The following is a 72089-nucleotide window of genomic DNA, read 5'->3' as shown; positions in this document are numbered from 1 at the left end:
TGCTGAACAGGATACGTTCATTAGAGTTACCAGCCTCAGAAATTGCAGCCCAAATAAATGCTTCACATAGTTCAAGTAACAGACACATCTCAACATTAACTGTTCAAAGGAGACTGTGTGAATCAGGCTTTCATGGTTGAATTGCTGCAAAGAAACCACTACTAAAGGACACCACGAGAGACTTGCTTGGACCAAGTCACACTAGCAATGGAGTCCAAATTGGAGATTTTTGGTTCCAACCAATTGTGTCACCTTTTATTTATTTAACCTTTATTTAACTAGGCAAGTCAGTTAAGAACAAAATCTTATTTTCAATGACGGCCTAGGAACAGTGGGTTAACTGCCTGTTCACGGGCAGAATGACAGATTTGTACCTTGTCAGCTCTGGGGTTTGAACTTGCAACCTTCCGGTTACTAGTCCACCGCTCTAACCACTAGGCTACCCTGCCGGGTCTCCCGGTTGTGGCCGGCTGTTACACAGCCCAGGATCAAACCCGAATCTGTAGTGACTCCTCAAGCACTGCGATTTAAGTCAGAACTGTAACTCGACCGCTGAGGAACATTCACTGTTTTTGGTAAACATTCACTGTTCTTGATAAGCAACTAAGTGTAGATTTAGCCTTGTGTTTTAGTTTATTGTCCTGCTGAAAGGTGAATTTATCTCCCAGTGTCTGGTGTATTGCAGACTGAACAAGGCTTTCTTCAAGGATTTTTATCCTGATAAACTCCACAGTCCTTAACAATTAAAAGCATACCCATAACATGATGCAGCCACCACTATGCTTGAAAATATGAGGTGTGGTACTTTACTTTATAGTGGATTTTCCCCAAACATAACACTTTGTATTCAAGACAAAAACTGAATTCCTTTAGCCACATTTTTTACAGTTTTACTTAAGTATTCTGTACAGGCTTCCTTCTTTTCACTCTGTCAATTAGGTTAGTATTGTGAAATAACTACAATGTTGTTGATCCATCCTCAGTTTTCACCTATCACAGCCATTAAACTCTAATTGTTTTAAAGTAACCATTGGCCTCATGGTGAAATCTCTGAGCAGTTTCCCTCCTCTCCGGCAACTGATAGAGGAAGGAGGCCTGAATCTTTGTAGTGACTGGGTGTATTGATACCATCCAACATGTAAATAATAACTTCACCATGCTCGAAGGGATATTCTTTTAATTTTTTTTTACCCATATACCAATAGGTGCCCTTCTTTGTGAGTTATTGGTAAACCTTCCTGGTCATTGCAGTTGAATCTGTCTTAAATTTACTGCTTGACTGAGTGACCACTGTTATTGCACCGAGTGAGTCCCTGCAACATATTATGTAACCTGTTAAGCACATTTTTACTCCTGACCTTATTAAGGCTTGCCATAACAAAGAGGTTATATACTTATTGACTCAAGACATTTCAGCTTTTCATTTTTTATTAATTTGTAAACATTTTAAAAAACATAATTCCACTTTGACATTGTGGGGTATTGTCCATTAAATTCAGGCTGTAACACAACAAAATGTGGAAAATGTCAAGAGGTGGAATACTTTCTGAGGGCACTGTATGTTTCTCAGTTGAACAGGTTGGACCAAATTAGCCTTTTTATAGATTACACTGACTTGTGGGGATTGGATGCCAATTAGATAGTAACAAATAGTAACATACGCATTTCAATGAGCCTTGACCAAAACCAGCACTTCTCTCTTCCCACTTGCTCAGATCAGCATGGTTTCTAATTGCGTAATAACGACACATCAAGTAAAATAGAGTTACGGATTCTAGATTCCTATTCCGCTCCAGCCATTACCACAAGCCTGTTCTCCCCAATTAAAGTGCCACCAACCTCCTGTGCTGCCAAGACACAACAACCAACATGAGGTCACACAATGACCTCACTACAGCCACAGTCATATTGCTCATCATCTCTGTCAGCCCTTCCCATTGGTGGTTTAACTGTCAGCATTCCATCACATTTGATATGGGTCATTCTACAGAAGTACTGTAGTGCAAATTGGGGGTTAGAATTTATTTTCAGATTTTCAGCACACGTCTTCCAACATATGTCAGGTATATACTACTCACACACTTTGTATTGCATATTTGAAATATTTACCTGAATTCCACACCCCCCACAAAATGTGTCACTACTGAAACATTGTTTTAATGGCTGTAACTGACTTATAAATCAAATCAATCAAATTGTATTTGTCACATGCGACAAATACAACAGGTATAGATTTAACTATAAAATGCTTACTCATGAGCACTTTGCCAAAATTTCAGAGTTAAAAAGTAATAACTTTTTCACATAAAAAGGGAAAATAGTAACTGCTCCTAGCCCTCAGATGCCCCAACACTGAGTACCATATGTTCCAGTGAAGGCACAATGATTTCCATCCGGTAAAACCTCATAAACGTGTGAGGGGATGCCAACTTGCCGTGAGGGGATGCCAACTTGCCGCATTGCAAATCTGTTGTACAGAAATGCATTAAAACAAATGCCTCAGGCTCCCCGGAGGTTGAACTCACCTGCTATTATAAGTAAATATATAGGAATACCCTCCACTATCCAATGGGATAACCGTTGACGAGAAAAAGGAGGTGGGTGAAAAGCCAAATACTCTAAGACAAGGATGAATTGCTAACTTTAGGCACAAATTAAGGGTTAGGTTGAAGGGTATCCTTAGATAGCCCAGGGCCATATTGCAGGCACGAATGATGAACTGATGCAGAATTCAGCACTAGTAGAAAAGTCGTTTGGAACTAGGGAAATATATTCTCAGTGCCTTCCAGCATCTTGAAAAGGCTGCTGTGAAATAGCTTCAAGCACAATAGACAGATATTCGCAACCATTACAAACACACACTGTTACACACACTCAGATTGGAAGCGGTAAACATGAGTGTGCCAGTTTTCACGCAAAAGTTGCCATTTATAAAAATGAAACTACCCTCCCGCAAACTTTAGATCATACACAGTTTCTAGTGGTTGAAGTATTGCATTGCAAGGAGCCTAGTATTTGGTGAAAATGATGAACACGCTTATTCATAACATAAAGCAGGTTCATCTTCACCTCTCTGACATTTTCTCCTGAGGTGCTGACCTGTTGACCTTCCATAACCACAGATTTTTATTGGACTTGGTTGGTCATCTATGAACATTTTAACACCTTGAAGAACAATATAGCCTTAATGGACATGTACTCTTTTAATATCCTCTCTACGTTTCTTTCTAGCCACCATGGTTCTACATCTGCATTGCATAAGTGTATAAGCGTATATGCACTTTGTGACATCTGCTGATGTGATTGATTGAAAAGATGCAATCATTTGCCGTTAGTGAGAAGAGAGATTTTCTTTATCTTTGCATTCTAACATAATTAGAAATAAGTATCTATGGCCAGATTGTTTTTCAAGATGTTCAAACATTCATAGATGACGAGCAGGGTCAAATAATAATCAGTGGTTGTAGAGGGCGCAATAGGTCAGGACCTCAGGAGTAAATGTCGGTAGGCTTTTCATAGCCGAGCATTCAGAGGTCGAGGCAGCAGGTGTGGTAGAGAGAGCGAGAGACAGTCGAGAAAAGCAGGTCCGGGAAAAGGTAGCACGTTTGGTGAACAGGTCAGGGTTCCCTAGCGGCAGGCAGAACAGTTGAAACTGGAGCAGCAGCACGACCAGGTGGACTGGGGACATCCAGCAGTCATCTGGCCAGGTAGTCCTGAGGCATGATCCTAAGGCTTAGGTCCTCAGGGAGGGGAGGGGGAGAGGGAATTAGAGGGAGCATAATTCAATTCACACCAGACAACAGATAATACAAGAGAATTACACCAGATATAACAGACTGACCCTGGCCCCCCGGCACAGACTATTGCAGCATAGATACTGGAGACAGATAGGGGCGGGTCGAGGGACGCTGTGGCACCGTCCGACGATACTCCCAGACAGGATATAACCCCACCCACTTTGCCAAAGCACAGCCCCCACACCACACCAAACAGACCCCCAACTTACTACCCTGAGACAAGGCTGCGGATAGCCCACAAAGATCTCTGCCAACACACGAGCTAGAGGGGGAACAAAACCGGACAGGAAGATCACATCTGTGACTCAACCCACTCAAGTGACACACACCTCCTGGGATGGCATTGAAGAGCACTAGTAAGACAGAGAAAGCCCTGCCTCCAGCGGTTTGCTTAGAAATTCTAGGAACAATAAGGAGGCCTGCATCTTGTTACCGTAGCGTATGTGTAGCTATGTATGGCAGGACCAAATCGGAGAGATAGGCAGGAGCAACCCCATATAAAGCTTTGTAGGTTAGCAGTACATCCTTGAAATCAGCCCTAGCCTTAACAGGAAGCCAATGTAGAGAGGCTAGCACTGGAGTAATATGATCAAATGTTTTGGTTCTAGTCTGGATTTTAGCAGCTGTGTTAGGCACTAACTGAAGTTTATATAGTGCTTATCCGGTAGCCGGAGAGTAGAGCATTGCAGTAGTCTAATCTAGAAGTAACAAAAACATGAATTCAGTTTTCAGCATAATTTTTGGACGAAAAGTTTCAGATTTTTGCAATGTTAATAAGATGGAAAAATGCTGTCCTTGAAATATTCTTGATATGTTTGTCAAAAGAGAGATGAGCAACGCTGAGATCCTTCACAGTTTTATTTAAATGACTGTACAACCATCAAAACTAATTGTCAGATCCAACAGCAGATCTCTTTGTTTCTAGGGACCTAAAACTAGCATCTCTGTTTTGACTAAATTGAAAGGTAAAACATTTGCCGCCATCCACTTCCTTATGTCTAAAACACAGGCTTCCAGAGTAGGCAATTGTGGTGCTTCACCATGTTTAATCGAAATGTAACTGCTGTGTGTCATCCGCATAGCAGTAAAAGTTGACATTGTGTTTCTGAATGACATCACCAAGAGGTAGAATATATACTGAAAAAAATAGTGGTCATAAAATGGAATCTTGAAGAACGCCGAAATGTACAATTTATTTGTCAGAGGACAAACCATCCAGAGACAAACTTATATCTTTACGACAGGTAAGAACTAGTCCGTGTAGACCAATTAGAGTTTCTAATCTCTCCAAAAGAATGTGGTGATCGATGGTGTCAAAAGCAGTACTTAGGTCTAGGATCGTGAGGACAGATGCAGAGCCTTGGTCTGACTCCATTAAAAGGTAATTTACCACCTTCACTAGTGCCTGTCTCAGTGCTATGATGGGGTCTAGAACTAGACCGAAGCATTTCATATACATTATTTGCCTTCAGGAAGACAGTGAGTTGCTCCGCAACAGCTTTTTTTAAATAATTGAGAGGAATGGGAGATTCGAAATAGGCAGATAGTTAAAAAAAAAAAAATTAATTTGGGTCATGGCTTGGCTTTTTCAAGAGAGGTTATATCACTTTTAACAAGTTTGGTACACATCCGGTAGATAGGGAGCCATTTATTATGTTCAACATAGGAGGACAAAGCACAGGACGTAGCTCTGTCAGTATTTTAGTTGGAATTGGGTCCAGTATGCAGCTTGAAGGTTTGGAGGCCATTACTTTTTTCATGAATGTGTGAAGAGATACAGGATTAAAAAGGTGTTTCTCCATTGATCCTAGGTCCTGGCAGTTCTATGCAGACTCAGGACAACTGATCTTTGGATCAGCATATGTAAATAGCAAATATGCAGAATCAAAGAAGAGTCGTAATTTGCTTTCTAATCTAATCTTTTCATCAAAAAAGTTCATGAATTTATCACTGCTGAAGTGCAAGTTACCCTCTTGTTGAATGCTGCTTTTTAGTTAGCGTTGCGACAGTATCAAAAATACATTTAGGTTAGAAAAATAGGATGGTCACGCAGCAGTGAGGACTCTTTGATATTGCAAGGTACTGTCTTACCAAACTAGTCAGAAGACTTCGAGTTTTGTGGAGCGCCATTTTCATTCCAATTTTCTGGAAGCTTGCTTCGGGGCTCTGGTATTTTCTGTATACCAGGGAGTAAATTTCTTGTTACAGATGTTTGTTTTTAGGGGTGCGACTGCATCTAGGGTATTACACAAGCTAAAATGTAGGTCCTCAGTTAGGTGGTTAACCAATTTTTGTACACCGACATCCTTGGGTAGGTGGAGGGAGTCTGGAAGGGCATCTAGGAATCTTTGGGTTGCCCAAGAATTTAAAGCAAGGCTTTTGATGATCCTTGGTTGGGGTATGAGCAGTTTATTTATTGTGAATACAAACATAATAAGATGGTGGTCCTATAGTCCAGGTTTACATTTAGGAAAACATTTGGATCCACAATATTTATTCCACGGGATAAAACGAGATCCAGAGTATGACTGTGGCAATGAGTAGGTCCGGAGACATGTTGGACAAAACCCACTGAATCAATGATGCTCCAAAAGCCTTTTTGAGTGGGTCCATAGACTTTTCCATGTGGATATTATAGTCACCAAAAATGTGAATATTATCTGCCGTAACTACAAGGTCCGATAGTTGTGGGTGAGTCCCAGAAAGAGGGCCAATTATCTACAAATTCTATCTTTTGGGAGGGGCAGAAAACAGTTTAACATGTTATGGCTGGGGGCAGTATTGAGTAGCTTGGATGAATAAGGTGCCCAGAGTAAACCGTCTGCTACTCAGGCCCAGTTGCTAATATATTCATATTATTAGTAGATTTGGATAGAAAACACTCTGAAGTTTCAAAAACTATTTTAATGATGTATGTGAGTATAACAGAACTCATATGGCAGGCAAAAACCTGAGAAAAAAATCCAACCATGAAGTGGGAAATCTGAGGTTTGTAGTTTTTCAACTCATTGCCTATTGAATATACAGTGTCTATGGGGTCATATTGCACTTCCCAAGGCTTCCACTAGATGTCAGCAGTCTTTAGGACCTTGGTTGATGCTTCTACTGTGAAGGAGGGGGGAATGGGAGCTGAATGAGTCAGAGGACTGCCAGAGTGGCTTGAGCTGATCACTCGCGCTCACGTGAGAGTTAGCTTGAGTTCCATTGCATTTCTACAGACAAAGGAATTCTCCGGTTGGAACATTATTGAAGATTTATGATAAAGACATTCTAAAGATTGATTCTATACTTCGTTTGACATGTTTCTATGAGCTGTAATATGACTTTTCACCCGAACTTTCGCCTGGACTTGACCGTGCGTCGTGAGTTTGGATTGTGTACTAAACGCGCGAACCAAAAGGAGGTATTTGGACATAAAAGATGGATTTCATCGAAAAAATCAAACATTTATTGTGGAACTGGGATTCCTGGGAGTGCATTCTGATGAAGATCATCAAAGGTAAGTGAATATTACTAATGCTATTTCTGACTTCTGTTGACTCCACAACATGGCGGATATCTGTATGGTTTGTTTTGTTGCCTGAGCACTGTACTCATATTATTGCATGGTGTGCTTTTTCCGTAAAGCTTTTTTGAAATCTGACACAGCGGTTGCATTAAGGAGAAGTTTATCTAAAGCTCCATGCATAACACTTCTATTTTCATCAACATTTATGATGAGTATTTCTGTAAATTGATGTGGCTCTCTGCAAAATCACCGGTCGTTTTGGAACCACTGAACATAACTCGCCAATGTAAACTCTGATTTCTGGACATAAATATGAACTTTATCGAGCAAAATATACATGTATTGTGTAACATGAAGTCCTATGAGTGTCATCTGATGAAGATCATCAAAGGTTAGTGATTCATTTTCTCTCTATTTCTGCTTTTTGTGACTCCTCTCTTTGGCTGGAAAAAATGGCTGTTTTTCTGTGAGTTGGTACAGACCTAATATAATAGTTTGGTGTGCTTTCGTCATAAAGCCTTTTTGAAATCGGACACTGTGGTGGGATTAACAAAAAGTTTATCATGAAAATGATGTAAAATATTCTGTTTGAGGAATTTTAATTATGAGATTTCTGTTGTTTTGAATTTGGCGCCCGGCACTTTCACTGGCTGTTGTCATATCAATCCCGTTAGTGGGATCTAAGCCATAAGAAGTTTTAATCAGCAATTGAGTTGTGAGACACTGCTGTAGAGCTCATCACTCCCCCTAACTGGGAGGGGGTTCTGTGTTTAATTTTCCGTTAATTCGCAAGAGACAATGTACACCAAGTTTACAAAAACTTTGCTAATATTGAGTTCCACCCCCTTTTGCCCTCAGATCAGCCTTAATTCATCGGGAGATGGACTCAATAAGGTGTCGAAAGCATTCCACAGGGATGCTGGCCCAGATTGTCTGCAATGCATCCCACAGTTGTGTCAAGTTTACTGGTAGTGGATCTCTACTCCGTATAGCTCGTTCCATCTCATCCCCCTATTTGCAGATGGATACACTGCTGCCATGAAGGGATGCACCTTATTGGAAATTATGTTCAAATATCCTGTGACATTCAAACATTTGTCCACTTTTATCAAGGGACCCAATGTGTGGCATGAAAACACACCACCACCAGCCTGCAATGTTGACATGCTGCATGATGGATAATTGTACTCATGTGGTTTCATCCTATCAGCTTGAAACAGCAAGAACCAGGAGTAATCAGACCAGGCAATGTTTTTCCAATTCTCCAAAGTTCAGTGTTTTCGTTCATTAGCCCACTGCAACCATTAGCATACTGCATAAGCATCGAATAGCCCAAGGGATATGCAACTTTTCAGGGAAGTAAGGAACCACTATACACAGGCAGTCAGGAAAGCAAAGGCTAGCCTTTTCAAACAGAATTTGAATCCTGTAGCACTAACTCCAAAAAGTTCTGGGACACTAACGTCCATGGAGAATAAGAGCACCTCCTCCCAGCTACCCACTGCACTGAGGCTAGGAAACACTGTCACCACCGATAAATTCGCAATAATTGAGAATTTCAAGAAGCATTTTTCTGCGGCTGGCCATGCTTTCCACCTGGCTACCCCTACCCCGGTCAACAGCCCTGCACCCCTCACTGCAACTTGCCCAAGCCTCCCCCATTTCTCCATCACCCAAATCCAGATAGCTGATGTTCTGAAAGAGCTGCAAAATCTGGACCCCTACAAATCAGCAGGGCTAGACAATCTGGACCCTCTCTTCCTAAAATTATCAGCCGAAATTGTTGCAACCCCTATTACTAGCTTCTTCAACCTCTCTTTCGTATCGTCTGAGATCTCCAAAGATTGAGATCCCCCTCTTCAAAGGTGGAGACACTCTAGACGGTCATCCCCCTCTTCAAAGGTGGAGACACTCTAGACCCAAACTGCTACAGACCTATATCTATCCTACCCTGCCTTTCTAATATCTTCGAAAGCCAAGTTAACAAACAGATTACAGACCATTTTTCGAATCCCACCCTACCTTCTCCGTTGCGCAATCTGGTTTCCGAGCTGGTCACGAGTGCACCTCAGCCACTCTCAAGGTCCTAAACGATATCATAACCGCCATCGATAAGAGACAATACTGTGCAGCTGTATTCATCGACCTGGTCAAGACTTTCGACTCTGTCAATCACCATATTCTTATCGGAAGACTCAACAGCCTTGGTTTCTCAAATGACTGCCTCGCCTGGTTCACCAACTACTTCTCAGACAGAGTTCAGTGTGTCAAATCGAAGGGCCTGTTGTCCGGACCTCTGGCAGTCTCTATGGGGGTGCCACAGGGTTCAACCCTTGGGCCGACTCTTTTCTCTGTATACATCAATGATGTCGCTTTTGCTGCTGGTGATTCTCTGATCCACCTCTACGCAGACGACACCATTCTGTACACTTCTGGCCCTTCTTTGGACACTGTTAACTAACAAGCTTCAATGCCATACAACTCTCCTTCCGTGGCCTCCAACTGCTCTTAAATGCAAGTAAAACTAAATGCATGCTCTTCAACCGATCACTGCCCACACCTACCCACCCTTCCAGCATCACTCCTCTGGATGTTTCTGACTTAGAATATGTGGAAAACTACAAATACCTAGGTGTCTGGTTAGACTGTAAACTCTACTTCTAGAGTCACATTAAGCATCTCCAATCCAAAATTAAATTCAGAATAGGCTTCCTATTTCGCAAAACAAAGCATCCTTCACTCATGCTGCCAAACGTACCCTTGTAAAACTGACTATCCTACCGATCCTCGACTTTGGCGATGTTATTTGCAAAATAGCCTCCAATGCTCTACTCATCAAATTGGATGCAGTCTATCACAGTGCCATCCGTTTTGTCACCAAAGCCCCATATACTACCCACCACTGCGACCTGTATTGTCTCGTTGGCTGGCCCTCGCTTCACATCCGTCGCCAAACCCACTGGCTCCAGGTCATCTATAAGTCGTAGCTAGGTAAAGCCCCGCCTTATCTCAGCTCACTGGTCACCATAGCAGCACCCACTGCAGCACACGCTCCAGCAGGTATATTTCACTGGTCATCCCCAAAGCCAATTCCTCATCGGCCGCCTTTCCTTCCAGTTCTCTGCTATCAATGACTGGAACGAACTGCTGACTGGAACGAAGATCACTGAAGCTGGAGACTCATCTCCCTCTCTAGCTTTAAGCACCAGCTGTCAGAGCAGCTCACAGATCACTGCACCTGTACATAGCCAATCTGTAAATAGCCCATCCAACTACCTCATCACCATATTGTTAGTATCGTTATTTCCACACTCATCTTCTGCATATCTATCACCACAGTGTTCAATTTGCCAGTCTGTAATAATTTTGCCATTATGGCCTATTTATTGCCTCACACCCCTTTTTCTTCCTCATTTGCACACACTGTATATATACTTTCTCTATTGTATTATTGACTGTATGTTTGTTTATTCCATGTGTAACTCGGTGTGGTTGTTTGTGTCGCACAGCTTTGCTTTATCTTGGCCAGGTCACAGTTGTTAAATGAGAACTTGTTCTCAACTAGCCTACCTGGTTAAATAAAGGTGAAATAAAAATAAATAAAATAAAACCGTGGTTTGTTTTTTGTTGAAATAATTGGAACTCTAAGATCGTCGGCTACCATACCCTTTTGTGTCAAAGTGCTTGCGTCAAAGTACGATGAATTGTGCATTATTTTATGGGTCTTTGGGGACCAGTGTTGTACTGGACTGTCAGTTGACTAACTGTAGCCCGTCTGTTGCTCTACACAAATCGTGTCAGCCTCCTTTGTCATTTTTCATCAATTACCTACTGTATATTCGACCACTGGCCTGCCATTGGCTGGATGTCATTTGGGTGGTGGACCATTATTGATACACAACTGTTGAGCGTGAAAAACCCAGTTCTTGCAGTTCTTGACACTCTCAGATCAGTGAGCCATACCTCATTCATATGGGCCATCATGTTATGGACGCAAGCACACACACACACACACACACACACACACACACACACACACACACACAATTTACAACCATTCAAAATTATATTTTCCCTAACCCTAAACATAACCCTAACCTTAACCCTAATGTTGACCTGCAAACATGACCTTAACCCTAAGCAACAGTCATTCAGCAATCAAGCAATCGATCAAACATCATCCAGGAATCCTGGACAAATACATCGGGAAAGACATAAATATAAAAACAATGGAAATATTGCACATCCCAATGAACTAGAAATCTACAAAATACAGGATTAACGGCCTTTGAATGACTGGAAAACCCATAGAAATTGGATATGATGTTTATTTATTTTTTTCACAGGCAAAATAGCACAAGATTGAATTGTCACCATTTCACCAAAAAAAACAACAACAATTATTTAAAAAATGAGACCCTTACCTCAGAGATCATGCAAAATACTACAAATATTGCAATGAAATCTATTTAATTGAATCAACACCAAATATCAAATTACGTCTACTGTTTCCCTCTCCTATTCTGAATCTTTACTGTGATGATGGTAATACAATTACTGTCAGGTAATGCTTTAAACATTTATGTTCATACTCTCAACTTTGATAACTGTTCAAATCAAATATTTACAAAAACACAATGCTCATAAGGCAGCCTAAAAAGGGTCCAACGATGCCCCCAAAATACTATAAAATCAAATAAGCAGCTTTCAAAACCACAAAAAGCCATTCATGTATCTATTTCTTATTTATCTTCCATTGAGAAATTGATTAGACCATTCATAATAAGAACATTATAACACCTCAACTAACGCTAAACTAATGAAAAAAGTCTGTACTATAGCCAGGGTTCTATAATGCCCCAAAAGAACTGTACACTCAAACAAGCAAACAGGCAAATTTCTAAAGCTTGACAAAAACTAATTCACTCATTTGTATAGTTAATTAACAGCTCTCACAACTGAAACATATAAATAATTCATAGGTTATTTATGTGTAATTACCATTTTACTATGCACTTGCAAACACGCAGGAATTTAAATAATAGTAAATACTAGCACCTAGTAATGTCTACAAGTGTAAAATAAATGTTACCAACTTGGTAAGTCTACCTTAGTCTGATCTTAAAGTTTAATCGTGTACTGTGTTGTACCGTATATCAGCGGTTCACAACCTTTTCTGTTCTGGGGACCACCAAATCATCTTCAAAAGAACTACCATTTGCGGAGTCACAGAATTCTTTAACTTAAAATATCTTAGCAGTCAAATTTAGAGTACATTTTAAACATCAAAGAATGTAACAGATTACAGGACTATTATTACAGATGTATGTTTGTAAAGCTCTTACACTGGTGGGAATTGGCCTATATGGATAGCGCTAAATTGAATTTGTTTTTTACAGAAGAAAATGGAAAGCATATGCATAACCATGGTAGCAAATATAAGGGAACAGTTAGGAGATGATGGGACAATTATTAGACTAAAGGTAAGGAGACAACAGTTCACCTGACAAGAGACTGAATCCAAACATTACATTTTATGTGCATTTTACATTTGCCATACTTGTCGCAGCATTTGTTATTAACAAAACCTAAAATACTCTGGATACATTCAGTATCATGACAAGAATATTTGTGGAAAATTTGGGGTAGGTGCAACACAAGAAAAAAAAATGACAAGGGTTTAAGGGAGAGGTCTAACTGGTGTTTCCAAGTGGCCACACACCTCTCCAAAGTGGGCACAGTTCCTAAATAATTTCAATGCACTTTTATGACTCAAAGAAGAGCTCCTAGCTGTGCCGTTGAGCCCTGCAGCCCCTCCTTTTCACATTAACCCTGCAAACAAAAAACTTGTCGTTAGAATGTCCCCGGATCATCATGAAACGGACGCCTAAAGTGGTCAGGATGTTGTGTCATGGTCCCCGGGAGGTTTTGTTTGGTTCCCGGTTTGTCCCGCTACATCCCCAATTACGTGTTTTAGGTAATTCTTGGGCCGTTGTGTCATGGTCTCCTGGAGGTTTTGTCTAGTTCCTGGTTTGTCCCGGGGACGTCCCCAACACAGGAGGTTGGTGTCACTTTAATTGGGGAGAATGGTTTTCCAGGTGTCTATTGCCATTCCATTTGCTCCGTTCCAGCCATTATTATGAGCCGTTCCCCTCTCCGCAGCCTCCTGTCGTCCTCAAGGATGTTTTTAGGATGTTCTTGGGACATTGTGTCATGGTTTTTGTCACTTGATGGTCCCAGGTGTCCCAAACAATTAGAAGTAAAGTAATGAAATGTAATGTATAGCATGTTACTGTAAAGCCACTCGGTGTGTTTATCAGTGTCCAAATCTGTCGTTGGGGCAACACAATTTGCATTGTAAAAATTAATGTACAATTGCTTATAATACCATATACTATGCTCCCCTATGGTATTATGTTTGGAAGAAAAATATAAAATAATAATAAAATAAATTGAGAACCACTTGCACTACCCCATGTTGGTAAGCACTGCTCTATATTACTGCTCAAATATGAGTAAAAAGATTCACACCAAAACACTGATTATGTCAAGAGATTTTGTGCTGTAGTCCCTCATCATCTCTTACTTTGACTATAATGTCACAGACTATTATTCACAAAACATTTTCTTGGTTGCGCTCTTCGTGGTTGAGGTACTTGATTAGTCGTGGTGGGAGGGGCAGTTTTTTGATGCACCTCAGTCTGTGGATTCCAACCTGCTGGCGAATCTTCAGCCTGCACAGCTGCATCAGTGGACGTGAATGCCCTGGAAGACAATGGCAACAGATTCAGTAATACTGTATGTGACGCTTGAATATAGAAAGTACATAACATGTGCACAAGTCATTCCAAATAAGTGGCTGTTTGGGCAGTGTCGAGTGTGCATGCATGAATTCCCCCTCATCACATCAGTAACCCCAGCAGCCAAGGGCATAACTTTGTGTTGAATATTGGGGGGGGGGGGGGGGGGGGGGTTCAGAGTCAATGGATTCAGGGTTTGACACCCTTGTAGGGGGGTTTGGGGGCATTCTACCCCCCCCCAAAAAAAACGAAGAAAAAAATAAATAGCTGTGAAATGGTCCTTTCTGGTAAATTGTTAAGGGAAAATACATACAAAACTTTTCTGATCATTTGGACAATCACAACTGAAATACCAATAATTTCTGTATTACTTTAAACTCTTGGTCTAACTAACATAATTCAGAAAGTCACCACCAAACCTATATTTAAATATCATAACCCATTATTCTGTTTGTGTACAGTTCACCACACTTTTCATTGTCTAAAATATATTTTCCCCCGCAAGAAAATAGGCTAACAACATACTGGTCCATATTATCAGGCTGGTGTGTTATTTAGGTTTGTAGTGAGCTAAATAACCTGTAGCCTAACTGATGCAGCATGCAGGCTGGCTGCAGCATACTGGCATTTGTGCATTTAGCCAGATCAGAGCTTCCCAAACTTTAGTTAAGTTGGTTCTAGAAGTATTCTAAGGATAATTATTAGGTTGCATAAACATAATTAGTGCTATCACCTCAGAATTTTGGCCTTCACATTTGTTTTTTGAACATTAATAAGGAGGATAGGCTTTCGATGCTGGCCAGAGTCTGAGAGACAGGCAGGGCAAGCTGCACTGAGAGAAACAGGCTTGCTTGAGCCTACTGCCTGAGGTTCAGATAATTATTTAAAGGTTGACAATACTTCCACCGTTGTTATTGAGCTCTCAAAATTAACCGTTACCAACTACCACTTGTTTTGAAAACTAGCATTCACATGTGAGATGCGCATCACTTCACAATAGAAACTTTCCCCATTTGACAAAATATAATTTTCAATATAATTATTTTTTGTGCTTATGAATTTACCATAAAATTTGACTGTACTCATTTATTTGTTGTAAGTTAGCTCACAGTTTTGAGGGCTTGCTAAGAAGAGAGAGATGAGAGAGAGAAAGAGAGAAAGAGAGGAGATATTGCACGTTTCTCTGTTCTCCTTACAAGCCTTGCTCAACTTTTTTCCCCTCTGAGGACCTGGTCAAACCAAGTATAATTGGTGGCGGGGGGATCCAATCATAAAATGAAGAATTGAGAAGCCCTGTGTGCTGTAAAGCAACAGAAAGCCAGTAGCTACCTGACACTTCACAGTGGGAAAATTATTTTGAATCAATCAAATTCATTATGGTATGTTATTGAGGTGTTAAATAGACCTGTCCATCCCCATACCCCTCACACGTTTTTATTTAACTAGGCAAGTCAGCTAAGAACAAATTCTTATTTACAATGATGGCCTACACCAGCCAAACCCTCCCCTGTCCCGGACGATGCTGGGCCAATTGTGCACTGCCCCATGGGCCACCCGATCACAGCCAGTTATGATACAGCCCAGGATCAAACCCAGGTTTGTAGTGACACCTCTAGCACTGCGATACAGTGCCTTAGACCACAGTGCCACTCGGTGCCTTATGAGCCTGCCAGCAGCTGATAGCTAGACATTACCTCTGGGATCCAGGTCATGGCACCACTGTAACAGGCTGGTATGAACCCTGCTTATTAGCCACGCATACAGTCCTCCTTTACCAAAATGCTACCTTATGTTGTGTAGTATGTGTAGGTGTGTCTGTGTGCATGTACAGTATGTGAACAAGACACTCACTTGCTTTCTCCTTGATGACTTCCCAGTCCGCCAAGCTATCTAGGTGCTCAGTAAGTCTGGAGCAGAGTTTCACATGGCCAACGTAATTCAGGAGTACATCTATGATGGGTCCTGCCCAGCGTGTAGAGATTACCTCACAGAACTAATGATGGAAACACAAAAAGCAATGATAGGCTATGGTATATTGTATTTTTTAGTCTCTACTTTACAAGAAGTGTCCCAAATACCTATGTGCTAACATGACAGCATAACAATTATAGGTGATTACAGTGTAGGTAAACATTATTACATAGTAAATCAAAAAAGCATTCCTTACCACAGGACACTTCAATGAGTGACTATAAAGGGGGAAAAATGGATCTCTGTTTCTGCATAGATCTCATCGTTTATTGACGGTACATATTATGAAACAGAGTGCTCCTTTTTCTTTATTTCAACCCGGTGAAGTGTCCTGGGGTAAGGAATGTTTTTGGGATTTTCAAGTCCCTCAGTCTAGGAACTGATTACCTTTTTTGTTCAAGCTGGGCTAAAGCGCGTTTGGATACACTTTCTTGCCATTGTTACATAGTACTTACAACTGTTGCCGACAGCATACCACCCTGCATCCCACTGCTGGCTTGCCTCTGAAGCAAAGCAGGGTGAGTCCTGGATGGGAGACCAGATGCTGCTGGAAGTGGTGTTGTAGGACCAGTAGGGGGCACTCTGGCCTCCGGTCTTAAGATCGAATCCCAGGGCAGTGAACGGGCCATTTCCCTGTTCAGAGTGCTGTCTTTCGGATGGGATGTTAAACGGGTGACCTGACTCTCTGTGGTCATTAAAAATCCCCCTTATTGCAAGAGTAGGGGTGTTAAAGCTGGTGTCCTGGCTAAATTTCAATTTTGGCCACCTAATAATCCCCCTCATTCTTAATTGGCATTATATTTAGAATGTATGTAAATATATTACACATATGCACATACTAAACATTTCATTGTTATTTTGTTTACCTGAACAGGTTCCCCAGTGTTTCTGAGTGTATTGGTATTGTAGCGCAAGTCATCCCTCTCAGAGGTCTCCTGATGTGGTGGGTGTGGACCACTGCCATAAGTGCAACTAAAACAGGAGAGGGCATCGCAGCCATTGTCCATCAGATACTTCAGCATGGACAGGTACTTCATACCGAATATGAGGGTGGCCGGGAACGAGGTGGGGTGAGTGGGTACGTAGGCGTTGACATTGGCACCGTGCTCCACCAGCAAAGTGACCAATTCGATACTACCCTGCCTCAATGCTACCAGTAGCGGGTTGAAGGTGTCCAGGTTTGGGATGGCGCCGGCATCTAGAAGCATGGTGGCTGCGTCCACATTGCCGTTGGCGATGGCGAAGTAGAGAGTCGTGCTACGATGGTCCTCGTACATCATGGAGCGGTCATCTGACAGCATGGCGTTGACGTCATAGCCGGCCTCAATCAGGATCTCCACAACTGCGTCCCTGTTGCACTCGGCAGCCAGGTGGAGGGGACTGACTCCACTGCGATTCACTCTGTACTTGCTGGTGACTTTGATCAGCAATGACACGATACTGAAATAAAAAACCACACAGAGGAAATTAGGGGGTGCCCAGAGTGGAAGATTAGTATTAGGGTTAAAGCATTCCCTTAAAACATTCATAAAGTTTTCATGTTTTCAGAAATCACAGTTAGAGTAACCAGGGAGAATACCCTCCCTGGTTACTACACTTCTGATTGCAGGAATCCTCCAGCAGGAATCCTCCAACCGGAATCCGAGGAATCCAAGTCTCCACAAGAAATACTGTGGACACAAGGCATACAGTACACATTCTATTCCGAAAAATAACATATCTTCACAGCTTTGTTGTGGTGCGTCTAGAATATGTGTCACAGTTCTGACTAAACATAGCATTTTGCATTGTGTACTTTACTAACTGAAAGATTACCGTAGCATTTTCATTGGTTGAGAGTCCCTTTCTAACTTCTGTTCCTTTCAGTTTAGGTGCGGAGGTGCATGTGAGATGTAAGTCAGTGGAGTTGGAAACAGAAACTAGGGGGTAGAGTACAGCGGCGATCGGTGCCGTTTAATATAACAATATTATTTTTTTTATGAGCATGGCCTTATTTCAATTACAGCATACTGGGTGACTGTCATTCATATTCCATTCAACCAGCTCAATGCAATATCGATAGGTTTAGGCTACTATGGGATACTCACATTTTCCTTATGCCCATCATGAGGTTGCTACAACCGAGCCTATGAAAGAATGTTTATAACGTAGGTGAACGGGTCAAGATAAATTTTAGTAATCAAGGTGACAGACATTGACACATTCAATACCGCCTTTCACATTCTTGTCCATCTAGCTGATCTAAGGTGTAATCATTAGTTCAACAGTTGCAACAAGAGTTTCTATTGGACAATTCAGGTATGTTTATCCCCATTTCTAAAAGTGGCAGTAATATAGCCTCTCTTGAAAAAGCCAAACCTTAACCTAGAAAATGTAAAAACCTATCAGCCTATATCGAATCTCCCATTACTCTAAAAACAAAATGTAAAATCTGTTACGCAGCAACTCACTGCCTTCCCGAAGACAAATAATGTATACGAAATGCTTCAGTCTTGTTTTAGATCCCATCATAGCACCGTGAATGCACTCGTGAAGGTGGTAATTGACCTTTTAAGGGCATCAGACCATGTTCATGCCTGGTTTAGAACTTATCTATCAGAAAGATATCAGTTAGTCTCTGTGGATCGTTTGTCCTTTGACAAATCAGTTGTAAGTTTTGCCGTTCCTCAAGGTTCTGTTTTAGGACCACTATTGTTTTCACTATATATTTTTCCTCTTGGTGATGTTATTCGAAAACACAATGCTGTACTCATCAATTAAATTGCCTACCCAGAAAGCCTGTGTTTCTGACATTAGGAAGTGGATGATGGCAAAGGTTTTACTTTTAAACTAAGACGAAACAGAGGTGCTAGTTCTAGATCCCAAGAAACAAAGAGATCTGCTGTTAGATCTGAAAATGAATCTTGATGGTTGTACAGTTGTCTCAAATAAAACTGTGAAGAAACGCGTTATTCTGGACCCATATCTCTGTTTTGACAAATTATCAAGAATATTTCAAGGACAGCTTTTTTCATATTCTTAACATTGTAAAATCAGAAACTTTTTGTCCCAAAACATTTCAGGAAAGCTAATCGATGCTTTTGTCACTTCTAGATTAGACTTCTGCAATGCTTTGCTCTCCGGTGACCCGGATAAAGCACTAAATATACTTCAGTTAGTGCTAAACACAGCTGCTAGAATCCTGACTAGAACCACGTTTTTTTTTAATCATATTACTCCAGTGCTAGCCTCCCTACACTGGCTTCCTGTTAAGGCAAGGGCTGACTTCAAGGTTTGTTGCTAACCTACAAAGCATTACATGGGCTAGCTCCTACATATCTCTCCGATTTGGTCCTGCCATACATATCATTTCTAATCAAACAGCTGGAGGCAGTGCTTTCTCCAATAGAGCTCAATTTTAATGGAAAAATTCTGCCTATCCATGTGAGAGACGTAGACATGGTCTCAACCTTTAAGTCATTACTGAAGACTCATCTCTTCAGTAGGTCCTATGATTGAGTGCAGTCTGGCCCAGGGGTGCGAAGGTGAACGGCAAGGTTCCTCTCTAGGTTTCTTCCTAGGTTCCTGCCTTTCTAGGGAGTTTTTCCTACATCTGCATTGCTTGCTGCTTGGGGTTTTAGGCTGGTTTTCAGTATAACACTTTGTGACTTCTGCTGATGTAAAAAGGGCTTTATAAATACATTTGATTGTGTAACGGTTGTCTTCCTCCTCCGACGAGGAGGAGTAGTAGGAAGGATTGGAGGACCAATGCGCAGCGTGGAAAGTGTTCATGATATTTATTATAACTCAGAACACTAAAGAACAAAACAATAAAGCGACAACGAACGAAACTAAACGAAACAGTGGTGAATACACAAAACACAGAACAGAAAATAAACTCAAGGATGAAAACAGGCTACCTAAGTATGGTTCTCAATCAGGGTGTGGACTCCAGCCGCAAAACCTAAACCTATAGGGGAGGGTCTGGGTGGGCGTCTGTCCGCGGTGGCGGCTCTGGCGCTGGACGTGGACCCCACCATAGTCTTTGTCCGCCTCTTATCCCGCATCCGTGGCCTCCTTAGAGCGGCGACCCTCGCCGCCGACCTCGGACTGGGGACCCTAGCAACAGGTCCGGAAGGGAGATTCCGGCAGCACCGGACAGGAGGGAGACTCCGGCAGCTCCGGAGTGAAGGGCGATTCCGGCAGCACCGGAGTAACGAACGGCTCTGGCAGTTCCTGACTGACAGGCGGCTCTGGCAGCTCCTGACCGGTGGCTCTGGCAGCTTCTGACTGACCGGCGGCTCTGGCAGCTCCTGACTGACCGGTGGCTCTGGCAGCTCCTGACTGACCGGTGGCTCTGGCAGCTCCTGACCGGTGGCTCTGGCAGCTTCTGACTGACCGGCGGTTCTGGCAGCTCCTGACTGGCGGGCGGCTCTGGCAGCTCAGGACAGACGGGCGACTCTGGCAGCTCAGGACAGACGGGCGACTCTGGCAGCTCAGGACAGACGGGCGACTCTGGCAGCTCAGGACAGACGGGCGATTCTGGCAGCTCAGGACAGACGGGCGATTCTGGCAGCTCAGGACAGACGGGCGACTCTGGCAGCTCAGGACAGACGGGCGACTCTGGCAGCTCAGGACAGACGGGCGACTCTAGAAAGCTCTGGACAGGCGGGAGACTCTGGAAAGCTCTGGACAGGCGGGAGACTCTGGCAGCTCTGAACAGGCGGGCGACTCTGGCAGCTCAGGACAGACGGGCGACTCTGGCAGCTCAGGACAGACGGGAGACTCTAGAAAGCTCTGGACAGGTGGGAGACTCTGGAAAGCTCTGGACAGGCGGGAGACTCTGGCAGCTCTGAACAGGCGGGAGCACCTGTAGGGAGGAGACGGAGAGACAGCCTGGTGCGGGGGGCTGCCACCGGTTGTGTGCGCCTGTTGTGTGGAGGAGGCACCGGATAGACCGGACCGTAGAGGCGCACTGGAGGTCTCGAGCACCAAGCCTGCACAACCCTACCTGGCCCGTAGCCAGGCCAGTGCCGCGAGGTGGAATAGACCACACTGGGCTGTGCTGGCGAACCGGGGACACCATGTGCAGGGCTGGTGCCATGTACCCCGGCCCGAAGAGACGCACTGGAGACCAGATGCCAGATGTCCACTCTAACCTGGCCGATACGAGGCGCTGCTATGTAACGCACCGGGCTATGCCTGCGCACCGGGGACACCGTGTGCCTCACGGCATAACACGGTGCCTGCCCGGTCCACCTCTCTCCACGGTAAGCATGGGGAGTTGGCTCAGGTCTCCTACCTGACTTAGCCACACTCCCTGTGTGCCCCCCCCCAACACATTTTGGGGGCTGCCTCTCGTCCCAGCCACGCTGCCTCCTCATATCGCCGCCTCCAGCTCTGCCTTGGGGCGGTGATATTCCCCAGCCTGTGCCCAGGGTCCTTTGCCGTCCAAAATCTCCTCCCATGTCCAGGAGTCTGGAGATCGCTGCTGCTGTCCGTTAACACACTGCTTGGTCCTTGGTAGGTGGGTGATTCTGTAACGGTTGTCTTCCTCCTCCGACGAGGAGGAGTAGTAGGAAGGATCGGAGGACCAATGCGCAGCATGGTAAGTGTTCATGATATTTTTTATAACTCAGAACACTAAAAAACAAAACAATAAAGCAACAACTAACGAAACTAAACAGTCCTGTACGGTGAATCCACAAAACACAGAACAGAAAATAATCACCCACAACTCACGCGTGAAAACAGGCTACCTTGACCATACTAAAACAAAGACAAAACAAAGGAACTAAGGTCAGAACGTGACAGATTGATTGATTGACCTACAGTAGCTACAGGACAGCAGCTTAAGTTCAAAGCTACAGTCTAGGATCTGGGAATTATGGTAATTTCAATTATTGATCCATTGATTATATTATTGGATAATATAATGTATAAATGTACACCAAAGTAATTATTTATCTTGCCTCATTTTATGAGCATCAGTTGGTGACAGAGGTCTCAGAAGAGTTAGGCAGCCAGGCGAGACAAGTCTGTGACAGAGGTGAAGTGCATTTTTGCAGATACAACAACTCTCTGTCCAGCAAACACTGAACAAGCCAATGCTAATTTAAGGCAGTCTGACAAACCTCCAAAGTTGATTTCCAAACTGTATCAAGAGTTGATAGAGGCTTTTCCCGATGACACAAAAGATGTGAATCTAAAATGTGAGGAAGACCTGGTGATGAAACGATACAGATATGTTAGAATGCCCAGCATGTTCATATAATCTCAGACATAAATTACTGCAGTTTAAGACCATCTTTAGAACCTACCATATGCTAGTGAAACAGAATATCATGCACTCAGAAATTGTATTAATCTGCTGGAGGTGTAAAGCTCAAAAGGGGACATATTTGCATATGTTGTGGCCTTGTGAAGGCTGGCTGAATTCTCGCAAAGAGTATGTACTTTTATCTCAGCATGTCTACAGATTCTCCCTTGTCCCTGTTTCTGTTTGCTTGGAAATGTTTATACTGGAAACCGTTATCAGAAGAAACTATGTAACCTAGCATATATATGGGCTCCCAAGTGGTGCAGTCGTCTAAGGTACTGCATCTCAGTGCTATAGGCGTCATTACAGTTCCTGGTTCACAACCGGCTGTGATTCAGAGTCCCATAGGACGGCACACTATTGGCCCAGTGTCGTCTGGTTTGGGTTTTGGCCGGGGTAGGCCGTCATCGTAAATAAGAATTTGTCCTTAACTGACTTTCCTAGTTAAATAAATAAATAAAATAGTGGCTAATAAATGCATTGCCATTAATTGGAAGGTTGATTATCCTCCCACAATGTATGGAAGAAATGTAACGTTATGTGCATTATCATTAGATTTGTTTTAAGATTAAGGATACACTGTGCAACTTTCATAGGGTCTGGATGCCTTATATGGAATAATGTTGTCATGTAGTGTCATATTATGTCTTGTTCCTGTTCTTTCTCTTCACTCCGTCTCCCTCTGCTGGTCGTATTAGGTTACCTTCTCTTCCTCTCCTTCCCCAAGCTGCTCCTCATCTTCTCTAACTACCTCGTTCACCCTTTTCCCACCTGTTCCCTTTTTCCCTCTGATTAGGTCTCTATTTCTCTCTCTGTTCCTGCTTCTGTCTTTGTCAGATTCTCGTTTGAGTTTCTCATGCCAGAACCAAACTATCGTCTCGTTTGCTTCACCCTTGTCCTGTCCTGTCGGAATCTGCCTGTTCATTTGATGCTACGTGTGATCAGGTACCTCTGTCCTCTACGACTCGCGCCTACCCAGAGAGACCAGCAGTCTGTCGCCGCTAACCCAGCTATTCTCCTCTGCTGCTAGAAGGGGACGCTAACCCAGCTATTCTCCTCTGCTGCTAGAAGGGGACTCTAACCCAGCTATTCTCCTCTGCTGCTAGAAGGGGAACTCTTCTGTGATTTCAGAAGGACTTTATGTTTCATTTGGCGCCCTCTCTGCGGGTTGTTTATTTTGACATTAAAGGACTCTGTTTTTGTTAAACCGCTTTTGGGTCCTCACTCACGTGCATAACAGAAGAATCTGACCAAGAATGGACCCAGCGACTTCGGACCCTCTCCACTCAGCCGCCGAGATCCAGGGAGCGATGCTAGGCAGACACGAGCAGGAATTGTCTGCTGCTCGACATGCCGTTGAGACCCTGGCCGCCCAAGTCTCCAACCTCACAGAACAGATTCACCATCTCCGCCTCGATCCACCGGCCACTTCCAGGGCTTTCGAATCTCCGGAGCCCAGAATCAATAACCCGCCGTGTTACTCTGGGGAGCCCACTGAATGCCGCTCGTTCCTCACCCAGTGTGATATTGTGTTTTCGCTCCAGCCCAACACTTACTCCAGGAGCACAGCTCGTATCGCCTACGTCATATCTCTCCTTACTGGACGGGCTCGTGAGTGGGGCACGGCAATCTGGGAGACGAGGGCTGAGTGTACTAACCAGTATCAGGACTTTAAGGAGGAGATGATACGGGTTTTTGATCGTTCTGTTTTTGGGGAGGAAGCTTCCAGGGTCCTGTCTTCCCTATGTCAAGGTAATCGATCCATAACAGATTACTCTATTGAGTTTCGCACTCTTGCTGCCTCCAGTGACTGGAACGAGCCGGCTTTGCTCGCTCGTTTTCTGGAGGGTCTCCGCGCGGAGGTAAAGGATGAGATTCTCTCCCGGGAGGTTCCTTCCAGCGTGGATTCCTTGATTGAACTCGCTATTCGCATAGAGCGACGGGTTGATCTTCGTCACCGAGCTCGTGGAAAGGAGCTCGCGTTCTCCGTTGCCCCCCTCTCCGCATCACTACCATCTTCCTCCGCCGGCTCGGGTGCTGAGCCTATGCAGCTGGGGGGTATCCGCATCTCGACTAAGGAGAGGGAACGGAGAATCACCAACCGCCTCTGTCTCTATTGCGGTTCCGCTGGTCATTTTGTCACTTCATGTCCAGTAAAAGCCAGAGCTCATCAGTAAGCGGAGGGCTACTGGTGAGCGCTACTACTCTGGTCTCTCCTTCAAGATCCTGCACTACCTTGTCGGTCCATCTACGCTGGACCGGTTCGTCAGCTTCCTGCAGTGCCTTGATAGACTCTGGGGCGGAGGGCTGTTTTATGGACGAGACCTGGGCTCGGGAACATGACATTCCTCTCAGACAGTTAAGGGAGCCCACGGCCTTGTTCGCTTTGGATGGTAGTTCTCTCCCCAGGATTCAGCGTGAGACGCTACCTTTAACCCTCACTGTCTCTGGTAATCATAGCGAAACCCTTTCTTTTTTAATTTTTCATTCACCTTTTACACCTGTTGTTTTGGGCCATCCCTGGCTAGTTTGTCATAATCCTTCTATTAATTGGTCTAGTAATTCTATCCTCTCCTGGAACGTCTCTTGTCATGTGAAATGTTTAATGTCTGCTATCCCTCCTGTTTCCTCTGTCTCTTCTTCACAGGAGGAGCCTGGTGATTTGACAGGGGTGCCGGAGGAATATCACGATCTGCGCACGGTGTTCAGTCGGTCCAGGGCCACCTCTCTTCCTCCACACCGGTCGTATGATTGTAGTATTGATCTCCTTCCGGGAACCACTCCCCCCCGGGGTAGACTATACTCTCTGTCGGCTCCCGAACGTAAGGCTCTCGAAGATTATTTGTCTGTAGCTCTTGACGCCGGTACCATAGTCCCCTCCTCCTCTCCCGCCGGAGCGGGGGTTTTTTTTGTTAAGAAGAAGGACGGGTCCCTGCGCCCATGCATAGATTATCGAGGGCTGAATGACATAACAGTGAAGAATCGTTATCCGCTCCCTCTTATGTCTTCAGCCTTCGAGATCCTGCAGGGAGCCAGGTTTTTCACTAAGTTGGACCTTCGTAACGCTTACCATCTCGTGCGCATCAGGGAGGGGGACGAGTGGAAGACGGCGTTTAACACTCCGTTAGGGCACTTTGAATACCGGGTTCTTCCTTTCGGCCTCGCTAACGCTCCAGCTGTCTTTCAGGCATTAGTCAATGACGTCCTGAGAGACATGCTGAACATCTTTGTTTTCGTTTACCTTGACGATATCCTGATTTTTTCACCGTCACTCCAGATTCATGTTCAGCACGTTCGACGTGTCCTCCAGCGCCTTTTAGAGAATTGTCTTTTTGTGAAGGCTGAGAAGTGCACTTTTCATGCCTCCTCCGTCACATTTCTCGGTTCTGTTATTTCCGCTGAAGGCATTAAGATGGATCCCGCTAAGGTCCAAGCTGTCATTGATTGGCCCGTCCCTAAGTCACGCGTCGAGCTGCAGCGCTTTCTCGGCTTCGCAAATTTCTATCGTCGTTTCATCCGTAATTTCGGTCAGGTGGCAGCTCCTCTCACAGCCCTTACTTCTGTCAAGACGTGCTTTAAGTGGTCCGTTTCCGCCCAGGGAGCTTTTGATCTCCTCAAGAATCGTTTTACATCCGCACCTATCCTTGTTACACCTGACGTCTCTAGACAGTTCGTTGTCGAGGTTGACGCGTCAGAGGTGGGCGTGGGAGCCATTCTTTCTCAGCGCTCCCTCTCTGACGACAAGGTCCACCCTTGCGCGTATTTTTCTCATCGCCTGTCGCCGTCGGAACGTAACTATGATGTGGGAAACCGCGAACTGCTCGCCATCCGCTTAGCCCTAGGCGAATGGCGACAGTGGTTGGAGGGGGCGACCGTTCCTTTTGTCGTTTGGACTGACCATAGGAACCTTGAGTACATCCGTTCTGCCAAACGACTTAATGCGCGTCAGGCTCGTTGGGCGCTGTTTTTTGCTCGTTTCGAGTTCGTAATTTCTTATCGTCCGGGCTCTAAGAACACCAAGCCTGATGCTTTATCTCGTCTCTTCAGTTCTTCAGTAGCCTCCACTGACCCCGAGGGGATTCTCCCTGAGGGGCGTGTTGTCGGGTTGACTGTCTGGGGAATTGAGAGGCAGGTAAAGCAAGCACTCACTCACACTCCGTCGCCGCGCGCTTGTCCTAGGAACCTTCTTTTCGTTCCCGTTCCTACTCGTCTGGCCGTTCTTCAGTGGGCTCACTCTGCCAAGTTAGCCGGCCACCCCGGCGTTCGGGGTACGCTTGCTTCCATTCGCCAGCGTTTTTGGTGGCCCACTCGGGAGCATGACACGCGTCGTTTCGTGGCTGCTTGTTCGGTCTGCACGCAGACTAAGTCCGGTAACTCCCCTCCTGCCGGCCGTCTCAGACCGCTTCCCATTCCCTCTCGACCGTGGTCTCACATCGCCTTAGATTTTATCACCGGACTGCCTTCGTCAGCGGGGAAGACTGTTATTCTTACGGTTGTCGATAGGTTCTCTAAGGCGGCTCATTTTATTCCCCTCGCTAAGCTCCCTTCTGCTAAAGAAACGGCACAAATCATCATCGAGAATGTTTTCCGAATTCATGGCCTTCCGTCAGACGTCATTTCGGACAGGGGTCCGCAATTCACATCTCAATTTTGGAGGAAGTTTTGCCGTTTGATTGGGGCTTCCGTCAGTCTCTCTTCCGGCTTTCACCCCCAGTCTAACGGTCAAGCAGAACGGGCCAATCAGACTATTGGTCGCATCTTACGCAGTCTTTCTTTTCGTAACCCTGCGTCTTGGTCAGAACAGCTCCCCTGGGCAGAATACGCCCACAACTCGCTTCCTTCGTCTGCGACCGGGCTATCTCCTTTTCAGAGTAGCCTCGGGTACCAGCCTCCGCTGTTCTCGTCTCAGTTCGCCGAGTCCAGCGTCCCCTCCGCTCAGGCTTTTGTCCATCGTTGCGAGCGCACCTGGAAGAGGGTCAGGTCTGCACTTTGCCGTTATAGGGCGCAGACTGTGAGAGCCGCTAATAAGCGTAGAACTAAGAGTCCTAGATATTGTCGCGGTCAGAGAGTTTGGCTCTCCACTCAGAACCTTCCCCTTAAGACAGCTTCTCGCAAGTTGACCCCGCGGTTCATTGGTCCGTTCCGTATTTCTCAGATCATTAATCCTGTCGCAGTGCGACTTCTTCTTCCGCGATATCTTCGTCGCGTCCACCCGGTCTTCCATGTCTCCTGTGTTAAGCCCGTTCTTCGCGCCCCCGCTCGTCTTCCCCCCCCCCATCCTTGTCGAGGGCGCACCTATCTACAGGGTCCGTAAGATTTTGGACATGCGTCCTCGGGGCCGTGGTCATCAGTACCTAGTGGATTGGGAGGGGTACGGTCCTGAGGAAAGGAGTTGGGTTCCCTCTCGGGACGTGCTGGACCGTTCGCTGATCGATGATTTCCTCCGTTGCCGCCAGGTTTCCTCCTCGAGTGCGCCAGGAGGCGCTCGGTGAGTGGGGGGGTACTGTCATGTAGTGTCATTATGTCTTGTTCCTGTTCTTTCTCTTCACTCCGTCTCCCTCTGCTGGTCGTATTAGGTTACCTTCTCTTCCTCTCCTTCCCCAAGCTGCTCCTCATCTTCTCTAACTACCTCGTTCACCCTTTTCCCACCTGTTCCCTTTTTTCCCTCTGATTAGGTCTCTATTTCTCTCTCTGTTCCTGCTTCTGTCTTTGTCAGTTTCTCATGCCAGAACCAAACTATCGTCTCGTTTTCTTCACCCTTGTCCTGTCCTGTCGGAATCTGCCTGTTCATTTGATGCTACGTGTGATCAGGTACCTCTGTCCTCTACGACTCGCGCCTACCCAGAGAGACCAGCAGTCTGTCGCCGCTAACCCAGCTATTCTCCTCTGCTGCTAGAAGGGGACGCTAACCCAGCTATTCTCCTCTGCTGCTAGAAGGGGACTCTAACCCAGCTATTCTCCTCTGCTGCTAGAAGGGGAACTCTTCTGTGATTTCAGAAGGACTTTATGTTTCATTTGGCGCCCTCTCTGCGGGTTGTTTATTTTGACATTAAAGGACTCTGTTTTTGTTAAACCGCTTTTGGGTCCTCACTCACGTGCATAACAAATGTATTGTATTGAAAACATGCCCACATCAGGGGAGATTTAGGCAATCCCTAGCTGCTGGTCTGCTCAGTCCTTACATACCTTAAGGGAACATTTCGGCATTTCGTGTATGATCAGTGAGAAAGTCCATATTGCAAATGTACGGTCCCTTACTAGACGTCCGAAATCGTTTGTAAAATTTGCGGTCGGCGTCGGGCCATGCGGTAGGGCCAGACCTACCGGGAAGTCATCAAATGAACTTTGTCGGACATTCGGTTTCCGTTTTATAAAATAAACAAGTTTTTGACCGTTTTTCCGCTATCCCGGAATTTCCCACAAGAGGGCATACGGAATCATATGGCAATTTGGCAAAACATCACGAATCACGACGGGGCCTTATCTCGAAAACGGAAAATATTTCGAAGCCGAAACTTGGTGAGCGTAGGTTTGGCATAATGGGCAGTTGGCCCCGAACAAGATGGCGTCTAGGCCTCGACGGTTTTTGAGTTATGGCCGTTTTTCTGGGATTAAAGGTCCTAAATGGAAATAGACAAATTATTTTTCCACTTCAGGTCAAGTCAAGGAGCCTCCGGTGTCAATAAAAAAAGAACCAGCCATTTATCTATCGTCATTTAAGAGAAACGGAACAATGACAACTTGGCAATGGTCACAAATAGGCGTTTTTTTTTTTCAACGGTTACAGATCCAGTTGCAGGGTGTTCATACGAATCTTTTTAAAGTGTGCTGCGGAGCTCTGCGAGATTTCTGTGATTTTCTATGATTTTCTGAAATAACACACACATACTAAACCCTCCGTAAATAACTCAGTTGTTAACGTAAAGACTTAAAACTCAGGATTCTGTAACAGCATACCCCAATGAGGATATGTGGTGATTTATAGCTTCCTGTGCCAACCGGAAGTGCCATAATTGGTGTCTCAGGGGCTGTTTCAAAGGGTTAAAAAAGTCTGATCTGTCCAAAACTTCACATATGTGATTAGGCAACCCCCATGAACTGTAAATCAGTCATTTTTCCCCAAAAAATTCAAAGGAAAAAAAAATCACACTAAAACACAACTTGAATGGAGGGACGTATTGGGGTGCGTAGAGACAGACAGTGGCTGCAATAGTTAGCTTTGTTCGAGCTAAAAAAGAACCGTCAGACCTAGAGTTCCGAAACTTTAGAAACCTGTTCTAGACCTCCGGTCGATGGTGCGTGGTGAGTTACGTGGCTCTAGACGGTTCTCGGACCGAGAAACAGCCTCGTACATTTGCAATACCTTCAATTCATTTTGACCATTACAAAAATGACGACGTTTAGAAAAGTCTCAGAGACGCAAGGCTAGGTGCATTGAAACCGGCTCGGCCCATAGAGACAGACCCCAACGTTTCTGTCCGATAGCTCGTTCAAGGACCCCGTAGCAAGGCATGGAAAAAAGTGGATTTTCAGCACCAATTAGGGTTTTTCTCGGACACCAAATGACCTATCGAGCCGAAACTCGGGATTCGGGGTCGCCTCACATAGGACTTCACATAATGTCCGAACTGGACCCGCAGCTAGAACGTAACTATGTGTTTTACCTTTTTATTATGTTTTAAACTAAAGGCGCTGTGAATTATGGGACTGCTCTGACATATGTGATAGTTGGCTTCTAAATGAGTAGTAAAAAGTGGGTTTGGTGTCATAATGACATCTAATTGACTGATGGACACTGACTTGCTAGTTGACTTTTGTGCATTTGCAATATGTTTAAACGGAGAGGGACCATCACCAAAATGGCATTCTGAAATCAACACAAAAAATGGCATCACCATAGTCTCCAGACTGTGCTGAGTTCAACGAGCTATCCCGCTTGACCGTAGCTCGCTCGGTCTAAGCGCAACGACCATTAGAAAAGTAGGCCCAAAATGAAGCCTGCCCCACAATGTCATTTGCTTTTGAGTGACAGTGAGAGAACCGTTAGGGTGAGAAGAAAAATTGCACCACATGAATGTTCCTAAGGTCCTCCCGATCTGTACAAGCCTAACCTTGACCGTGTGGCATTAACCCTTAAGAGTAAAACTGTGTTTTTTGATCTCACAGATTACAGTGTCATCTCTCCCCATAGGAATACATTGCCTGCACCCCTAATTTCAACCTGAGGCCTATGTGGGTTATGAATGCCGTATGAACCTGTCTTCGGTACCAGTCCATCAGGCCACTATGAGGTCTACCTGTGTTGATTCTGAGCTTCCTGGACCAACCGGAAGTGGTTAAAATGCCCCTAAAAGTGTTTACCCATACCCTGCCTGCAGTTTGACAGACATAGTGCATTCAACCCTGTGTAAATCAGTCAGTTCTTAACGTAAGGACTTAAAACTCAGGATTCTGTAACAGCATACCCCAATGGGGATATGTGTTGATTTATAGCTTCCTGTGCCAACCGGAAGTGCCATAACTGGTGTCTCAGGGGCTGTTTCGAGGGGTTAAAAAAGTCTGATCTTTCCAAAACTTCATATGTGTGATTAGGCAACCCCCATGAACTGTAAATCAGTCATTTTTCCCAAAAAAAATCAAAGGAAAAAAAAATCACACTAAAACACACCTTGGATGGAGGGACGTATTGGGGTGCGTAGAGACAGACAGTGGCTGCAATAGTTAGCTTTGTTGGAGCTAAAAAAGAACCGTCAGACCTAGAGTTCCGAAACTTTAGAAACCTGTTCTAGACCTCCGGTCGATGGTGCGTGGTGAGTTACGTGGCTCTAGACGGTTCTCGGACCGAGAAACAGCCTCGTACATTTGCAATACCTTCAATTCATTTTGACCATTACGAAAATGACGACGTTTAGAAAAGTCTCAGAGACGCAAGGCTAGGTGCATTGAAACCGGCTCGGCCCATAGAGACGGACTCCGACGTGTCTGTCCGATAGCTCGTTCAAGGACCCCGTAGCAAGGCATGGAAAAAAGTGGATTTTCAGCACCAATTAGGGTTTTTCTCGGACACCAAATGACCTATCGAGCCGAAACTCGGGATTCGGGGTCGCCTCACATAGGCCTTCACATAATGTCCGAACTGGACCCGCAGCTAGAACGTAACTATGTGTTTTACCTTTTTATTATGTTTTAAACCGAAGGCGCTGTGAATTATGGGACTGCTCTGACATATGTGATAGTTGGCTACTAAATGAGTAGGAAAAAGTGGGTTTGGTGTCAATTGATATCCATTTGGTGTCATAATGACATCTAATTGACTGATGGACACTGACTTGCTAGTTGACTTTTGTACATTTGCAATATGTTTAAACGGAGAGGGACAATCACAAAAATGGCATTCTGAAATCAACACAAAAAATGGCATCACCATAGTCTCCAGACTGTGCCGAGTTCAAGGAGACGCCCCGCTTGACCGTAGCTCGTTCTGAGTGCAGCAAACTTGAAAAAAAGAAGGCCCAAAATGAAGCCTGCACCACAATGTCATTTGATTTTGGGTGGCAGTGAGAGAACCGTTAGGGTGAGAAGCACAATTCCACCACATGAATGTTCCTAAGGTCCTCCCGATCTGAACAAGCCTAACCTTGACCGTGTGGCATTAACCCTTCACAGTAAAACAGGGTTTTTTGATCTCACAGATTACAGTGACATCTCTCCCCATAGGAATACATTGCCTGCACCACAAAATTCAACCTGAAGCCTATATGGGTTATGAATGCCGTATGAACCTGTCTTCGGTACCAGTCCATCAGGCCACTATGAGATCTACCTGTGTCGAATCTAAGCTTCCTGGAGCAACCGGAAGTGGTTAAAATGCCCCTAAAAGTGTTTACCCATACACTGCCTGCAGTTTGATAGACATAGTGCATTCAACCCTGTGTAGATCAGTCAATTCTTAACGTAAAGACTTAAAACTCGGGATTCTGTAAGTGGCTATGTAAATCAAGACATGTGTTTACTTATAGCTTCCTGTGCCAACCGGAAGTGCCTTTAATTGGGTCACACTCTCTGTTTCGAAGGGTTAAAAAAGTCACATCTCTCCAAAACTTCATATGTGTGACTAGGTAACCCTTCTGAACTGTAAATCAGTCATTAATCCCAACAGATGTCAAAGAAAAGCTCCCTCACACACACACAGGAAGGATGGAGTGATAAAGTGCGGTGCTTAAAGACACAGAGAGCAGGAAATGGCATTACCATGATCCCTAGGCCGTACCGAGTTCAGCGAGATATCCCGCTTGACCGTAGCTCGCTCGGTCTAGGCGCAGCGAGCATTAGAATAGTAGGCCCAAAATGAAGCCTGCACCACAATGTCATTTGCTTTTGGGTGACAGTGAGAGAACCGTTAGAGTGAGAAGAAAAATTGCACCACATGAATGTTCCTAAGGTCCTCCCGATCTGAACAAGCCTAACCTTGACCGTGTGGCATTAACCCTTAACAGTAAAACAGTGTTTTTTGATCTCACAGATTACAGTGTCATCTCTCCCCATAGGAATACATTGCCTGCACCCCTAATTTCAACCTGAGGCCTATGTGGGTTATGAATGCCGTATGAACCTGTCTTCGGTACCAGTCCATCAGGCCACTATGAGGTCTACCTGTGTTGATTCTAAGCTTCCTGGACCAACCGGAAGTGGTTAAAATGCCCCTAAAAGTGTTTACCCATACACTGCATGCAGTTTGATAGACATAGTGCATTCAACCCTGTGTAGATCAGTCAATTCTTAACGTAAGGACTTAAAACTCAGGATTCTGTAACAGCATACCCCAATGAGGATATGTGTTGATTTATAACTTCCTGTGCCAACCGGAAGTGCCATAATTGGTGTCTCAGGGGCTGTTTCGAAGGGTTAAAAAAGTCTGATCTTTCCAAAACTTCATATGTGTGATTAGGCAACCCCCATGAACTGTAAATCAGTCATTTTTCCCAAAAAAATTCAAAGGAAAAAAAAATCACACTAAAACACAACTTGGAAGGAGGGACGTATTGGGGTGCGTAGAGACAGACAGTGGCTCCAATACTTAGCTTTGTTGGAGCTAAAAAAGAACCGTCGGACCTAGAGTTCCGAAACTTTAGAAACCTGTTCTAGACCTCCCGTAGATGGTGCGTGGTGAGTTACGTGGCTCTAGAAGGTTCTCGGACCGAGAAACAGCCTCGTACATTTGAAATAACTTCAATTCATTTTTGCATCACGAAAATGACGACATTTAGAAATGTCCCAGAGTCGCAAGACTAGGTGCATTGCAAACGTCTCGGCCCATATAGACAGACCCCAACGTTTCTGTCCAATAGCTCATTCAAGGACCCCGTAGCAAGTCATGGAAAATAGTGGATTTTCAGCACCAATTAGGGTTTTTCTCGGACACCAAATGACCTATCGAGCCGAAACTTGGGATTCGGGGTCGCCTCAGCTAGGCCAACACATAACATAAGAAATGGACCCGCAGCTAGAACGTAACTACGTGTTTTATGGTTTTTTTATGGTTTGAACCGAAGGGGTTGTGAATTTTGGGCCAGCTCTGAAGTATGTAATAGTTGGCTACTAAACGAGTTGGAAAAAGTGGGTTTGGTGTCAGTTTGTATCAGTTTGGTGGTCAGAATGATATCTAATTGACTGATGGACTCTTGTCCACTTGACTCTTGTACATTTGCAATATGATCCTATAGTGAAAAAACATCACCAAAAGCGACATTCTGAAATCAACCCAAACGAGCGATTGAGATGACCCAGAATCACTGCAAAGCCATCCCGAGTTCATCGGGCCAGTCAATTTCACATTCCTGCAAGATTTTTATAGCATGACAAATTCGTGATGGTACCTGCCCTTTAAAACATATTGCAAATGCACAGTGACTTTGAAAAAGTAAGAAACAAAAAAAAATACATCTAAAAAATTTTGAGCATGACAAATTCGTGATGGTACCTGCCCATTGAAACATATTGCAAATGCACAGTGACTTTGAAAAAGTAAGGAAACATAAACAAAAAAAATCCAAAATTTTTATTTTTGGGTGACCAGTTGCACGTGCATTTGCAATATGATTCTATAGTGAAAAAACATATTGCAAATGCACAGTGACTTTGAAAAAGTAAGGAAACATAAACAAAAAAAATCTAAAATTTTTTTGGGGGGATGACCAGTTGCATGTGCATTTGCAATATGATTCTATAGTGAAAAAACATATTGCAAATGCACAGTGACTTTGAAAAAGTAAGGAAACATAAAAAAAATCTAAATTTTTTTGGGGGGGATGACCAGTTGCACGTGCATTTGCAATATGATTCTATAGTGAAAAAACATATTGCAAATGCACAGTGACTTTGAAAAAGTAAGGAAACATAAAAAAAATCTAATTTTTTTTGGGGGGGATGACCAGTTGCATGTGCATTTGCAATATGATTCTATAGTGAAAAAACATATTGCAAATGCACAGTGACTTTGAAAAAGTAAGGAAAAATAAACAAAAAAAATCTAAATTTTTTTTGGGGGGATGACCAGTTGCACGTGCATTTGCAATATGATTCTATAGTGAAAAAACATATTGCAAATGCACAGTGACTTTGAAAAAGTAAGGAAACATAAACAAAAAAAATCAAAATTTTTTTTGGGGGGATGACCAGTTGCATGTGCATTTGCAATATGATTCTATAGTGAAAAAACATATTGCAAATGCACAGTGACTTTGAAAAAGTAAGGAAAAATAAACAAAAAAAATCTAAATTTTTTTTTGGGGGATGACCAGTTGCACGTGCATTTGCAATATGATTCTATAGTGAAAAAACATATTGCAAATGCACAGTGACTTTGAAAAAGTAAGGAAACATAAACAAAAAAAATCTAAAATTTTTTTGGGGGGATGACCAGTTGCATGTGCATTTGCAATATGATTCTATAGTGAAAAAACATATTGCAAATGCACAGTGACTTTGAAAAAGTAAGGAAACATAAACAAAAAAAATCCAAAATTTTTATTTTTGGGTGACCAGTTGCACGTGCATTTGCAATATGATTCTATAGTGAAAAAACATATTGCAAATGCACAGTGACTTTGAAAAAGTAAGGAAACATAAACAAAAAAAATCAAAACATTTTTTTTTTGGGTGACCAGTTGCACGTGCATTTGCAATATGATTCTATAGTGAAAAAACATATTGCAAATGCACAGTGACTTTGAAAAAGTAAGGAAACATAAACAAAAAAAATCTAAATTTTTTTTTGGGGGATGACCAGTTGCATGTGCATTTGCAATATGATTCTATAGTGAAAAAACATATTGCAAATGCACAGTGACTTTGAAAAAGTAAGGAAAAATAAACAAAAAAAATCTAATTTTTTTGGGGGGGGATGACCAGTTGCACGTGCATTTGCAATATGATTCTATAGTGAAAAAACATATTGCAAATGCACAGTGACTTTGAAAAAGTAAGGAAACATAAACAAAAAAAATCAAATTTTTTTTGGGGGGGATGACCAGTTGCATGTGCATTTGCAATATGATTCTATAGTGAAAAAACATATTGCAAATGCACAGTGACTTTGAAAAAGTAAGGAAACATAAACAAAAAAAATCTAAACATTTTTTTTTTTGGGTGAGCAGTTGCACGTGCATTTGCAATATGATTCTATAGTGAAAAAACATCACCAAAAGCGACATTCTGAAATCAACCCAAACGAGCGATTGAGATGACCCAGAATCACTGCAAAGCCATCCCGAGTTCATCGGGCCAGTCAATTTCACATTCCTGCAGGATTTTTATAGCATGACAAATTCGTGATGGTACCTGCCCATTAAAACATATTGCAAATGCACAGTGACTTTGAAAAAGTAAGGAAACATAGAATCAAATTATTTTTTTTTGGGTTACCAGTTGCACATTTCAGATCACCAGTTGCACATTTCAGATCACCAGTTGCACATTTCAGATCACCAGTTGCACGGAGGAAAATCGTTACTTTTGACTTTGACTTTTGACTTCCTATGAAATCATATTCCAAATGGAGAAAACATATGCCTTATGCACTAGTAAAAAAAAAAAAAAATGATAATAAAGTATGACTAAAGTATGTTGATAAAGTTCTTATACATGTGTAATTGACATAAAAATTGAAAGAATTTTGAAAAACGGTCCAGAAAGCACTTTTTTAAGGATGTGTGAAGTTTTTTACCAAATTTTGACATTTTTGACTTTTGACTTTTGACTTCCTATGAAATCATATTGCAAATGGACAAAACATATGCCTTATGCGCATGTAATTAAAAAAAAAAAAATTTGATATCAAAATTGGACAAAAGTATATTCATACAGTTCTTACACATGTGTAATTGACAAAAAAAGCGAAAGAAATTCGAAAAAAGGCCCAGAAAGCACTTTTTTAAGGGGTAAAAAGTTTTTGAAAAAAATATCATTTTTTAAAAATTTTTCTTTTGGATGTTGACTTGGGTTGCATTTCCAATATGAAAAACCCAGGTGGAGCGCACTCGCCCCCTGTTGGATTTTTGAGGTGTTACAATTGGCAATTGCCATATGGCATTTGCCATATACTTTGCACGAATCAACGCCGCTTTGGGTGGTATTGGACATCGTGTACATGGTTTGTCCAATGCCAATATTTTGACATTCATTTTTGTACAAATCAGGGGGGTATTCCCTTACTTTTGTAACTCTGGGCTTGGCCTAACACACCTGAAGCTGTTAATGAATATTTCACTAAGATCCTAAAGCTGAGTGGGGTGTGTTGGGTTGGGGCGCTACAGGGTCGTGCACCCCTAGAGGCAGGATGACACAGCTATATTGTGTGCAAGTAAAAGGAGCTCTACAGTACTATTAGGCTTATGATATGAATTATGTGGAGGGTTACTGTTTCTGTGTGTTGATGTGTGTTTAGAAGTTGTGTTGGGGAGAGAGTTGAGTTATTGACGAGACTGGTGGGGGTCCCGTGTGCAGTTAGCTCTGGCTGGCTGGGCCGTCTGGCTGACATTTGATATAGAGGATGTCTTAAAGACAATCTTTGTACTTTATCTGTAAGAGTTGTTCATTTGTTGGGCTTTTGAATAAAGGTGCAACACAACATTGATTAATGAATTATCATGGATCTAGTTCAGTCTTATCAATCACTTAAACATTTAATAATATCTTCCCTAATGACTGTGGGCATTTTTGCTTATTTTTGTTGTTCTAAATAGAGATGGCTAAAAGGGCCATTGTGAGAAATGCAGGAAATGTGCTTTAGATGCCTGAAAAAATGGGAGGACACCCAAACCCCCTCCCAAGTTCTGTCTCCTTCTGCAAATGGCACTGCTGAGTGATTTAAAAGGTCTGTTTTGTGCAGATGGTCAGGGGCTGGAACATAGTTACTTGTATACTGCAAATTGACTGCAAGTAAGCACAAACAGATAACATTTTACAATAATGTTATCATTTCAAAGCTTGATTACATCGAGACACCATTATGTATCTCTATTGATTTGAATTCTTGGTGAGTTTACAATGTTTTTAGTCCAACAACGAATCTAATAACAAAGAAATAACATCGCTCGCTATTTTAAGCTAATTTGAGTTCAAATGGCGCTTCTGGGAAGTACACCTAGTTTCCTGAAACGAGTCACATTTGAGCAATTATATTTACTTTTGAAACGTAAGTATATTTAACACTCAAGTAGTTTTTACTCAAGTAGTTTTTTACCTTGTGACTTTCACTTTTACTTGAGGCCTTTTCTATTAAGGTATCTTTACTATTACTCAAGTATGGTGACTGGATACTTTTTCCACCACTGCTTATGTAAACAAATCCAAACAGCTGTTCTGCTGGGCAGGTCGGTCTCACTGTCTGTGTGTTCTGGATAGACCTCAAACAACGCCAATGTTTATCCCGTGTTAGTGGGCATTGTAGAAATCAAAAGCCAACCTTCATGTATGTCATGGAGAACTCTTGTACACAAAACTCTGTTTTGGACAATACTGACTTTATGACTGGAATAAATGTTTCTGACTAGTTGTGATGCTACATATGCTGTTTTCGACAAGATAAGTTAGTTCTAGAGTTCAGTTCTGCTTTAAGGGTGCTGTGCATTGATATTTGTAGTATTCCCATGTGTCAAGGTATTGTAAGCTAATTGCAGGTACCCATCAGCTCCTCGTTGGGCAGCAATATGTAGTGGCAGAAGTCCTTTATTGCCCGCTTTGTTGGCATCAGCATCCTGAGAAAGAAGAAGCTCCACAATGTCCTCATGGCCATTCTTAGCCGCTTCATACAGAGCGGTGGCCCCATCACTTGCCTCACTGTTGATATCAGCACCTAGAACATATTCAGTGCAACTGACAGTTAGAAAAGTCAACAAACGTTCCATAGTAAGAGCTACATGACAGTTTTATGTGATCTGCGCCCTTTGGCCGATCTTCAAGGCATTCCTAGTCGATCACCAAACATGTTTGTAAAAAACCCAACGATAAAGGCTGTGATAAAGACTTGTGCTCCCTTTCTTTCTTGCTGTCGGCGGTAGATGTACTTGATTTAGAAGCCCTGCGCACCGGATAAGCAAAGCTCCCATTATTAGCAGCTTGTCATGTCTCTTTTAATATCAAGGAATATAGAACTTTCTCTGGTCATAGGAATAACATGAATTTGTGCATGAGGAGAATGCGGTGCAACTCGAGTTTTGACATCTGGTAGAAGATGATGTCCCCTCTCTCTGGTCAGTATCACCAGAAAAAAAGGAAGGAGAGGGCAGGGACCGTGAGAGGTGGACTCTCTGCTGCTCTCTCCCTCCCTCCGTTGATACTAATGCCGTGTTCAAAACAACTGGGAATTGGAAAATCTCTGACTTCCGTCTTCAGTGCGTTCAAGACATCTGGGATATCGGGAAAAAACGAGATCCGACTGTGAAAAGTCATTTTGAACGGTCATCCAACTTTCTAGACCTCTGATTACTGACGTAATGATTTGACCTTGTTTTTTTCCGAGTTCCCAGTTGTCTTGAAAGCACCATTACCATCAGAAGCAGATACCATCAGTCCAGTAAAATAAAAAAGGTACTTATTTGCAAATTATTTCAATTCATGCTCAGCTGTGCCTCGTAAGTGCTACACCAACTGATCTATTTAGTAATCAAAGCTTTTAAGTAATTAAAAAACATCTGAGTGGTAACTCTATGCTTGCTTATTGACTGCGAAAGTAATCTTGACTCAGAAAAGGTTGGTGACCGCTGGCCTACAGAGTTCACCCATTTTTCCAGGGGAAAGACATACCGTGTTTAATGAGAAATCGAAGTGTTTCCTCGTGTCCACTCTGGGCTGCAGTAAATAGGGGCGCGATACCGTACATGTTGGTTGGGCTGAGCTTCGCCCCGGCCTGGACCAAGATCTCACAGATCTCCACGTTGTTGCGGCTCACAGCCTCCTGGAGAGCTGTACAGCCCTGAATGCAGTGTTTGTTCACCACAGCACCGTGATTCAGAAGCATGACCACAATCTCAGCATTACCACTTTCACAAGCTGTGGAATACAGTCAAAGATGAAGTTAAATAGAACAAATCCCAGACTTTGTTAGTCATGGAAGACAGTGTTTCCTAAACACGGGTTTGGGGGTATTCCCAGTGTATGCAAGACAGCTTAGAATGGTATTGGAAGAGACGTTCTGTAATGGCAGATTTTGAGTGTAGCTGTATTTCTCATATCAAGACATCCCTGCCCCCCCCCATATACCTTTCCTTTCTCATGAAGTGTGCACTTGTTCACTTGTATTCCCCACCAATCCTAAATCATTAGATCGGTGTAAACTTGGGCTGGAGGAATTCTTGTACCAGTCATTTTCTTTCAAATCCACGAAGGGCATGTTTTTCATTCAGTTTTTTCTCACAGAGTGCTGATCTTTCTGCCCAACACTTAATTTTAGTATCAGTCAAGTAGCCTATGACTTAGTACGCTTAAAATAAAAGGATAATTACAAAGAGATAGGCATATAATCTAGGTCTTAGTAGGTCTCTATGGCAAATGTGTTACCTTTGTAGAGTGGGGTCTCTCTGTCCTTGTTGGCGAGGTCTGGGTCAGCCCCCTTCTCCAGAAGCATCTCTACACAGGCCACCTTTTCCCTGTACACCGCCAAGATGAGAGCAGTCTGGCCTTTCAGGTCACACTTGTTAATCATACTAGGTTGAGCTTGAAGGGTGAAAAAAAGAACACATGAGATAACAATGAGACTATGTTGTATTTTAGTCTGCTACTTAGCTGGGTTTTAATTGGTAAAATGGTCAAATACTTGGTAATTATGTGGGAAAAGTGGTGTTCCATTTGGTATGGACTGCTATTGTGCTCAATTGTTTGATTCTTTGACGTGAGCCGAGAAAATATAAATTGCCTTCAAGCCACTGATGCAGACCTTTGGAACATCTATATATTAAAGTCTAATAAATCTATGTAATATAGCCTACACCATCACAACAAATCCATTATTTATTTTAGACAGATCTAAAGAAACATGAGATGATGAAAATGTTGTCTATACCAGAAGAAAAGAATAGCGTACTCTGAGTTGTCGTTATGTTAGGTCCTGATCTGGCTATGCCATATGGCTGTGGGGTACACTAGTTCATTTAGCAGACAAGATTTGCTTAGAATTCCGTGGCATTGTTTCATATTATTTTATAGTATTAGTATTAGTATTATTATTAAGAATACAATTGAACAAGCTGAACAAAATAGAAAGGATATTTTCTCCATATTTTCTCTACAACAATTTGAGGGAGTGCACACGCATCTATTCTGTGTTGAGCGCTTAACAAAGAAACAGGTGCTCCTACAGTGTATGCTTCATTTAGAGTTATTTACAGTGCCTTGCGAAAGTATTCGGCCCCCTTGAACTTTGCGACCTTTTACCACATTTCAGGCTTCAAACATAAAGATATAAAACTGTATTTTTTTGTGAAGAATCAACAACAAGTGGGACACAATCATGAAGTGGAACGACATTTATTGGATATTTCAAACTTTTTTAACAAATCAAAAACTGAAAAATTGGGCGTGCAAAATTATTCAGCCCCCTTAAGTTAATACTTTGTAGCGCCACCTTTTGCTGCGATTACAGCTGTAAGTCGCTTGGGGTATGTCTCTATCAGTTTTGCACATCGAGAGACTGAAATTTTTTCCCATTCCTCCTTGCAAAACAGCTCGAGCTCAGTGAGGTTGGATGGAGAGCATTTGTGAACAGCAGTTTTCAGTTCTTTCCACAGATTCTCGATTGGATTCAGGTCTGGACTTTGACTTGGCCATTCTAACACCTGGATATGTTTATTTTTTAACCATTCCATTGTAGATTTTGCTTTATATTTTGGATCATTGTCTTGTTGGAAGACAAATCTCCGTCCCAGTCTCAGGTCTTTTGCAGACTCCATCAGGTTTTCTTCCAGAATGGTCCTGTATTTGGCTCCATCCATCTTCCCATCAATTTTAACCATCTTCCCTGTCCCTGCTGAAGAAAAGCAGGCCCAAACCATGATGCTGCCACCACCATGTTTGACAGTGGGGATGGTGTGTTCAGCTGTGTTGCTTTTACGCCAAACATAACGTTTTGCATTGTTGCCAAAAAGTTCAATTTTGGTTTCATCTGACCAGAGCACCTTCTTCCACATGTTTGGTGTGTCTCCCAGGTGGCTTGTGGCAAACTTTAAACAACACTTTTTATGGATATCTTTAAGAAATGGCTTTCTTCTTGCCACTCTTCCATAAAGGACAGATTTGTGCAATATACGACTGATTGTTGTCCTATGGACAGAGTCTCCCACCTCAGCTGTAGATCTCTGCAGTTCATCCAGAGTGATCATGGTCCTCTTGGCTGCATCTCTGATCAGTCTTCTCCTTGTATGAGCTGAAAGTTTAGAGGGACGGCCAGGTCTTGGTAGATTTGCATTGGTCTGATACTCCTTCCATTTCAATATTATTGCTTGCACAGTGCTCCTTGGGATGTTTAAAGCTTGGGAAATCTTTTTGTATCCAAATCCGGCTTTAAACTTCTTCACAACAGTATCTCGGACCTGCCTGGTGTGTTCCTTGTTCTTCATGATGCTCTCTGCGCTTTTAACGGACCTCTGAGACTATCACAGTGCAGGTGCATTTAATACGGAGACTTGATTACACACAGGTGGATTGTATTTATCATCATTAGTCATTTAGGTCAACATTGGATCATTCAGAGATCCTCACTGAACTTCTGGAGAGAGTTTGCTGCACTGAAAGTAAATGGGGCTGAATAATTTTGCACGCCCAATTTTTCAGTTTTTGATTTGTTAAAAAAGTTTGAAATATCCAATAAATGTCGTTCCACTTCATGATTGTGTCCCACTTGTTGTTGATTCTTCACAAAAAAATACAGTTTTATATCTTTATGTTTGAAGCCTGAAATGTGGCAAAAGGTCGCAAAGTTCAAGGGGGCCGAAAACTTTCGCAAGGCACTGTATGTAACTTTAGTTGTGATACAAACGTTGGGCTATACGTTTTGAGTTTTAATACATTCTAAGGCTGCAAAAAATCACTAGCCTATGTCAATCTACTATCCCCCATAGTAAAAAAGACGACTTATCTATTCTGTGCAATAAATAAATATTTCAAACATAGTCTGGGACAGTTGTAGAATGGAATAGATCCCAAATGAATGCAACCACTATCATCCCAAAAACTTTTAAGCAATGAGGCTGACACAACAGATCAGAACGTTTAGCTTAAAAATGTTGATAATCTATTAAACTATATCTTCACATTATAAGCGCAACATTACGCATATGGCAGTAGGCTATAAGCGGAAATGTTCCATTAGTTAGAAAACACCATTATCGAAAGTGACTGCAAATGTGATTATGCATGTAATGCTTTTATTATGAAGGTGCATTTTTATGGTGAAAATGATCTTCCCAAAACTTGAAACTCACGTGCTGTGTATTGTATGCCAGTTAGGCTTTACACCTGTTGGAAAGTGGATTAATGTGCTTAATTTTAAGAAGTTATTTTAAACATCAAAACATTTAGGCCTGTGGCCTAGAATGCACGAGGTGTGTGACCTTGATTTGAAAAAGTCGCAAAAACAATGCATGCGTTTCTTGCCTTACTGCGCACAAGCTGGGCACCATTCACAAGTGATAATATATCATTCACATGTGATAGGATAATATGGTCTATTCTTGATTTATTATTGTCTTTACATATACTAAAATGTATTTTTATTTAGAATGGACCATTATCATGCACCTGTCAAAACAAGGATAGAGGGAAAAATACATGTCATCTGTATGCACTTAGAGAATAAAGGACGCTTTTACTGTGGTTCATGTTCATGCCAGTCAGGTAGGCTAAACTCCTGTTGTAAAGAGAAGCAATGTACTTAATGTTAGGAACGTTGCGAATTAAATATAGTAAGCCTACCCTATAGAAAGCAGAGTGATGGCCTCCACTTTTTAATAGAGGCCATCACTCTGTTTTCTCACGCAATTGCATCGCCTATAGGAATGTTGCAAAACATAAGCTCATGGGATCTCATGAAATCTTTGATTACATTTGCAATGATGTGAGAGTGACTAGAGGGACAATAGAGTGCTGAGTACCAGACAGTTAGCAAGTTTGGTAGGCTACTAATGACCATCAGCAGCATCAGCGCTTGTAGAAGCCTAATTTCTGTAACTAAACTGTCTTGTGGAATTTGACTGCCATCATGACTTGTGACCGCCAGTGTGGCAGTATTAAGGTCACCGTAACAGCCCTAGTTACCACTACAAACTTTCTCTGTAAATATCAGGTCAACTAGCTGAAATAGGATTGTAAAATAAAAGTGTTACCAAAAAGGACAACAACAATGATCCCCAAAATTACTGTACTAATGTTAAACATTAACCTATCGCTATACATGTTCATACATGGAGTTTTGAATTGCACTTACCCCCAAGAAGAACCCTGACACACTGATCTTGGCCATAATATGCAGCCTCGTGCAGCGGGATCCATCCATACTTGTCAGGCCACAGTATGTTATTCGCATTGTTTTTAGCCATAGCTTGAACCGTAGTCACATCACCATTCAGGACTGCTTGCACAATAGTGTCCTGTTCCCTAATAGGCAAACATACCCATCATCATCCACTTGTTTTTTTTCTCTAGCCCACATGTACAATACAAGACATTAAGCGGAAATCCAGATCATTCTCAAACTCAGTAACTCTGTCAGTGATTATTTTTTTCATTAGGTAACTTTGAGTTATGGATAGTGGATTAAAACAAAACTCACTCATCCTTAGTTAGGGTTTATGGTGTTGGAAAAACATTGGTTACCTTAAAAGGGGAATTCCACCACTTTATCTCAAGCACAATAGCACTGTCTACATTTGTGGAAATGGCGCTGTGGTTAAAAGATTAGATAAAATAGTGCAATTTGATGATGTCATCAAAACTAAAAACGTGATTTGTGATTTGTAAACACTACTAGAATGTTGGTGACACGGTGAGCAGGAAAAGGCCCTTCCATGGCTAGAAACTTGTTGCAGATTTAGAAAATCATTGTTGTGCACTATTATTCAGTTGTATTTGTCATTTTCTTATCTTGAAAAGTGAAAGTGGTGGAATTTCCCTTTAAGAAGATCATTCCCAGCAGGTTTGTATCCTATGAGGTGGAAAAATAACATACAAACATCATTACATATCCTAGTGTTCATGTCTTGGTGTGAAGGGAAGATGCGTTGCTAAGATACCCTTTGTGAAAGAAGACACTTACTCCTCTGTCTCCAGCACATACTGAATGGAGCCGTCGCCTCTGTGCATTGCCAGCATGCGCTTTCCATTGCCTGTGACAAAATGAGTCACCACAACGTCGTCACATTTCCTTCTTTCTTCACATTTCCTTCTCCTGCTACAATAACAGTGAGATAGACTCAGTTGACAGTCACAGTTGACTGCTGCAAATGTGTATGTAAAATGAACTAAGCTAATACAGTGGGACCCTAAGCTCATTGGATATTGTGTTTCTTCAAAGTGAAATGTTTGATTCTCATTGCTGACATGCTTACTATGAGAAGCTCTGTATCAATCACCACAGTACACACATCTAAAATACCTGTCTTCAATTCTAGTTCATATCGCCACTATAATGTTCCTCTGAAAGCTTTTCTGAGGGGTAGCCTTGAGACTGTTTCAAGGCATTAAAAAGTTGGTTTAATATTTAAAAAAAACTTGTACCATGCTACAGGTTTTTGCGACAAACTATCGCTAGGAGATGCTAGAGCAACGTGTTGCACAAGCACACGCAATGCTGCAATTGTCCTGCCAATACTGTAACATGACCTTAGTTAAACCTTATGAACCCTGCAATCTTGCACCCAACTCAGCACAGAGACTTGTTTTCATCAGTGTTGCTATTTTTCAACCTTGGTGACATGTGAACTTCAGACCATGCTATTTGGATGTATTCCCAAAAAGCAGGTTGGGTAAGGGATCAGTATCACGAGATTTGATGGGACAGGTGTTTGGCACGTGGCCCACTGGAATCAATCAGACCAGCCTGTAAACGAGGTGTTGTATGTCAACAAACGATACTCTAGGCGTCTCGGTTTTCCAGCTAGCAGTAAGCGGGTAAATAGTTTAGTCAAGTTAGCTAAGCAGACGTAAACACCTCACAAGTCAAGTCATTTGTTTGAGAAAACAGTCACTCTCATGCATATCTGAAACCTAGATATGATATCGAATGGCAAAACCCACAATAAACGTAAGGTTACATGATTCGGAAAACATTTGCATTGACGGAGTCTGTACAGTTACGCATATGACTGACTAGAGCAACATAATAATCAGAGAACATTTTCCTTGACCATGTCTTGACTGGCAACATTTTTATTACGTTGTCCTTGTGCCATGTAGTAACTTGATAAGTAACAAGAACTTCGCTACACTCGCAATAACATCTGCTAACAATGTGAATGTGACCAACACAATTTCATTTGATTTGGAACTACTTTGTAGTGACCAGATAATTACTGCTGTACACTGTAACTACAGATATGCTATGTAATATGGACAGTTATAGTGCAGCATGCCATTATGCCATGAAATTGGAATTGTATGTAACTATCCATAGCCTACAACTTAATATAAATGGTGGCCCAAAACCAAAAGTGGATAATGAAAAAGAATGAAGGCTCTTTTCAGCTGGCACATACGCGTCAGTTGGGTTGGCAGTAGGCTGCCTATGTCTTGGTTCCTGCCTCGGTGTGTTTGGCCTGGTTGGGGATGGATTTGACCTATACTGGACTGTTCTTCTGCCTAGAGCTGTTGGGGTATTGCTGGCTTCACTGGGTGAAGTGGCATTGTGGGCATCACTGAGGCTGCGTTCGATAGCCAGCAGAATCAGCTCGTCATCTGACAGGTTGTTGTAGAGACTGTAGTCATCAAACCCCAGTTTGTGGCCCGGCGTGGGACCAGGGATAGATATGCTGGCAACTGCCATGTTGGATCTGGAGAGAAAAAGAGAGGATACAGTGTATCACTTATGTCTGATGCATTATGTCCACCATGTTGGATCTTGAGAGACCCATTCCTAATCAATATACACCAGGGGTGGCCAAGCCTGATCCGGGCGGGTGCTGTAACATCTTCCGTCTAGAGACCATGATTAAAGGGATAGTTCACTCAAATTACAAAATGACATATTGGTCTTGATTGTTCAGCTAAATTAATTTACTTTAAGATGATTTGGACTTGACGTACGAAAATGTTATTATCGGGGATATTGACTCGCATCGGTCTTGTTCCAGAAATGCAAAAAACGGATAACGTGTAGACATTGCCCATGTCTTTAAAAAAAAGTTACAAAGTATTACTGTATTACCGTGTCCATACTGCTTACAGTGTAGGACAATCAAATGTAATTGGGGTGAGATTTCCCTTTAATTTGGACTGGAACACACTACACCATCCCCCTAAGTCCAGTGTAGGACATATATTACATAGGGTGGTTCCCAATACCAATTTCTGCTGAAGGGGTTTTGACCTTTTCACTACTTTCCAAAAATCTAAAAGCATTGGATTGATGAAGGCATGGTCTAGGGAGTTTCCACCATATTTATTTCCCACTAGGCTTTTCCTTTCAAATCAGTGAAAGGAAGTGAACAAGTGCACACTTTGGTAGAAAGGAGAGATAATTAGGTTGGGTGAGGCTGGGATTATGTTAAGATTGGATATTGAAATTATGCTCCCCTTTCAAATAGTCTTCACATTTCACATTCAAATCATTAAAGTGAGTTGGAAATAACCAAGGGTTGGAACCGGTTCAGGGAACAGAACCGAAAACCGTTTTTTTGTTGTTGTGTGGAATAGAATCAGAACCACAAACGAAAGTGATCTAAACTGTTCCCGAAAATAATCGTTATTTTAAAAGTATGTAAACCGGTTAAAATCATTATTTTACATTATAGGCATTTCTTTCCTGTCCAACAAAAAAACACGACAAAGCGCCTATGCAAAGTCCTCACTCTGTCACTCAGAAACTTATTCCAGTGTCTGATTGCCTGCCACCTAAAAATCTTTGCCAGTGTCTGTGTGTAGGCAATCTGCCCTCCCCCTCGGAAGACTAGTTTAGTGGCCTACTGACGTTATAAGCGAGATTCAGAAATTAGGGAGATAAATTTTTCATTAGAAAATAATGGATTCAACTTTTAAATACTCCTTAAGGATACAATAGTTGTCACATTATCACAATTTATTAACTAGAAAAAAGTAAGACGTGTGTTTATTTTAATTATTGTGCTGCACTGCACACTAGCTAGCTGTTCCAACGTTAAGCCAACTTTCTGATGGTCTAAGACATTAAAAGTTCCTTCATATAAGCCGCTCCCATAAGTAGATATAATTCTGTGAGCATAATTCAGATGATACAAGTCATAACAACAAGATGCCCACCACTTCAAACCAAGCCTCCTCCACCCTCTCTCACTCTCTTTCAGTTGCATCTAGCACCCTACACTCATCTGTCCAATGCCTTTAAAAAGCTTGCCTGATCCATAGCAAGCTGCTCTATCCTCAGTGATTGGTGGAGTAATTTAATGTTGAGCTAAATGTAAAAACAATCTCAGAGGTTTAAAAAGGAACAGAAAGGTCCATGCAGGATTTTTTTACACAACAACAAAAGTTGCCAAATAACAATGTAAATAAAAATATGTCTTACCTTTCTCACAAGCTCTTACAGTTTTCCGAAGGCAAAAAGAGTGTCAAAGTTTCGCTCTCCGGTTAAACTCCCCCACTAAGACTTCTCCACTCCTCTGTCAGTAGATGTTTCTGAGACAGGGCTTCCGATCCAACCATCTGGAATATTTCTGGGAGCTTCACATGATATCCATAGGGTAGTGGGCCAACTTTTCCTCTCCCACCTTCATAGCTCAGAATACTCCTGAGAGGCAGCTGGCCTAGATAGCACTGGACAACAAAACAAATAGCTGGAACTCCTGGGAGTAACAGCGAGGAATCCCAAAACATGGTGAGTATCTTACCAATCAGAAAATGTGTTAATCATACAATATGTGTGTATATTACAATGACTGACTGTGTTCAATGGAAACTGTGAGTTGTCCCAAGTACAGTGTTCAGGCTTGTAATCCTCCTGTGCTAGGTCAGACTCTTGTTGTGTCTGTGTCAGGTTTGGTTGTGGCGAGTTGGTGTGCCTTGTTCCTTGTGTTGAGAGGTCTGGTATTGTGTTGTGTTACAATCAATGTAATGGAAAGAGGTGTTTATTGCGGATGCCTGTTTCTTATTTTTAGACAAACAAATCCATGGAAAAAGGGTCAAGTTTATTGACAAGGTTGACTTCTTCCCATTTTGTTGGCAGGTCAAGCTGCGTCATGTGTTTGTTTCATTTTGATCCGAGGGCACTTTGCATTTATTTTCGTATGAGGGCAAGGTCATAGATACCCCACAAGCTGTATTCCAGAATACCAGCCACTACAGTTACAGTCGTGTCATCAGTCTTTTAATACCACGTTGAGTGTAGAGCTTAGGGGTTTTGTCAATACTGACCTCTATACTAAGGTTAGGGGTTATTTCAGTTCTCGCCTAAGAAATTATTGTAATGAAGAACAAAGGCTGTTCACAATTTCTAGTTTTACCTACTGTATTCAAGTGGAAATATAAGTGTGAAAACGTGCATGCCTATTCTGAACATTATTTTGTAAATTACATCAAAATAGAAAACAACTAACTTGTCAGTTGCTGTTTACTTGAGTAAATGTACCTCTCCAATTAGATCTTGGATTAAAAGTTAACTTAATGTTAAGTGACAAAACAAATCTTACATAAACATTAATTCAACATTGTTATCTCTGTAACCAACATTTGCTAAAGCAATAATCCTGTCACACTGTTTAGATGGACAGTCTCAGAGTTTCTTCTTTGTCTACTATAACAATACTTTTGACCAGCTGAAGCAAGTCACACAATTTTTCTTCAGGCTAGCAGTAGCCAGTCATGCATTATTTGTTTGCCTATTTTGTTGATAATCAAATAGGAATTAATAAGTAAATAGTGCACTTTCAGCTGTGGGGATCATTTCTTTGACTTCTCGAATGCAAACACATTCAAACCGTTAATATCAAAGATCCACCATCATATTTTTCTGCTTATGCATCCTTATTTCTATGTCAAACTTCCCCTGTTGTGTGTGGTCAAAATTCCCCTTTCTAGTAGGGGTGTGCTGAGTACTCAGACAAAACGAGCATGGTAACGGAAATTGAGAATTTTTCGAATATGTTTACGGTACGACACATTTTTGTAATTATACTTGATCAGGATGAAGTCATTTTCAGCTGCCAGGATGCATCTCTCTGTCACTAAAACTGTGCTGCGCTGTGCAATCTAAATAACTAAATTGGCTAGTTTGGCTGTCTGTAAAGAAATGTATGTGGTGCGTGTTACGCTTCCTGTCACGATTGGATTTGAGCAAGCATCACTCCCCCTCCCTCTCATTTCCCCCAACGTCTTTGTCATTATGACCTGAGCTAAACCCATGCACATTTTTACAAAGCGACAGATCAGTCAAAAATTGAATGACAAATATATGGGGCAAGTGAACGACCTAAATCTGTGTCTGGAATAGGCAGGCAGCAGTAGCCAGCCATGCATTATATGCATTTCATTGATAATCGAATGGGACTAAGTGAGTAAATAGTGCACTTTCAGCTATCAGGATCATTTCTTTGACTTCTCGAATGCGAACACATCAAACCGTTCATATCAAAGATCCATCACCATATTTTTATGCTAATGTATCCTTTTTTCTATGCCAAACTTCCACTGTCCACTCAAAGAGCTACATTTTTATGTCATCTGACAATTTCTGCATCAACATAATGATGTGGCCAGTGCAATATTGCTTCTTGGAAGTACCATATCTTAACAACTTGACTGCTGACATGTATCAACAATGGACTAATGAATATCGCTTTCCTTTAAGACTTTATTTATACAGTGTTTGACATTGTATGGCTCTACTTCAAGCAAGTACTGATGATATCATTAGCATTACATGAGTCTGTCAATAAATCTGCAATATTCATAGAAAAATGAACTTTTTTTTACATTAAACACTGAAATAATTCCACCCACCTGTGGCAACAGACCTTTGTACACAATGCAGTACTGAAATCACTATATTCAATTATATAATGGATAGTTCTGGCCAAACAATCTGATTGCCTGAGAAGCATTCCAAGCTGTGGTTTATTTTCTGATACAGGCAACTTCACTGTACTTTAGTCAAATAAAATCTCACTGTGCAGGGTAAGCAATTAACTTAGTAATCAATAAGAGTCAGAGTTGCTATTGCTAACCAAACCCAAATGCCTTCAAGTACATACATTTACCCATCATTTACAATAGATTCATTCGAATGTTACTTCTGCCATTGTAATATCAAATCAAGCCTATTATGCAGTACACAACTGTGCAAAGAAACATTCCCCCTTCATCTCAACTGGCTTACAATATAAAAAACAATCACATTTATTGAAAACAAGTCACGGAATCTGTGGATTTAAGAGTCAACAAAACAAAAATAGAAAACAACTAATTTGTCAGTTGCTGTTTACTTGAGTAAACTTACCTATCCAATTAGATCTTGGATTAAAAGTTAACTTAATGTAAAGTGACAAAACAAATCTTACATAAACATTAATTCAACATTGTTATCTCTGTAACCAACATTTGCTAAAGCAATAATCCTGTCACACTGTTTAGATGGACAGTCTCAGAGTTTCTTCTTTGTCTACTATAACAATACTTTTGACCAGCTGAAGCAAGTCACACAATTTTTCTTCAGGCTAGCAGTAGCCAGTCATGCATTATTTGTTTGCCTATTTTGTTGGTAATCGAATAGGAATAAGTAAGTAAATAGTTACATTTACACATAATTTACAATATATTCATTCGAATGTTACTCCTGCCATTGTAATATCAAGTCAAGCCTATTATGCAGTACACAACTGTGCAAAGAAACATTCCCCCTTCATCTCAACTGGCTTACAATATGCAGAACAATCACATTTATTGAAAACAAGTCACGGAATTTGTGGACTTAGAGTCAACAAAACAAAAATAAATTCCTAGACATCCTGGAAATTTACCTTTTCATAGTTGAGGAACTTGATTAGTCTTGGTGGGAGCGGCAGGGTGTCGATGTGCCTCAGTCTGGGGATTCCAACCTGCTGATGGATCTTCAGTCTGCACAACTGCATCAGTGAATGTGGTGGCACTGAAAGTGCAAAGTTGCTTATTAACCAACATGAAAAAAACTATAGTACTGTAGTATCCCAGCAAACAGGGGACCATCTAAGGACATTTGGCTATGTTCTCAATTAATGTCCCTTTAAGAGTTTTGGCAAGATGTTATCCCACTGACGTTCTGAGAACGTTCTAGGAATATTAAAACATGACATTAACTTTGGGACACTAAGAACACGTTCAGCACAAGTTCCGGTTTGGTCGCAGTTCCCAGTAGGGAACGTTTCGAAAAGGTTCCTACTTGGTTCTGATAGGACGTTATCCATGGGCCATTCAATGACCACAAGGGGACGTTTCATGATGGTCAAGGGGATGTTGCATGATGGTCCCAAGGCTTCTCTTGGGACCTTTGTGTAGTTCCCTGAAAGTTACCAGGTCATCACTAAGGACCATTTCAGGACCTTTTCAGGATTTACATTTGACTAGTTATTAGGATGTTGCATGATGGTCCAAAGGGAACGTTCTCTGGGGGACCTTTGTGTAGTACCTTGTAAGTTACCAGGATTTCATTGAGGACCATGTTTGGACATTTGTAAGATGTTCTCAAGACATTTGTTTTACCAGTCGTCAGGACATCATGTGATGGTTCCAGGTGTCCCAATCCATTACAAGTAAAGTAATGAAATTGTATGGGGTTTTAAGGTAAGTGGTATGCTGTTCAGCTAAAATAGTAAAACAAATACTTAATCAATCAAAATATGTTCACATTTTACATGATCCCTTAGTACTGACTTTTCAATATCACCCCACCTGGGATTTCAACACGCAATCTCTTTACTGGGATACAGTTATATTTTTGCTGCACCACAAAGTCTGTAGTATTTGCGGTCAGAAGTCCAATACACATTCATGACCTATGATTAAAAACAAAAAAACAGTGTTTTAAGTGAGAAGTAGGCATTGGTCTGAAGCCTGAAAAATAAAGGAAGTTCACATGGACACCGCAATGCCTACTCCACCCATGCTCTACCAAGGTTTTCTAGCACACAGCTTTGGCGTACAACTGTAGCTATGCTGGTCTATTGTACTTCAAACTATGTGTAGGCAGGTTGCTTAGGATTTAAACTTATCAAGCAGCCTAATTCATACTCTTCGGTGGGATAATAGACTTTACTGTGTTCAGCTATTTAAATCCCCAATCTTCTGGTCTCCGGGTGGTAACGATAACCATTACGCTGCTAACCCTGTGGTAACCACGTAATCAGTATTGATAGAACGTCAATTTATCTTGCTTGGTTACATTTGTTTTGTCTAAAACAGTTGATGTTTATAAACGGTCTCATTTATACCTAACCAAGTTAGAAGTATGTCATATTATTTTCGCTGAGCACAGGTAGCACAAGCAAGCAATGAGATCCCACTAAGCAGTTACAGATGGTCAGTGCTATCTTGAATCCTAGACCTCTGTCCAGCTGTGTGGTCAGGTGCGGCAAAGAAGGACATAAGCAAATTACAGTTGGTCCAAAACAAAGCAGTACATATTGCTCTTAGATGTACATGGAGTGCGAATGTAAATGACCTGCATGTCAATCTCTCTGGGCTCAAAGTTGAGGAGAGATTGACTGCTTCACTATTGGTCTTTGTGTGAGGTGTTGGTGTGTTGAAGGTACCGAACTGTCTGTTCAAGCAGTTGGCACACAGTTCGGAAACTCATCGGTACAACAAAGACATGCAACCAGAGGTCTCTTCACGGTCTCCAGGTCCAGAACAGTGGCTGGGAAACACACAGCATTAAATAAATTCATGACTAAAGGGAACTCTCTACCACCCCAGGTAACTCAAGCTAGCAATAAAAACTGATTCAGAAAACTGAAAGAATACATTGCAACACGACGGGAACTGTGAATAGACACAGACATTTTTAAGCATTTTGTATTGTATTTTACATTGTATTATGTATGTGATACGTGGTTGGGATACGACAGGGATGACACAAGTTAGTTTACATTTACATATGTAAATACATATTTACATATTACATATTTTACATATTTTTTCCCTCCACTGTTTTTATCAAAACTATGTGGCTCAGTAGTATGTTGTTGGCTTTAGTAACCTATAATCAGTTGGAATACCAGGTTTGCATCTTACATCATGCTTCCCTTATGGCCTGAATCGATGTCATTATTTATGCTTAACAACCCCCTAGAGCCCATGTCCGCATCCCCGTGTAGATCAAATCATCATGATTTAAAAAAAATCGCCATAAAAATCTGTCAGTTGAAGATAGAGATATCTTTATTTTTTTGCATTGGATGCGTCTCAATCCACGTCATCCACGTTGTGTATAAACTACAGAGTCAGAGTATTTATCCCAAGACGAATGCAGTGTGATCACTGTAAAGCTTTTGGACATGTTTCAAGTGTTTGCAGAAGGGAGAAGCCGAAAGGTCCAAGTTGTGGAAAAGATAATGTCATGTGTTTTAAAAGTGATGAAAATGTGACGTCGCAATTGTAGTGAGAACCATAAAGCCACCTTTTTGGAATGCCCGACAACGGTAAAAGATAATGAGGTGGCCAAATTCAGGGCTGTCCAGAACATTTCATATAAAGCGGCTGTTTAAAGGGTTGAGGCTTTGAATGGTGCTCATGAAGAGTCCATTGTGGTGGATGGGCCTTCACTGCAGGCTGCAGGGGTTGCCTTTCACCATCAGGACCCAGGTATTTTAAAGGTTAATAAGGTGGACTTTGTGGCCTTTATAGCTATGGTGATTAATGGCACTGCCAAGGTGGAGAGAAGGTCCAGTAGAATAGACATCATTGTGGATGCGGCGGAGCGGTACCTGGGACTGAAAGATTTCTCGGAGGAGGAGTTGAATGGAGTATTGTCGCAAGCCGTACACCTCTCTCAGGACCTAGAGCCCGAGAAGGGAGATATGGAGATTTTAAGAAATTAAGAAGTGGGAGTTTTGATTTGTTTTTGTCAATTTACACATTTATTTGGGTGGAATCATTTAGTTTTCCCTATCATGTACGGATGTTATTTTTACCTTGTTTTTTCAACCCGTCCAGTTGGTGGCAGCCATACACCTTTTTGGGTTGTAGTCCGCCATAAAATCCACAGAAGAAGAAGAAGAAGAAGAAGAAGAAGAATGTCAAAACAAAAATTAGACAGTGCATATCAGAGCAAAAGACCAAGGAACTGTCCGAAGATCTCCAAGAGAGAATTGTGATGAGGAATATATCTGGGGAAGGGTATAACACCATTTACAGAGTTTTGAAAGTTTCCAAGAGCACAGTGGTCTGTCCGACCAAACAGAGCAAATGGGCAAGAAGGACCTTGATCAGGGAGGTGACCAAGAACTCAATGACCACCCTGACAGAACTACAGAGTTCCTTGGCTGAGATGGGAGAACCTGCCAGACAGACAACAGTCTCGACAGCACTGAATACAAATTTTGGCTTTATGGGAGAGTGGTGGAAGCCACTCCTGAAGAACAAGGCACATGGCAGCACGCCTGGAGTTTGCTAAAAGGCATGTGAAAGACTCTGAGAGCATTAGGCAAAAGAATATGTTGCTTGATGAGACAAAAATGTAACTCTTTGCCCTGAATGCAATATGGGGTATTGTGTGTAGATGGGTGAGAAAAAACATACATTGAATCCATGTTGAATTCAGGCTTAACAACAAAATGTGGAATAAGTCAAGGAGTATGCATACTTTCTGAAGGCTCTGCAGGCCTACTATGCTGTGTTATTATATGTCAAATGCAAATGAATTATTATGTGAACTTGCGAGACATCGATTCAGCTTTGATCTAACTTTACTAAACAGGGTTGGGTTAAGTGCAGAAGACCCATTTCGATTGAATGCATTCAGTTGTGCAACTGACAAGGTATCCCCTTTCCCTTTCCCTTACCATGGCGAGAAGTGTTCATCTTCTATTTGTAATAATAATTATAACTGATGAGTAGGACTATTAAGCGTAGGCAACAGATCTTGATGACTGTTATTTTAAGCAATTGAGTCCCTTTGTGGTGCTGAAAGGACAGCCCCAGGATTTTGCAACGGATGTGGTGCTGAAGGAAATCTGAAGGATAGCTCTGCCATTCAGCCAGTTCAGGAACAAAAAACAAGAATTTGCAGTATAGTCTTATAGGCCTATGACTACTACTACTATGACTACTACTAGCAATTTGTAGGGTGTAGCCTAATGTAAATACAAATACATAAGCACTTTAGTTGCGAGTAGGCATTTCATTGTATTGTGTAGCTTACACTTGCGTTGTATCATAAATAAACTCTGATTTGATTAGCTTGAACACATGATTACAAAATACTCTATTACAGAATAAAAGAAAACACAGGTGAAATATCTATTCATAGCATTTTTCATCTATGTAAATACATTCTATCAAATCAATTGACCAAGAAGTGAACATAAATCATTACTATGTAGAATTACAGGAAATTTGTTTTAAAACAGCCGTAAAATCCATCTTTTGGTGTGGTGTATTCATGCATCTTAGTAAACTAGAATCGTAATGCATTGTTACCTCCAACTTGCCCCAATTCACATTTCCACTTGCCCACTCTGACATACCAAGCTAGAACGGGCCCTGTGTCTCAACCAATAGCCAATGTAGGTTAATTATCCCAAGCAGGGCTACAGCAACTCCCAGAGAGGGTCAGGCTCCCTGGGCTTTGCAGTGGCCTCTCTGGTTTGGGTGACCTCAGAAGAACAGTGTCACTGTAACCAAGTGGTCACATATCATTCTGGACTCTTCTGCGCAAGACGGGGTCCATGGAGTTTTATGAACATCAAGGAGACACACAGTGAATTTGGATCCTAGATCTCATTGGTCTGATGATTAGTTTCATTTGGCTAAACCCCCTCTTACTCTGCCAAGCTGCAGGGTATGTACAATTAAAGGAGGCTGGTTGGAGGAGCTATAGTAGGATGGGCTCATTGTAATGGCTGGAATGGAATCAATGGAATGAAGTTAAACATGTGGTTTCCATATGTTTGACAGCAGTCCATTTCAGTCATTACAATGAGCCCATCCTCCTATCAATCAAATTTCAATCAAATGTATGTATAAAGCCCTTCTTACATCAGCGGATGTCACAAAGTGCGGTACAGAAACCCAGCCTAAAACTCCAAACAGCCAGCAATGCAGGTGTAGAAGCACGGTGGCTAGGAAAAACTCCCTAGAAAGGCCAGAACCTAGGAAGAAACCTAGAGAGGAACCAGGCTATGAGGGGTGGCCAGTCCTCTTCTGGCTGTGCCGGGTGGAGATTATAACAGAACATGGCCAAGATGTTCAAATGTTCATAGATGACCAGCAGGGTCAAATAATAATAATCCTATGGCTCCTCCCACCAGCCTCCACTTGTACAGTTAAGCAGTGGAATTACATCACATGCACATGTTCTCCCCTACTGTGAACAAAGTTCCTAAAGCCATTGATGGTGGAGGCACACAGAAGGGAGAAGCATTGGCACAAATTGAGAGGCTCTGGACAGCTCTCTCTGCAGGATGTTTGCCTGATATGTCAGGTGTATGTGGGCTTGGACTGTTCGTCAGTTGCACCTTTAAATGCTTGTGGTTTTGAACAGGTGGCTTCTTATGTTTTCATATTTGCATTGTAGTCATTTAGCAGACGTGCTTATCCAGAGCGACTTGCAGGAGAAATTAGGGTGGTGCCTTGCTCAAAGGCTCATCCATAGATTTTTATTTTTCATCTAGTCAGCTCGGGGGATTCAAACCAGCTACCCTTCGGTTACCAGTTCAATGCTCTTAACCACAAGGTTACCTGCCACCCAGGCTGGATAGGAACTGCTGGTTATCATTTTTCAATGTTCTGATTGGCCAAAGTGGTCAAGCCTATGACCGACCATTGCAGTACACACCTATAGTTCATCATTCTCGACACCACCATAGAGAAGACAGGGAAGAAACCACCATTTGCCTAGGGTGCTTTACATTACATAGGCTATTTATCGATTTTCATGGAAATTGTGGTAATTAAATAGAATGTATTTAGAATTTATCAGAATAAATGTTCCAGAAATAGTTTTACCAGCTCTGTGTAATCTCAAATTGAAAAAAAGTGAGGGTACACTGCTCCCCCACGCTTTGGAAGCACTACAATCCTGCTCCTCTTTCCTATATTAAGAGGCTTAAAAGCATATCATTCTGATATAATGCTTTCTTCATTGAGAATGTGTGCTAAGTTGAAATTTGGCCATAGACTCAATGACTGAAAAATACATATTTCAAAGTTGGTTTATAATGACAAGAATAACTAATAACAACCAACCCATTTTTTTAATGTCGGACCAATTATCTGCACGCATTTGTTGATTAATAATTAACCTCAGCTTGAATACCAACATCTACAGTAGCCTAGGTTTGTTCTCAACCACTTCTTATTCTTGTTACAGGCTGCCAGTTGTGTTGTTGAGCAACCAAGTTGCTGGGCCCGGTTTTAGACAGAACTCTGTTAAAAGTATGTTAGCATTGTTCAAAATGCAGCAAAATGGTACCTCCCCATTGGTTTTTATTGAGCACATGAGAGCGATAATACATTATACATTTCATCAAAACTGTTGCATCTACAAGCGTATTCAGTCGGAAAGTTGGCAAGTCTAATGGTCACTTTATGGACGAGGTAGTCTCGTTCTTATCTGACGCCCAGATGTTGAGCAAGAAATTACTTTTTTTTTCCTATTGCCAATGACCCTGTTAATAGGGATCGGCGTCCCGTCAACGGGGCAGTTGTAAATCATGCAGCGCCTTGTGTCAAGATCCTAGATTTGGGAGAAACAACAAATGTTGTGTCTTATATCGGCTGAAAGCTAAATTCTTGTTAATATAACTGGACTGTCCAATTTACAGTAGCTATTACTGTGAAAAAATGCCATGCTATTGTTTGAGGAGAGCTCCTAACAACAAAACACTTTTTTCACCGTGATAGGTTTGATAAATTCACTTCAAGGTGAAATGTGTACTTACATTCTGAAATCTTGCTCTGATTTATCATCCAAAGGGTCCCAGAGATAACATGAAGTGTCGTTTTGTTAGATAAAATCCCTTTTCATATCCTAAAAAGGTCCATATATCATGCATGATCGATATTGTATTTCCACTCGTTCAATTTGCAAAGAAAGGAATCTGTGAAAATCTCACCCTAAACGTTGTTTCAACCAGTCAAATCACGTTTGTATGTATTCCTCAGAGATCCTAGAACATAAAGAGACTTCACTATATCATTAGGGGTGTAGTATATCCTATAGGACACCATATTTGGTCAGAGAGCGACGCCTTCATGGCATGCCGATGACGTGGGCGGTCTTCACTTGAACGACTCTAACTTTGTCAAAAAAGCACCAATCGGTGCTAGCTAGATAGCCAATGAGCTGGGCTTTACGGGAGTGTCCGGAAACCATGTATCTGTCGTAAAATGTAGCTACTAACCTTGTACGACAACATGTCTTTTCATTTTGGACAAAAATTATTAGAATATTCAGAGTTATGAAGTTATAAAAATTGGTTGTTTTGCAAATGTTGAACTTATAATATGGCTACTAATACTGGAAAAGCTAAATCAAAGTCCAAGTATTCAGATTTGACGATATTCTTTCAGAAAAAATGTAATATGAATGCAAAGGTCTACTTCACGATTTGCCCAAATGTACCTGGGTGACTTCGCACTAAATGTCATGGAAAGCGCTCATACTTCAAGTTATCTGTCTGAAACTTTGCACATACACTGCTGCCATCTTGTGGACACCATTTCAAAGATGGTGGTAGAAAAGAAACGTTTGTTTTTTTCTTTGTATTATCTTCTACTATCTTCTATTATCTTCTGTTATATTCTCCTACATTCAATTCACATTTCCACAAACTTCAAAGTGTTTCCTTTCAAATAGTACCAAGAATATGTAAATCCTTGCTTTAGGGCCTGAGCTACTGGTAGTTAGATTTGGTGTGTCATTTTAGGCGAACATTGAAAAAATGGTGGCTATCCCTAAGACGTTTTAAAAATCTGGTATGTGGTTTTCTGTAATGGCCGAACAGCTCATGACAAGAGCTTTCTCATGCATCTCTGCACTTTTCTTTGGGACCATCAGGTGATGTCCTCGGAACAACCCTGGAACTAGACAAAAATCTCTAGGGGACCAAGACAGAAAGTCCTGACAGCATCCTAAAATCACCCATGGGAAGACATCCTTGGGACAAACCAGGATCTAGACAACATTTCTAGATGACCATGACACACTCAGATGTAGTGGAGGGTAAGCACACATAAATGCCATTTATGCACCTTATAATTTCTGCAATAGTGTTTACTCACCCTTTTATTTTGTAAATGAGCATTTACCCACTTATATTGCAATCACAGCATTGATCAAAACTCAGAATGCTTAAAATTGCCTGCATCTTTGTGACCGAATCGTAAACAGTTGTTTCTTCTTTATGTTTGCGTGCACCCCACGGATTTTCCTTGCTACCAGCACATTCACCACTATCTCAACCGGCTAACTCCGCCCACATGCAAGTTGCTGCACAGGCCGAGGGCCAGTAAGACGTGAAACAAACTACCCTAGCTCGGAGTCAGGCTCAGCAGACCAACAGCAAATGGCAACACAGGTAGGCAATTAGATGCCGTTGTTAGACTGGTGGGTTTGTGAGATGCCGGTCATAAAGCAATTTTGTTTTACGTCCGCGACTCCTGCCATATCCAATCATCCAATTTCATAATTATACAATCAACGTGACTTTGTTATTACCAATCTAAATACATAACAAAATAATGGTAATAATTTATTTGAATGGTAAACAAAATGAGAGAGAGAGAGAGAGAGAGAGAGAGAGAGAGAGAGAGAGAGAGAGAGAGAGAGAGAGAGAGAGAGAGAGAGAGAGAGAGAGAGAGAGAGAGAGAGAGAGGCGGACTGACCCGTTGATCTAGCTAACGTTAGCTAGCTACACGGTTGACACTGCAGCTAGCCAGTTAATCTAGTGGCAACATAATGTTTATTAGTTAGCTATTGCCACACACATCTGATTAATCAGAGTCGGTTCGCAGAGGCAATAGAAAATCTTTTGGAGAGACATATTAAGTGAATAATAATGTTTTGGTGGCAATCGGCTTTGAAATCAGCACATTTTGAGTTATGGTTTGCGTATTATCAGTACTAGGGGTAGTGATTTCATGTTCGCTTTAAGCTGGCAAGGAAAGTTAGTCTACAAAGCTGAAAGCTACCGGTATCTTCTTGCATTGTAAAGTGTTCTAGCCTGTATGGACATTGCTTTGCAAACAGGAGTGAACCGTTTAAATATTTCTACATGCCATGTTGCATCATTCAAGTGTGCAGTATGAATGGGGAGCTAACATGATGCTGCTCAGAATCCTAGTGCAGCCGAAGTGAAGCAGGCACGGTGCGCTCACGCTGTAACGGGTACATTGGCTTGTATGCTACAGTTTGACGGTCAACAAAAGTAACAAAAATTCTAGTACCATTTTTCATGTTCTAATATTGAGAACTGAAGTTTCGGTATATTGTGTAACTCTATGGTGTAAGCTCACTTACTTGCTTTCACCTTGATCCCTGCCCAGTCACTGTAGCTATCCAGGTTCTCGATCAGCCGGGAGCAGAGTTTCACATGGCCAACGTAATCCAGGAGCACATCTATGATGGGTCCTGCCCAGCGGCTAATTGTCGGATCGGAGATTGCCTCACAGAACTGAAAATGAAGGGTTCAAATTGGATTCAAAGAACAACCCGAGATGGAATTGGAAACTAATAGACCAGCAAACCATCTACATTGCACATAAACCCAACCTACCTGGACGCAAGTGTTGCGTCGAGCTTCGTCCTCATCAATAACGTAGCGCAAAGTTTCGCCAAAGATGCTGACCCTTCTTGAAATGTTCAGGGGTGGGTGTGGCTTGCTGCCATATGTGCAATCAAAACATGAAAGGGCATCACAGCCATTGGACATCAGATACTTCAGATAGTTCAGGATGTGCAGATACTTCATACCGAGCATGACCACTGCCGGGAAGGAGCAGGGGTGTGTGGGGATGGACGCATTCATGTTAGCTCCATGCTCCACCAGAGCGGTGATCATTTCCATGTAACCCTGCCTCACAGCGACAAGAAGAGGGTTGAACATATCAAGGTTGGGGTTAGCGCCTGCATCCAGAAGCATTTCAGCCGCCTCTAGGTTGCTGTTGGAGACAGCAAAGTAGAGTGCTGTGCTGCGATGGTCCTCATACATTTTGGATCGGTCTTCTGCGAGCTGGAAATTGACATCATAGCCTGCCTCGATAAGGATCTCTAGGATCCAGTCCCGGTTGTACTCGGCAGCCAGGTGGAGGGGACTGATGCCACTGCGTTGAACTTTGACCTTGCTGGTGGCAGGGATCAGCATGGACACAATGCTACAGAAGGGAAGCACAGGGATCAAATTGAAAGGGAAATGTTTGGCTTGAAGAGAAACCAATGCTTTAAATTAACCAATCAATCAATTAATTGCACTCACTCAAAATGTCCTTTCTGGACAGCAATATGAAGAGGCAGGAGGCCAGACTTAGTTGTTCGGTTAGCATCTGCTTTATGAGATAGAAGCAGTTCCACAACTTCCTTGTAACCATTCTTACTTGCCTCGTACAGAGGTGTTTCCCCCTTCCTTGCCTGGCAGTTTATATCAGCACCTACAATATACAAGAGCATACACAACATTTATACAATGTTGAAATGAAGGAAAACTGGCAACACCGCAACATCACCAGCAACAGATGGTCTGCATGCTTAATGGTTATTTTCAATTATATTCATGCCATTGTAAAGAACAGAATACTTTCTCCAAGATGTAGGAAACCCATCAACAAGGGTTTGGACATTAAAGTAGAGTTCAGGTTCAATATGTTATGAACTTGTTGTGCTTACGATCCCAGACTGCATCTTTAAAACAATCAATTAAAAATAATCTTGAAACTGGCATGTGAAAATTTGAAAACGACTCACCTTTTCTAATCAAGAAGTGCAACACGTCCACTCCCCCATTCTGTGTTGCCATATAGAAAGGTTCCATCCTGTAATTATTGACTGCATTAAGCTTGGCCCCGGCCTCCAACAACATCTGGCAAATTTCCACGTTAGCATGCCCGGCTGCTTCATGGAGAGGTGTCACACCCTGAACACAAGCCTTGTGTACTGAGGCTCCATACTTCAGGAGGTGGTCTACAATCTCCACATTGGGCTTCTCGCAAGCTGAAAACGCATTGTGACAAACAACACAGGTCATTTTTTGTTTGATATTGCTGTTTGTAAAACATAAGCTGATTGTGTAACAGTGGTGGACTTCACCAGTATGACCAGTAACCTAGCTTGAGACCTGGAGACTTGTCTTAGCCCCAAGAGCTAACACCTACAGATGTCAGATCTTAATATGACCCATTTCGTCACAGGAGGAAAATAATCCTGCAGCAGGAGGATTTTAGTGTATCATTCATATTTTTAACCACCGCCAGAGGGCAGCTGGAATCGGTGTTTGTAGGCTATACAATAAATTAGTCTGCAGGTCCACTGGGCATCAGTCAAGTAGCCTATATAGGCTGCGTTTCTCGTGTGAATTCTAATGTGGATTATAATAAATTGACAATATTTGTATGGGTAGATGTATTTTTCTTTTGGGAAAATATTTTTTTATATCAATTATTTTATTTTATGTTGAAGGCAACCAATAGTCAGACTAAATGTTTGGTTGTCTCAGTGCCTGTGTGGTCCAACAGGTACAGCCAGTGACCATGGCATACATATGTCAAAGTAGGCATGGGTCCAAATCTGGCCCACTGCTTGATGCCGCGAGAGAGATTAGCACAATATTGTTAGCGACCTGCAGCAGCCCCCAAACAATTAGTTCTCGAGTTCGAGTTTTGAGCAGAGGCAGGCTGAGTGTGTTTTGGTTGTACGAAAAGCTGTGTCCATCAAGTAACATTCAATAAATGAATAGCATTCGTTCTTGCACCATGTGATCAATTATCAGTTCTAAACATGTCTATTTCCTGTCGTGTACATGATAGACAGTTACTGGTTGGAGCACATGTAGCTGCTGAGCTGGAGGAGCACGTATTAATCCTGCTGTAGAATTCATTGCAGCCAGCAGACTAAAATGAACGAGTAACTTGGAAAAAATTCATTGTGACTCTTGTCAGTAAAAAGAGTCATTCAAAAAGTAAGAATTGTTTGCGAACTGCACATCACTAGTCTTCACTCCTGAGGATCTCTTGTTCTTTGGTTCTTAGCCAAATCAGCGATCAAAGATAAACTGCACTTTATTGACCTTCTGCCTTTGTAATATGACATATTTCTGGAGTAAGATAAGCATTTCGAAGATACACTATATACACAAAGTATGTGGACAAATTAGTGGATTCGGCTATTTCAGTCACACCCGTTGCTGACAGCTGTAAAAATCAAGTACACAGCCATACAATTTCCATGGACCAACATTGGCAGTAGAATGGCCTTACTGAAGAGCTCAGTGACTTGAAATGTGGCATCGTCATAGGATGCCCCCTTTCCAACAAGTCAGTTTGTCAAATTCCTGCCCTGCTAGAGATGCCCGAGTCAACTGTAAGTGCTGCTATTGTGATGTGAAATGTCTAGTAGCAACAACGGCTCAGCTGCAAAGTGGTAGGCCACACAAGCTCACAGAACAGGAGCACCTAAAAATTCTGTCCTCGGTTGCAACACTCACTACCGAGTTCCAAACTGCCTCTGGTAGCAACGTCAGCACAATAACTGTTTGTCAGGATCTTTATGAAATGGGTTTCCATGGCCAAGCAGCCACACACAAGCTTAAGATCAGATGCGCAATACCAAGTGTCGGCTGGAGTGGTGTAAAGTTCTCCGCCATTGGACTCTGCACCAGTGGAAATACACTGGAGTAATGAATCATACTTCACCATTTGGCGGTCCGACGGACAAATCTGGGTTTGGCGGATGTCATGAGAAAGCTACCTGCACCAATGCATAGTGCCAACTGTAACGTTTGGTGGAATAGAAATAATGGTTTGTGGCTGTTTTTCATGGTTCGGGCAAGGCCCTTTAGTTCCAGTGAAGGGAAATCTTAATGCTACAGCATGCAATGACATTCTAGATGATTCTGTGCTTCCAACTTTTTGGAAGTTTGAGGAAGGCCCTTTCCTGTTTCAGCATGACAATTCAGCCATGCACAAAGCGAAGTCCATACAGAAATGGTTTATCGAGATCGGTATGGAAGAACTTGACTGACCCTAACCGCAACCCTATCAAACACCTTTGGGATTAATTGAAAGCTGACTGTGAGCCATGCCTAATCGCCCAACATCAGTGCCCGACCTCACTAATACGTTTTTTGGCTGTATGAAAGCAAGTCCCCACAGCAATGTTCCAACGTCTAGTGGAAAGCCTTCCCAGAAGAGTGGAGGCTGTTATTGCAGGAAAGGGGTGACCAACTCCCATCTTAATGCCCATGATTTTGGAATGGATGTTCGACGATCACGTGTCCACATACTTTTGATCATGTACTGTATAATTCTGCTGTTGCAATTGTGTTTTGATGACAAGTGTAAATCAAATGTCTAGGTAGATAACTAGCTAGCTAGTTAGCTTTGACTAATCCAGAATGTCACATAAAAAGTTACACATTTGGGGCCTCCTGAGTAGCGCAGTGGCCTAAGACTCTGCATCACAGTGCTTGCTGTGTCACTAGAGATCCTGGTTTGAGTCCAGGCTCTGTCGCAACTGGCCATGACTGGGAGACCCATGGGGTGACACACAGTTGGCCCTGCGTTGTCTGGCTTAGGGGAGGGTTTTCCCGGCAAGGATATCCTTGTCCAGTCACCCTGTAGCTTGCTGAGCGCAGTGGCACACGGTTGTAAGGTGTTTCCTCTGACATATTGGTGTGGCTGACTTCCGGGTTTAGCAGGCATTGTGTCAAGAAGCAGTGCGGCTTTGTTGGGTTGTGTTTCAGAGGACGCACGGCTCTAGACCTTCACCTCTCCAGAGTCCGTACGGGAGTTGCAGCGAGGGGACAAGACTACTACCAACTGGGGAGAAAAAGTAGTTAAAATAAGTTAAATCTTCTGTTTTTAGCTCCCCATATGATCTATATTTGTCAGCCAACTTGTCTGTGGCGTAAAGAGTGAACAGATTAATCAGATGTGTGTGGCAATAGCGAACTAATTAGTTTGGCAATAAACATTAGGTTGCCACTAGGTAAGCTGGCTAAGCTAGCTAGCTGCAGACTCAACCATGTAGCTAGCTAAAGTTAGCTAGATCAGCGGGTCAGTCCAATGCAGCATCCTCCTATGCATTGCACTCTCTCTCTTTATGTCTGTCTCTCTGTCTGTCTCTCTGTCTGTCTGTCTGTCTGTCTGTCTGTCTGTCTGTCTGTCTGTCTGTCTGTCTGTCTGTCTGTCTGTGCCTAAATGTCATCTCAGTAAGCTTTTTGTGCCATGTATTAGAAATCACAGTTTTTTGTGTATGTGTGTGTTTTTATTTACAGCTTGTCCCTGTAATACCCTTCAAAAAAGGAGAGGTTCAGAAGAGAAGGAGGATGGAGGGTAAAACCGGTTTTGTCTAGAAGGGATACAGCTTTTGTCAAATGTACTTTTCATAGCAAGTTGGGAGAATGAATGTAGCAAGTTATGATCTTAAGCTTAGAAAAAGGTTTAGGGTTTGCTGAAATGCAAAAATACACTTTTTATTTCAATTTGACAAACTCTGTATCCCGTCTAGACATGACCGGTAAATGACCTTGGCAGGAAAAAGATGATTGAGTTGACTATCACAATTGATATCTGTACTTTTGGATTATTTATGTTATGTTCCCCAGCAAGAAAACCAAATAATGTCGCTTACCAAATTATTCTAACCTGAACATACAGTGGTTCTTTCTTTTGAGCTTTTGTCGCGACCGTTTGTGGTAGATGGTGGCAGATTGTAGTAAATTGCGTCGTTCTGGCAACAATGGCTGACACTTAAATAACCTGCCATAGAATTCTGAAGTCACATGATGATGTGGTGTGTGAACCTCCCGCTACGACTTGGGAAACCATGCAGTTTCTTAGGCTACAAATGAAGCAAATAATGATTCACTTCACAGGGTGGTGAAAGTGCATGGCGATGAGCTTGATTCTCATTTCCAATAAATATCGAGGGTCTTATTCTGGTGACATGATGATCGATGCTTGACTGCCGTTTGACAATTGAAAATATTCTCGCTCTTATCCATAATAATCTCATCATGTACGATAGATTAGATTACCGGCACTGTATTTGCCAGCGGTTAACTAGAGCTCAAGTGTCAAGAACAGAGTAGGCACATTTGCTATTTAACGCAACAGTTTGTAGAAAAACTATAGGTCGAGTTGAAAATGTAATGTAAACACATTGAACTTGAGATTTTTATTCGGAAGATGAAAACTTAAGTGAAAAAGTACATTTTGTGTGCACTTTGTCATCACGCACATGTCCGTTTGGTGGAAACAAACCACTGGTGGGAAATGTGCATATTTTCTCCATGCGGATATTTTCATGAAACTGTCGCCAATAGGATGGAAACCTTGCTATAGAAGTAAAGTATTTACCTGGCACTTTGTTTACATGGAAACCAATCTTAGTATAGCCTACCCTACTGACTATTATTATTTTATTATTCATGTTATCCATAAGTGTCTGGTATGGTTATTTCTTATCAAGATCTGGGGTAAATTAACCCTGAAATGTGTAACTACATCAAGTCATCGTTGGATTGCATCATTAGTACCAGAAGAGCTTGGGCCGGAATCGAATCCTTGGGATACACTAGACACACTAAGTTAAAGCCTAGTGGAGAACAATATCCACTGTTGGAAAAATTCCCAATTGTCATACTTGAGTCAAAGTAAAGATACCTTAATAGAAAATGACTCAAGTAAAAGTGAAAGTCACCCAGTGAAATATTACTTTAGCAAAAGTATTTGGTTTTAAATATACTTATGTATCAAAAGTAAAAGTAAAGGTAGAAATAATTTCAAATTCCTTATATGAAGCAAAACAGACGGCACCATTTTCTTGTTTTTTAAATTACGGATAGGCAGAGGCACAGTCCGCCAGATCAGGTAGTAGGGATGACCAGGGATGTTCTCTTGATAAGTGCGTGAATTTGACCATTTACCTGTCCTGCTAAGCATTCAAAATGTAAGAAGTACTTTTGGGTGAGAAGAGAACTACTTCTTTTTAGCCACTAGCGAGGCTCATTTGAATTTCCTGATGCATCAGGAAAATTCTCCTTGACAAAAGAGTGATCAAGTTAAGATCTAACATCTGTAGGATTTGTTTACCTTTGAAGAGTGGTGTTTCTCCATTCTCATTGGCAATGTCTGGATTGGCACCTCTGTCCAGAAGGCACTCAACACAGTTCACTTGGTGAAAGGCGGCAGCCAAAAGAAGTGGGGTCTGATTGTAACTACCACATGTGTTCACCATACCAGGATGGGCTATAGGAACGACAACAAAACTTTGTGACCCAAGAAAATGAAAAATAATCAGCATGTACTAATAAAGGATCTGCCTGAGATTCAAGACTTGTGTGTATAAAATAGAAACCATTCTCAATCACACTTGTCTTTATTTCACTCTCACCTCTTAATATAATCTTGAGGCATTCTATTTGACCGTAATATGCAGCTTCGTGGAGAGAAATCCATCCTCCCTCATTTGGTACCAAGAGACTCATTGGGTTGCATTTCACTATCTCTTTCAGAGCCTTTAAATCCCCATTCTTGATCACATTCACCAGGGGTCTTGCATCTCTAAAGCATAGACAAAGAGCAAAGGGAAATTTGTCATTCAGTTTAGTGTCATTGTGGATCTTGCTAAACATTAGCAGCATCAGGACACACATTTGAGGAACACCCTTATTACTGCTGTCCCTGTTAGGGAAATGTATCAATACTCAGCATCGGATTTCTATGTTGGGCATTTTGGAATTATAATACACCTGTGCACCAACTTAATGCTCATCAAAATAATAATTGTTTTCACACTCATTCTTTCTGGAATACATACTGTCAAAATAAGTTAAAGGGTTGACAGACTCACACAATAGGGTCTGCTGATGGAGGGTTTGCAGGTGATGGGTTTGGATGTGGGTTGGCTGGGTTTGGATTGGCTCGGGGAAAGTCATACATGTGCCTTGTTGCAGAGGGGAGCCTGACACGGGTCGTAAATTGGTTTGGCTGGTAATTGGGTTGTCGATCCACAGATTGTGATGATTGAATTGACCCAATAGAGTTGTTGTCCTCAATGAGGCTGCGATCGATGGCCAGCTTCATCAGCTCCTCATCTGACAGGACACTGTAAAGACTGTAGTCATCAAAACATGTAGGGGTGACCATTGCTCCAGATATGGTCGATCTGGTTGCAAGGATACAAAAGTCACAACAATGAAACTCACTAAGATGTAACTGCATTTTTAAAAATGCATTCAGTACGTAACCAAGATCACCAACAGCATGTGCACGTCAAAGTAAAATAGCTAAAAATTGAAAAAAATACATATTTTATATGAAAACCAATGTATGACTTCAGTCAAAACTAGAGATCATTAAAGATTCAGATTTTATTGGCGCCATATTTAAGTAATAGCATACATTTCAGCTTCAATGTTGGTATCAATTGCCAATTTTTTTTAATTAGCCTGTAATACTCATGTAACTTGAGTGTGTCAACAAGATGCGAAAGACTGCACAAGTAGTTGCTGAAATTTGCTGCACATGTACTAATGTCAAAGAGGTCATTCAAGACAACTTTGAGTTCAAATATTGTGTATACATTTTTTTTTGCCAAGTCAGTGTTGTGGGCATGTAGTGTATTGTTTTAGTCTAGGACTAACACACCTTTATTCTACTTGCCACCAATCTTGATAAGTGTTAATGCTGGGATATAACATAAATATGCACATCATAGAACCCATTTCAAACAGACAGTGGGAACTGAAGTCAAAAGCTTAAGGGAGAGCAAAATGCATATTTCTTTAAATTGATTTGAAGCTTTACATCATTTGTTTACAAAGTCTCCTATGGCAACATAAACATAAACAATGGAGCGGTATATCTTTAGTTTTTGGTTATGATAACGTAACATACATTAGCTGTACCAATCTCATTATATCATATTCCTACATCAAATTCCATTCATAAATGGAAATTACAGAAAATCTTAGACTGTAATGTCGATTGCAAACCACATGGTTAGGGTTAGGGTTAATTCATGACATTTCTTGATGTAATTTCTTTGCAGCAACTATACCAGTATCCAATTTTAAAAAGTAATTCAACCATTTCTTTCAATGAAGTCATTGTTTTCTAGACCATTGTTTTAAGAGAGTGCAGTTATAAGATACATCTGAGCAATAACTTACTAGCTGGTTACCAGAGTAATTTTGCTGAAGGAAACTTAGTGTAAATTGCAATTAATGAAAATATGCATGCATTAAGTCCTTATACAGCTTAGTAAAACATGGTTATTAGCATTAGTCAAGTTTAAAATAAAATAAAACGTACAGACATGCTGTCACTACCTTTTAGAGTCGGCAGTGTGCAGTCCAAACACTACAACTGTAGACCAGTAGTTGTTAGATTGTAGTTATCGAGAGGTGATGAGGATTTGAAAAAGTATTTTACTCTGAGTGGTCCACCATGTGGATGAAGAAAAAGCAGCAGCTCCAATGTTCATGATATATTCCAAAGTGGGTCTTGATTTCATGTTTTGGCAAGCTGACCTATGACCACAAAGTTTGTTTGCATGTGTTGCTCAGAATAGGGATGCCCTTCTTCAGATATGGCATGGTTTATGCTGACAGCTAAGTTCCTAGATGGGGGTGGGGGAGTGTGTGTGTTTGGGGGTATTATTTAGGTTATACCAAGGATATATCTAAAAACAACATTATTAAATAATATTTGTCACATGTTTTTAGCAGATGTTATTGCGGGTGTAGCGAAGTGCTTGTGTTTCTAGCTCTAACAGTGCAGCAATATCTAACAAGTAATATCTAACAATACACACAATCTAAAGTAAAGGAATGGAATTAAGAATATATATTTAGATATTTGATTTAACATTTTAGGACCCTTGTAGGTATAATATATATATATATATTTGATGAAACATTGAATTTGGCCTTACTACTATTAGCTCATAGAAACGCATTGAATAACACATTACTACATGGCAAAACAGATAGTCAAAAATAACTTAAAATGAATTATGTTTTGAAGTGTCTGTCATATATCTGAGAGATATAAGAAAGCTCAGGAATTAGTAAAAAAAAATACCCATAACACTTTTTTGGCCACAAAACTACTTCAATACGTCCATTCATTTTTAAACCAGTGTCGGGCTACCTTTGTACGTGTTTGTGAAAGTCTCAGAAGGTGGGGTCATATTAGTTTGTAGCCCAAACCATCCATATGCTACAGACAGAAGTTGGCACAACGGAGTTACCGACTTTAGACAAGTCCCGTGAAGATGTGGGGCTCGTTGAGCAAAAAGGAGTCTCTGTTCGTGAGAGTCCCAGCTTTCCATAGTGGGTACTCAAGATGTACTCAATATGTACTGTACAGTACAATACAGCAACCTTGTCTGGACCTATCTCCACAAATGTGATTATGTGCATAAGTTTATGTTTTGTTTGCCAAGCTGTAGTCTATTCAGTTCCCTCACATTATACTGCATGTGCGCTCAGAAAAAGTGGAGCCCAAAGTTCAGCAAAGAGTTTTCCCTTCCCTTTTACAGTAAGTGGCATACATTTAAAAGAAAGTCCATCTGTTAGCTTAGTAGAATCCCCCTCCCCACAAAGACTTAGACTCTTAGGAGCAAAAAAATG

General features: G+C 41.9%; 2 protein-coding genes and 1 long non-coding RNA gene across 7 annotated transcripts; 1 reads left to right on the top strand and 2 right to left on the bottom strand.

Annotated features, from left to right (window-relative positions):
• Positions 1 to 11615: 11615 nt before the first annotated feature.
• On the bottom strand, positions 11616 to 49124 carry LOC139407259 (ankyrin repeat and SOCS box protein 2-like). 4 transcript variants are annotated; one of them, XM_071150882.1, is made up of 10 exons: positions 48620 to 49124; positions 46617 to 46910; positions 45179 to 45313; positions 44351 to 44520; positions 40432 to 40587; positions 39679 to 39924; positions 38557 to 38728; positions 16943 to 17516; positions 15957 to 16098; positions 11616 to 14070 (listed from the first exon to the last, which is right to left on the bottom strand). In XM_071150882.1, the coding sequence occupies exons 2-10, from the start codon at positions 46901 to 46903 to the stop codon at positions 13919 to 13921; spliced, it is 2034 nt and encodes a 677-aa protein (XP_071006983.1). In that variant the 5' UTR covers positions 46904 to 46910; positions 48620 to 49124; the 3' UTR covers positions 11616 to 13918. The 4 variants fall into 4 exon arrangements, 3 of the variants coding, with proteins under 3 accessions (XP_071006983.1, XP_071006985.1, XP_071006984.1); XM_071150884.1 differs by having other exon boundaries at positions 45179 to 45248; XM_071150883.1 differs by lacking the exon at positions 45179 to 45313.
• On the top strand, positions 48834 to 60819 carry LOC139407261 (uncharacterized). Its single transcript, XR_011634084.1, has 3 exons — positions 48834 to 48928; positions 60299 to 60463; positions 60683 to 60819. It is a non-coding gene; the product is annotated as an uncharacterized lncRNA (long non-coding RNA).
• Positions 50882 to 70974, bottom strand: LOC139407260 (ankyrin repeat and SOCS box protein 2-like). 2 transcript variants are annotated; one of them, XR_011634083.1, is made up of 11 exons: positions 70785 to 70910; positions 69305 to 69619; positions 68846 to 69015; positions 68545 to 68700; positions 63200 to 63445; positions 62715 to 62886; positions 62016 to 62613; positions 61760 to 61913; positions 55212 to 55251; positions 55005 to 55076; positions 50882 to 52192 (listed from the first exon to the last, which is right to left on the bottom strand). XR_011634083.1 is itself a non-coding variant. In XM_071150885.1 (9 exons), exons 2-9 carry the CDS (start codon positions 69598 to 69600, stop codon positions 52044 to 52046), a joined length of 1941 nt encoding a protein of 646 aa, XP_071006986.1. In that variant the 5' UTR covers positions 69601 to 69619; positions 70785 to 70974; the 3' UTR covers positions 50882 to 52043. The 2 variants fall into 2 exon arrangements, 1 of the variants encoding a protein (XP_071006986.1); XM_071150885.1 differs by lacking the exons at positions 55005 to 55076; positions 55212 to 55251 and having other exon boundaries at positions 70785 to 70974.
• Positions 70975 to 72089: the final 1115 nt, after the last annotated feature.

This window comes from Oncorhynchus clarkii, chromosome 4, assembly GCF_045791955.1.
Source record: "Oncorhynchus clarkii lewisi isolate Uvic-CL-2024 chromosome 4, UVic_Ocla_1.0, whole genome shotgun sequence".
Classification (NCBI taxonomy): domain Eukaryota; kingdom Metazoa; phylum Chordata; class Actinopteri; order Salmoniformes; family Salmonidae; genus Oncorhynchus; species Oncorhynchus clarkii.
The sequence above is the reverse complement of the archived record's forward strand: the minus strand, read 5'-3'. Positions and strand labels throughout refer to the sequence as shown.

What these genes read in the sequence shown, in the direction of transcription:
- LOC139407259 (XM_071150882.1), bottom strand. Translation starts at nt 46,903, where the DNA reads ATGGCAGTTGCCAGCATATCTATCCCTGGTCCCACGCCGGGCCACAAA. An exon ending in TCGATTTCTCATTAAACACG is followed by an intron (nt 38,729 to 39,678) that starts GTATGTCTTTCC and finishes AATATGTTCTAG; the next exon opens with GTGCTGATATCAACAGTGAG. An exon ending in AGTCATCAAGGAGAAAGCAA is followed by an intron (nt 14,071 to 15,956) that starts GTGAGTGTCTTG and finishes ATTGTCTTCCAG; the next exon opens with GGCATTCACGTCCACTGATG.
- LOC139407260 (XM_071150885.1), bottom strand. Translation starts at nt 69,600, where the DNA reads ATGGTCACCCCTACATGTTTTGATGACTACAGTCTTTACAGTGTCCTG. An exon ending in GCACTTCTTGATTAGAAAAG is followed by an intron (nt 62,887 to 63,199) that starts GTGAGTCGTTTT and finishes TGTATATTGTAG; the next exon opens with GTGCTGATATAAACTGCCAG. An exon ending in AGGGATCAAGGTGAAAGCAA is followed by an intron (nt 52,193 to 61,759) that starts GTAAGTGAGCTT and finishes TTGCACTTTCAG; the next exon opens with TGCCACCACATTCACTGATG.